At 42.7% G+C, this 72,089-nt stretch overlaps 1 protein-coding gene across 1 annotated transcript; it reads right to left on the bottom strand.

Annotated features, from left to right (window-relative positions):
- Positions 1-37,223: 37,223 nt before the first annotated feature.
- LOC140466518 (procathepsin L-like) lies at positions 37,224-70,123 on the bottom strand. Its single transcript, XM_072561995.1, has 8 exons — positions 70,078-70,123; positions 60,267-60,408; positions 59,247-59,369; positions 55,192-55,371; positions 50,234-50,452; positions 42,268-42,433; positions 39,942-40,044; positions 37,224-37,472 (listed from the first exon to the last, which is right to left on the bottom strand). Exons 2-8 carry the CDS (start codon positions 60,396-60,398, stop codon positions 37,373-37,375), a joined length of 1,023 nt encoding a protein of 340 aa, XP_072418096.1. The 5' UTR covers positions 60,399-60,408; positions 70,078-70,123; the 3' UTR covers positions 37,224-37,372.
- Between the last annotated feature and the right edge of the window lie 1,966 nt (positions 70,124-72,089).

The raw sequence follows: 72,089 nt of genomic DNA, 5'->3' as shown, positions 1-72,089 counted from the left end.
CTTCGGCCCTCGATGTTGCGCCGACCAAAGCCGACTAAACCTACACTAGCCCAATAACCTCCATATGCTTATCAAATGCCCGCTTGAATGACCGTAAAGAGGGAGAGTCCACCACTGATACTGGCAGGGCATTCCATGAACTCACAACCCGCTGAGTAAAGAATCTACCCCTAACATCTGCCCTATACCAACCTCCCCTTAATTTAAAGCTGTGTCCCCTAGTAACAGCTGACTCCATACATGGAAAAAGGTTCTCACTGTCAACCCTATCTAAACCCCTAATCATCTTGTACACCTCTATCAAATCTCCCCTAAACCTTCTTTTCTCCAATGAGAACAGCCCCAAGTGCCTCAGCCTTTCCTCGTACGATCTTACTACCATGCCAGGCAACATCCTGGTAAACCTCCTCTGCACCCGTTCCAGTGCCTCCACATCCTTCCTATAGTATGGCGACCAAAACTGTATACAATACTCCAGATAAGGCCGCACCAGAGTCTTATACAAGTGCAACATGACCTCAGGACTCTGGAACTCAATTCCTCTACCAATAAAGCCCAGTACGCCATATGCCTTCTTCACAGCACTATTTACCTGGGTGGCAACTTTCAGAGATCAATAAGATTGGTGATGATAGGGCCATACTGGTTTAGGTTTGCCGTGGAATTCCTGAGTGTTGACCAGTCCATCACTTTCACACACGTCCTCAGAAGTTAAGCTCCTGCTCAGACCAGCACTGCATTACTTTCTGCATGGGATCCTCACGTTTCAACTTTTGTTTGTGGTCTGGTAGGCAAACACAGCATTGTGATTGTATATTCGAAACTGCAGATGGAGAATGGAGTGATTAGCATTTTGGTTGTTGTCCAGCAATAGTCAATGATTGTCGACACAAGGAGGCACAGGAGATGCGTTGATCGTATTTTAGTACCATCCTTCTGATAGAGTACAGCAACTCTCAGTGCAATTCTCATTATGTGACCTTTCACCTTCGAAGAAATATTAGTAAATGGATACTCATTTGAAATGTCATATTGACTATTACAAATTGGATGGTTTACAACTGAACCAGACTTAAACTAATGTTCTTGGGGGAGTTTTTGTGATTGCTGTTGGGGAGGTTTAAACTAATGTGTCAGGGGGATGGGAACCAGAAGGGAAGACAAGTAGACAGCGAGGTGAAAACTGGAGACTGTAAGAATTATGAAGTTCGCATTAATAAGGGGGAGAGTCGGCAGAGAGCAGATAAACTCAAAAGAACTGGTGGCCTGATGTGCATATACTTTAATGCAAGGACTATAGTGTGGAAGGCAGATGAACTTAGCGCTTGGATTGGTGCCTGGGAAAATGACGTTATTGGAATCACAGAGGCTTGATTGAAGGAAGGGCATGATTGGCATCCGTACACTGCAGTCCAATTCCGTAGACCAAATCTATTTAAATCTGTCCAAATCTGAGACTGGAGCTATCCAAACATGTTCAAACCACGCATCCGAAACCCAAAATGTTCCTGGCGGCGAACCCCGAACTGTTAAAATCCCGGACGAGCACTCAAACACTTATGACATGGGATAAACTCCTCTCCTTATTTAAACCAACAAAACAAAAAAAGATTCACCCTTTACTGTAATCTGTTAAAATTCGAGAGGCAAATAACTATCCACAGTCAATATTTAAACTAAAAAAAAAGAACGCTGTTGTTTAAATCTTAAAGAGAATATTAAATAACAAGTATTGGTATCTCCTTTCGCTTAAACCTATCTTTTCACCCTCCCTCAATCCCCCTCACAATACTAATCGAATAAAACCCCGATTAATATTTTTTTAAAAATCTTGTTTCAAGACCACTCAGCTTTGCCGAGTGTCGTTTGTAGGTTTTTTATCATTGGAATCTCTCTCCAGGTCAGATTAGACTTTTTTGTGCATAAATTCCTTCTCCAGACAGACACCTGTCAGAGAGCTCGGACGAGCAGCCTACATCTGTTCGTCTTTTGGCAGATGTCTTTTTGGGTCGACCTGACTGTTCAAAATGTCAGATGCCCCCAAACGTCGGATCGTTTCATTGTTTTTAACATGATCCAAATGCTAAAATCAGTTTTCGTATCTTGGGGGCGAATTTGAAATTTGTTGTTGTCTCATAGCAATAGAGCTGTTGTTAGCTTTTCGAGCCAATGTTACATTTGTTACCTTGTTCAGGACATTTTGTGTTGTGTCAGGAAATTCCGCTAGCTTTTTAACTCTCTTAAATGTACAGTACGCTTCTAAATCTTCATAACACTGTCGCCGTATGATTAGGAGACAGGATTTCGATTAAAGCAAAATGTTCAAAGGGCAACAAGAATCGATTGCAGCCGTTGCCAAATTGCACATTCCATACGAGAAGACCGTTCATGAAGAACACGTTGCGTGACAGGACTGGGTCAGAAGCCGCTGATTTGACCCGTTTCCTTTTGCAGCAAGGCATTGGAGAGAACCTGCAGCTTGTCCGTGCAGAGTGGGGGACAGAGAGTCATTGATGGTATATGTATCCAATGTCTAAATCGATATTTGCCAGATAGATATTAGTCTGTAGTTGGTGCAATTGAATGACCTGAAATAACTGAAATTAGTCCATTGGTGGTCTCGAACCACTGAGCGTCCAGTTTATGGATGAATACTGACCAATTGAACAATCGAGACAGTCACCATCAAGTGTTGCAAAATCCCTCAAAGTCCGATGATAGCGGGAATCTGAAGGACCATTGGACAGCTGGAGCTCTCACTATTTTCAGTGCTCGTCGCCGATTTGCCCAGTTTCATCAAGGGGGATGCCAGAGGCCTGAGGGGCCGCAAAGACCCAGAGGGAAAGAAAACAATGCAGTGTTAAAGTTTCGCAGCTCGTTCACGGTAACTGCTGTTGCTATGCGTAACTATGGAATTGATAGCAGTGGAATTCAAACGCCCAACTCGTTAAAAAGTCATGTTTAAATCTAATGGCTTTGACCAATCAACCACGTGAAGCTGCGCTACAAACGTTGTCATAAGTAGAAGTTGCGGGCAAAACACAGCAGGTCTGGCAGCATTCATGGAGAGAACCAGATTTCGGACCGAGTAACTCTTCTCAGGACAGTGTCATGTTTGGAACTGTTTCACTGTATTCCTATGAGTATGGTTTCAAATACCATGGTGGTTGGGACAGGAAACTGATAGGAAATCAACAATCAAGGCTGACGGGTATTTTTCACTGTGGGATTAGATTTATGCCTCTGTTTGCAGCTAATTAAATTCCGAATTAATTATGGTTGTGGGGCTGATTCTGTTGCTTTTAACAGAGTACAGCTCAGTTATGTACCAAATACAACAGATTTTTTTAATTGTACATCCAATGGTTTGACGGTCTTTAAATCTTGGAGTCATGTTCACTCCTTTTGAAGAGCTTTTGTCATTCCTTGTCTCACCCATCCTCACCTTCAAACATTGAGACTGTAACTGACAGAATAAAAACATGATATCTGGCATTACCTTTTCTGTATCTTCCTAGATGATCTCTGCTGAATAACAATTTAATGTGGACAGTGGTGGAAATTTGAAATAAAATTGCAACATCCTGGAAAAGCTAAGTGCTCCGACAGAGAGAGAGAGAAAGAAACAGACCTGCCGTTCATGCTTGCAATCAAGTCAATGTGTTCTGCCAAGTGGTCATGCCTGTTTGTTTTAGTTTCCCCAGTGCAGAGGATACTGCATAATGAGCAGCGCATGCAGCAGCTTAAGGATAAATAAAGCTCTCAATTTCCTGGAAGGAATGTTTAAAGCCTTGGACAGTGAATAAGGATGAGATTAAAGAAAAGCAATTCATGTGCCTGCTATAATCAACATGTGAACATGCTAATAATCAGATAGCACTGAGATATTAAAACCATTAAATAAAGTATCAGGTTGACAGCACATCTCTTCAAGAAACCCAAGAGATTAAAAATCCAACTGAAAACTCGTCTCATCATTTTAATAACAAAAAATTAGGTTGCTTCGCAGAAGTTAAAAAAAGATATAAAGGAAGTTAGAAATATGAATGCTCGAATCTTAAAATAGCAAGCAAAATATTGCTTTACACCAGCACTATTCACCAAATCAATTCTGGAGAATTAAAGTCCTATCTCAAATCTTTGCATTTTCCATATGCAATAATTCCTGCTGTCTTCTCTGAGTTATCAGGTTTTGCGATATTAATGCTTGCACGTCTGAAAACGTAGACATTCTCAACAATTCAATATCCCGTAGATTTCTATATACACACACCAAGTCAGGAAGTGACGAGAACAAGGGCAAGCGTTTTCTCCTGATGTAATGTGGTTATATTGAATATTTCCTTTTTTATGTCTCTTGCAAAAAACCCCAAAATGTTTCGATCTCCTGTTCTCTGAGCGAAAATATATATTTAATTATCCTTCACACCCTGTCGTAAACCTGGAATATATAAATGATTCACCTTTAAACCTTTAAGCGCCCCTTCTGTCTTGACATGTTAGAATATGTTGCTGTATTGCACAATTGTAATCCACACCCTTGCACTACTGTTTTAAAATAGAAGTTCAAAAAATGAACACTAGCATAAAGACGATTATAATTTAACTGATATGTGTGATGGTATATGCACTCCAAACGAATAATCATAACTCATAAAACCTGTGAGTGACATCGCGAAGCAATGTTTTATATTAAATGTCCATTGTTTTAGTTGTGTTGAATATATACATGTACATATACAAATAAAGCTTCGACTATATCGGTAGTTAATAAACATAGAAATATTTTAACGAGACGAATCCCATTTTGCAGTACTGAGCCATTGTGCTGCATTTATTCCCCTTGTCGGTGCATTTCCCAATACTTGTTTAAAGGTATTCAGGGTTTCTTCCTCTAACACGCGCAGGCAGTGCCTTACAGTTTCTTACCACTCTCTGGATGGATTCATTTTATCTCGTATCACCTCTAAACTTCCTCACCCTGATATAATCAAGACCCCATGTTCACTGATTCCTCCTTCATGGATTTTGATATCCCCGTCTATGCTGCTCATACATTCCTCTTGCACGAAAGATGGTTGGAGGGTGGCACTAATAATGCCAAAGCCGTGGGTTCAATCCCCCACAGACCAAGCGTGTCCCTGAAGTTTGCAAGTGAGCAATGCTTGCAGTGTCAAAGTTGGTCACTGCTGCCTCAAATCTCTCAGGTCCCAGATTCAATTCCAGCCTCAGCCGACTGTCTGTGTGCTATTTGCACGTTCTCCCCGTGTCTGCATGGGATTCCTGCGGGTGCTCCTGTTTCCTCCCACATTCCGAAGATGTGCAGGTCAGGTGAAGTAGCCATGCTAAGTTGCCCAAACTGTCAGGTGCATTAGGCAGAGCGAAGCGGGTCTGGGTGGGTTACCCTTCGGACGGTCAGTGTGAACTGTTTGGGCCGAAGGACCTATTTCCACGCTGTAGGAAATCTAATCATCTAAACCACCCTAATCTCCTCTATTATGCAGTAAACAACGTCAGTCTGCCTCCATCTTACTTAAAAACAAAATCTCTCCAACACCGGTAACATCCTGATAAATCTCTTCAGCAATTACTCTTAAATAGAGAGTGCATCACAGCTGCATTGAAAAAGGTTGCCGAGGAGGGTTTGTCTCCTTAGTCAGTGTAGGTGGACATCAGCAACTGGCAAGGAGCAATCACTTTATTTTATGTTTTCTATCGACACCCTAATAAGAGGAGAGAGAGAGAGATAGAAGAACAGATTGGACAGTAGAACTAGGTAAGGTACAAATGTAACACAGTTGTTGTTACAGCTGACTTTAATTTCCCCAATATTTTTTTGGATTCTCCTGAGTGCAGATGGCCGGGATGAAACCTTTTTATTTCCAAGTGTGTCAAGGAGGGATTGTTGACTCAATATATCCGTAGGTCGACTTGCTGGAGGCCATGTTGGATTTGGTGCTAGGCCCCGAGCCGAGCCGGATGTCAGATCGCTCAGTGAGAGACCATTTCACTTAAACTAGCCACAACTGCGTCAGGTTTATCATAGCGATGGCAAGGGATATGAGTAGACAGTACAGCAATGTTTTTAATTGTGGGAGGGAACATTCCGCCTTTATTAAACAAGTATAAATTGGGAGTGTAAATTGGGAACAGTTGTTCTACCGCAAATGTACAACAGAAATGTATAGGCTGTTTATGGAACACTTGTTGTGAGTGTTGGATATCTTTGTCCCACTGAGACAGGTAAGGAATGTTAAGTGAAAGAAGCCTTGAATGAAAAAAGCAGAGGAGTTTTTCGTCAAAAGGAAGAAGTAAACCTACTTATGTTTGAGGAAGCAAGGATCTGGCACAGCTTTAGGGTATCTGAAAAAAACATGAAAAATGGATTGAGTAGACCCAGGCGAGAGCAGTAAAAAGCCTTGGCGGGAAGGATTTGCTAAAAGCCAAAAGCGTTTGACACAGACGTGAGGAATAAGAAAATGATGAGAGGTAGCGTGGGCCAATCTATGATTGCAGAGGGAACGTTTGCCTGGAGTCTGAACAGGTAGCCGAGTCCCCAAATAATTATTTTGTTTCGGAGACAGAGACTTTGTTGTTATGAAGTTAGAGATGTGCAATGTACTTTTAAGAGAGAGTGAAAGCTGGCAAGCACCTGTCATATGACTGATAATTGAAACATGCAACTTAAGAGGAAAACTTTGGCTGTAACCTCGAAACCTCAATTGCTTTGGCAGTATTTCGAATTTGCCAATCAGTATAAATTAAGTCCCAAGAAACAAAAATCAAATTGAATTCGAATTTTACTATTTTAACAATATTGAATCAATGAGATGATCCAATACTTGGAGTATAAAAAGCAGGGGTTTTGGACAGTTAACCAGGAAGAACAGTATCGACAACTTGTCGTATTGATTTCACCAAATTCTGTGCCGAAGGTACCTTTTTCATATGAAACACCCAAGCATCAGATGACTGAGGACGACTCAGGCAGATACATAAACAGAGGAAGATCGACAGTGCGAATGACAACCCTTGTCTGATGTTGAAAACTGAGTATTTATGAATTTAGTAGGGGTTTTATTGGACCAGTGCATTGTTATCGCTTTCAAAGTAAGTATCAAATAATTTAGAAAAATGAGACACAGAGTTGCAAGTTGCTCTTGATTAACGTTCACTTTTAGAGTTACAGCATCAAATCAATATTTTTTGTGAAGTGGTTGAATTTTGGACAAATCGATTGTCATTCATACTTTAGCAGATTATGAGGCGAAGTGAGGTTGAGTGTGTGTAATTGCTTTAATTAACAGAAGGGTTTTCCAGCGCGTCACAACAACCTGGGGGCTTGGGTACGTGTACTGTACGGAATAATCAGATCCTGTCTGAGATTTGGACAGATTTGGATAGATATGTGGTTGGAAAGATCGCAGCAGAATTAAACATATGCTAATTAGTGTCCGAGATCATAAATAAAAGGTAGATGAGACAATTTCTTAAATTTCTGTTACTTGTGATTGGTTACATTAAAAGTGAGAGAAATGGCTCTTGAGAAAATTGCTAAAGACATTCCGGGATTTCAAAATGGCTCCCAAATTTGCCAAGAACGTTTCGAAACAAAAGAAAAGAGCATACTTTTAGAATTAGTAAAGAGGGTAGAATTCTGTTTAATCAAGGATAAATGTAAAACTGAAATTGTAAGTGAGTTATTCAACCACTTAGGTGTGTAAGAGAAACACACAAGTACAATAAAGTTAGAAAAATAAACCTAAATTATAATTAAGAAAAATGGAGTTAGCAGATGTATCAAGAGAGAGCGGGAAACGAAAAGAAAGAGAAGCTTCTGAGCTGAGCAAAGAGAGAGAGCGAAAAACGTGATGGATAAAAAGAGAAACAATGGAAAAGGAGAAAGAATTTGAACTTCAGAAATTATGACTTATTCAGGAAAGTCAAGTAACAGGATGGAGATGGAGAGGCAAATTAGTGACAGATACGAATATGTTAAAATACTGTAACGTCTTGATGAGAAAGATGTCGAAGACTTCTTTATTTTATTTGAATTATTGGTGAGGCAAATGGAGTGGTCAGTGGAATTGTGGGTAATGCTAGTTTTGTCTAATTTCGTAGGCAGAGCCAATGAGGGCTGTGCAGTGCTGTCAGCTGAGTGATCAAGAGAGAATGAAGAGGTGAAGCAGGTTAATTTGAGTGCTTATGAATTGGTACCAGATGCGCATAGACAAAAGTTCAGAAACTTAATGAAGAAACCAGGAACAGGCTTATGTTGAGACTGAGAGAATTAAAATAGTCATCTTGATAAATAGGTGCAAGTCTTAAAAATAGTTAAGACCTATAAGAATCGAGAAGAGATTATTCCCCTGGAAGAGTTGAAAAACTCAGGTCCCGACACAACAAGAATTCATGTGGATGAACAGAAAGCTCAAGAAGTGAGACGACGTGGCAGATTGGTGCAGAAGGTAAAATTTAGTTACTGGCAAGACTTGCATCCTGTGAGGGATAGAAATTGGGCGAAGTGGAGATCCTACACTTAGGAACAAAGAGTAGGAACACTGGTTATTGTTTGCCACAGGTTAAAAAGAAACCTAATGATGTGGAAAGAAAAGGAAAAGAAAGTATAATTTTGAGAGATACAGAATCAAATCAAATGTCTTGAAAAATTCCCAGCACATTTATTTTTGTAACCACTCCAAGTAAGCGTCTTTGAGAACTGGAAATGTGATCTTCGAACAAGAAGGATAGGAATTTTATTCAGTAATGAGATGGGGGACAGGGGAAAGAAATTTGGGTTGAGTATTATCATATCAGCCATGGTCTGATTTAATGTTGGAGCGGAAATTGGGAGTGAATCACTTCCTTCTGCTGTTCCATTTTATGATGATCCCTGTTCCATTGGGACAAGAACCGTCCACACTCACTCCCATCAATGTGACCGTTCTCCTGTTTGGTCTAACAACATTTCATATGGTGGCTGATGGATCAGAGGGTCAGCGTACCGTAGGTGAGCGGAGAGTTTGAGAAGGCGAATCCTTTATGATAACCCCAGCTGGTTGTGGGAATTGAACCCACACTGTTGGCATCACACTGTATTACAAACGAACTCTCTGTCCAACAGAGCTAACCAACTTCATTCCAGGGGGCCTCCCTTGTACAACACAATTACAGCCAGCTCTCAACTCGATTGGAGCCAGGAGCAAGCCCATTAGTGCCCCACCTGAGCCAGAAGGGAGAGCAGGGGAAGCCAGTGAGGGAAATTCGTCCCTCCCATGTGTCTTTCCCAAACTGCGCTGGAGAAGAGAGCACATCGGGCCTGCTATTTTCTTCCTCGTGACTGGCCTCCACGACCTTGCACTGAGAGACTAAGGGCAGCTTCGAAGAGATTTCACTTCTCACTCAAAATCTTGAACCCAAATCCGAAAAGGTTGGTTCACTCCTAAACTCTAAAAAGAGTGCAGAAATCTTTTGGCCAAGAGTTGGAAGATTGCATTAAGAACATAAGACCATTCCAAATTGAAACAGAAGAGGCCAGATATTGGAGTTGAAACTCTGACAATACAGCGAAAGAGAGAATCATCAGACAAGAGATGGAACCAGAGAGAATAGTTGAACACCTCCTCTTTCCTTGTCGTTCATAAACACACAGCGAAGAGAAATGAGGGGTTTAGGCTGTCTCTGGGATTTTACCCCCAAGGGTGAGCTCTAGGTTGGGTCGAGTTAAATAGCAACAAAAGATCGCGCAGGGACTGCAGCAGAGTCTTATCCAACAGCTATCACTGACTCCCTCTGTCACTACAGCTCTCATCTCAATTTCCACTTTCCCAGAAGTCTCTCCTGCATCTTTTCTTCAATCCCCATCCTAACCCACCGTCTTTATTTCTCTACCCTTGTTCAAATTTCTTTCAGATTAATTTCCTACTACTTATGGCCTCCCTGTCACCTCGCCATCTTTTTATTTCAGGAATGCTTATTCATTCAATCCCTTCAAAACTAACATCTTTGATCATCTCTCTCTCTGCATCTTTCTCTCAGCTCTATGGCACCTTGTTGTTTGTTTCTGTAGACCATTTTGTCTGCACTGCAGTGGCACACCCACTCTCTTAACTCTACCTCTCAGTGTTTGCAAATCTCTGTTTCACTGCCCTATATTTCTACTTGGGATTTCTCTCCTGCTCTCTGTCTTACCTTCTTTCTTTCTCCTCCTGTATTTTCCCTCCCTCCAATCTCTCTTCCATCCTATACCTAGCGGACATTTTGCTTCATTCCCCACATCCGCCCCCTCCGCCACGGTTTTCGCTGTCGATCTCTCCCTCTCGTTCTGTCTGCCCTTCTCTCATTCTCGCACTCCCTCCTTCTATCTGTTGGTCCTTCTCTCATTTTCTCATTGCATTTTCTCACCCTTTTTTCCTTTGACTCCTCTGCTCTATCATATTGACTGTACAGACAGCATTGGGAAGATTTGGACTCAATGACACAGAGAGCTGTGCAGTTAATGCAGTGGGATTCTCCTTACACCGTCTCTGTCCCACGTTTTACCACCACCAAAACAGAGGATGTGGGAGTGGAATGGGCATGAAGTGACCTCCTGATGACAGTGTGCCTAGAGCGGCTGAAGACTGGAACCTTGCACTGAATTCATGAGGTCAGTGAAATGGCGAGATCGGATTGAGAGAGGGTGGAGTGTTTTATGGGGGTGTGGGAGGGAGGAAGGAAAAGTCTGTTGTATGAGAGAGATGGAGGGGAAAGCACGAGATGCAGAATGTAGGACAGGATGAAGGAGTGGTCTCCACGAAAAAGAGTAGTCAATGAGGCCATTCGGGGAAAGTCCTGAGCAATCGCACACGACCAGGATCATTGAATGAGGAGCCTAAGAGGACAGCCACAATGGCGTGAAGCTCCTGTAATACTGGCACTGGGATCTTGCTTAGCATTAAAGCCATCTGATATTTAAAATTCAGTCCACGCAGACTCACTTAACTCTACCTCAGGGAGTGGGCTTGGCATAATATTTGGGGACATTGGTTAGGCCACTGTGTGCAATTCTCGTCTCCTGCTTAAGGAAGGATGTTGTGAAACCTGAAAGTTTTATAAAGGATGTACAAGGATATTGGCAGATTTGGAGGGTTTGAGCTGCATTGAGAGGTTGAATAGGCTGGGCCTATTTTCCCCGGTGCACTAGAAGCTGAGGAGTGGTCCTATAAAGGTTCAGAAAATCATGAGGGGCATTGATAGGGTGATTAGCCAAAGTCGTTTCCCTGGGGTGGGTGAGTCCAAAACTAGAGGGCATGTTTCGAGGTGAGATGAGGAAAACGTATAAGGGATCTAAGGGGCAACATGTTTATGCAAAGTTTGGTTTATCTATGGAACGAGCTACCAGAGGAAGTGGTGGAGGTTGGTACAATGATTACATTTAAAAGGCATCTGGATAGGAATGTGAGCGGGAAGGATTTGGAGAGATATGGGCCATGTGCTGGCAAATGGGATGAGAGTAATTTCTGTTATCAGATCGGCGTGGACAAATTGAACCTCAGGGTTTCTGAGCTGTACAACTATGACTCTGTGATAAACATAGAGAAACGCTGATACATTTCCAGGCAGAAGTAAACCCCAGGAGAGGAGGAGTGTCAGAAAATATCAAAAGCGCTGGGAGTAACTTGGATAGCGAGAAACATCCTTCATTCTGCCGTCCTTGTTTCTCTCTGTTCTCTCTCCTGCCTTCTCTGTCTTTCTCTCTATCCTTTCTCACTGTCCTTCTATCCATCTTTTGTCTCTATCCTCCCTTTCTCCCTCTTTCAGATCTGTGTTTGTTTCTCCGTGTCATTGTCTCTGTGAATGGGATCTCTATTATATTTGGACTGAATCCTGTCTGCCTCTCCCATGTTCTCTCTCTGTCCAGCTTGTGTTTGGAGTGATAAAATACCACCTTGTACTGGACAGCCACGTCACTGCATAAGTAGTAGATTTCTGAGGCGGGAATATCAGAGTCTGTGTGTATCTCACATTGCAAAATAAAAAAAATACAGATTGTGGATGCTATAAATCAGAAACATACATAGAAAATGCTGAAAAAGCAGAGCAGTCTGGTAGCATCTGTGAAGAAAACTCAGAATTCTCTTTTGCGTCGGGTGCAGTGGAAGCATTCTATATAATGTATATAATGTCATGAACACTGCACAAACACGAATCATTTACCAGTTGGAGAGGGAGCACAACATTTCCCCCAATGACGATGTTCCAGAATGAGACGTCTGCGTCCAGTTGCAACCCTTTCCACAACTGTGTCTCCGAGTGTGTGTGTGTATGTGTATTTGCATTAACAGTGTTGATAATTTAGATGGTGTTGTGAGCTGCTTCCCTCCTCCTCCCCCTCCCTGATTGAATCCTTGAGTGTTTTCACCCTTCAACACCCCATGTGCAGTACTTTGGTGGCGAGCAGAGAGTGACATTGAGACACTTTCAGCACAAGGGAGCTTTGTTTGCACTACTTCGACCGTTCACTGCATGACAGGAAATTCCTTTTAAGACTGCATTGGGATTGGAATTGGAATTGGGAAACGTAATGGCTGAAAGGTAAGGGGCCCACACATTTATTTATCACTTTACTGGTGAGTATGTTCTGATAATTGTTACTGAGGAGTGAGACAATGTATTTAATAGTGAAACATATTCTGATTAACTATTCTGTTTAATTTCATCAGCACCCTCAAAAGGATTTCATGTTATTGGAGACGTACAGAGGATTCCAAGCTGATAGGAATTACCCGGCAGGAAAATTCATTTCCTTTGTACAATCCAAATGAATTGTCCATGATGGGAAATTCATAGTTTTCCAAGCTAAACTCCACCCCTAAAGTGGGATAAGAACTCTCTGTCAGAATGCGATGAAATACTCCTGGATTAGTACAGCTACAACAAACATTCGAAGCTTGACACTAGCCTGCTTGATTGGCACCACATCCACAAACACCTATTCCCCCAACACCGACCCTCATTAGCCGAAGTATGTACCATCAACAAGATGCGCTGCAGACATACATGCAAGATCCTCAGACAGTACCTTCCAACCACGCGTGCATTTCCATTTAGAATATGTTGTAGACTCTAAAGAAGGACAAGCGCAGTAAACACATTGGAAAACCAAACTTTTGCAAGTTCCCTTCCAACCTCTGACCCTCTTGACATAGAAATATATCGCATCTTCTTTTGTGATACTGCATCCAAATCCTGGAATTCCCTCCCTAACAACATTGTGGGTCTATCCACAGCACGTGGACTACAGCAGTTCAAGAAGGGAGCTCACTGCCACGTTCTCAAAAAAAAATAACTCGGGAAGGGTAACATGTTCTGGACCCGACCAGTGATGCCCTCATCCCAAGAGTGAATAAAAACGATTATTTCATAATCTGGAAACAGTGGGACCCTCCTGTGGACTACACTGAGGAGTTTGTTTAGTCATAATTCAAGTAATTCATGTGACCAGTTATTTTATTACATGACTGTTCTTCGTTGTGCACCGAAACAATCATGTCTTGGTGCAGCAACGTACTCTTTATGGCATGAAACCAACTAAAATAAAGTCATATGGAATCAGCAGGTAATCGACAAGATTAAATCCTTGAAAGACATAATATGAGAAATGTAAATGATCGACTGAACACAGGTAGTTGAAGCTCCGAGATATGGTGAAAAGCAAAATCACGGAATTCCTTCTGCCTTCCATCTCTGGGTCTCTGATTCTGTCCTTGTTCTCTACCGTCAGCCTCTTCCAAACTTGACTGATCACTAAAATGTGTCTGACTATCAGAGCATTGAGCAACAGACTGAAAGCGAATGGCAGTAAAGGCGTTAGAAACAAATCTATCCAGTCTAGTGCCACCCACCAAGTCTCAGTAAGATAGCTTCATTTTGTGTGGGCCAGGCAGGATCAATTGTTGTTTTGGGGCCTGGAACGTTTCACCTGAGTGGGTGAGGAGGCAGGGTGAATTGAGGATTTAGGGACAGGAACAATGTGTCTAAAAGTGTAGTGAAGGCAAGGTCAATTGAGGGCTTAGGATCAGGATGATAGTGCCTGAGAATGTGGCAGAGGCAGGTTCATAGACTTGTGCAGCACGGAGACAGGTCCTTCAGCCCAAACTGGTCCATGCCGACCAAATTGTCCATCAATTGTTACCCTATTTCCCTGGACCTGGCCCGGATCCTTGTAAACTTTTCCTATCCATGTATTTGTTCAAATGTTTTTTTTAAATATGTTGTCAATTGAAGGGTTAAGGTATTGAACACATTGAATGAGACTGCTTCTCAAGAATTGAGGGTATGAACATGCTGCCTGATGGAATAATAGATTTAGGGTCCACAAAACACTGCCTGAGAGTATGGGTAAGGCAGGGTCAATCGAGGGTTTAGCGTCTGGACATGCTGCCTGACAATGTGGGGAAAGCAGATTCGATCGAGGATTTAGGGTCTGAACATGCTGCCTGAGAGTGTTGGTAAGACAGGGTCAATCGAGGTGTTCAGGCCTGAAACGTGCTGCCTTAGTGTGAGAGGGAGGCAGGATTGATGAAGGGGTTGGGGTCTCGAACATTCTCCCTGAAAAAGCAGTGCGAGCAAATTCAATCGGGAACCTGTGGAGCAGAGTTCGACTAAAATGGAAAGGGACACTCCAATACTGCGGCACTTCTTCAATACTAACCCCTGACAGTGCGGCACTGCATCTCTACTGTCCTCATACAGGATTGTACTAAGGATTCGATAGTACAGCACTCCCTTAGTAGTGATCCTTCCAACAATACAGCACTCCCTAAGTACTGATCCTCCAACAGTATGGTGATTCCTAAGTTATGACCCTCCAACAGTGCAGCACTCCTTCACTATTGACCCTCAGTTGCTACCTTTCCTGTTAATTTATCTGCCCAGTTTACCTTCGCTGTTCTGACAGTCATTTCATTGTAATTGATTTTGATGCAAATTACTCGCTCCCAAACTGAATATTATATTCTATCATGATATAATTGCAGCAATCCGAGAGGATCTTTCACTCAGAGGTCCTCCCTTAAACATGCCCCATTCCCATTTTCAGATCCATTGTAAACCACAATAACAAAGTCAGAACAAGGAGCACACATAGTCCAATTGGCCCATTGAGCATGCTCAGCCATTCAATAAGATCATGTCTAATCTTTTCATGGGCTCAGCCCCACTTCCCACCTTCTCACCATCGCCCTTAATTCATTTACTTTCCAAAAAGTTATTTATCTTCGCCTTAAGACATTCAATGAGGAAGCTTCAACCATTTCATTGGGCAAGAAATTCTACAGATTCACTGCCCTCTGGATGAAGAAGTTCCTCCTCAATTCAGTCCCAAATTTGCTCCCCCTAACGTTGAGGTTTATGCCTTCTTGTTTCAGTTTCACTTGCCAATGAAAACATTCCCTCTAATTTGATACTATCTATTCACCTCATAGTTTGATATGTTTCTTTTAGATCCCCCACTATTCTTCTAAGCTGCAATTTATATATTCCCAGTAACCTCAGCCTCACGTCATAGGTCAATCCCTTCAACTCCAGAATCAAACAAATGAATCTCCTCTTCTCCCTCTCCAGAGCTAGTACATCGGTTCTCAATTAAGGAGACCAAAAGTGCACACAGTGGCCTCAACAGCACCCTGTAGCATACACGCCCATTTGCAATGAAGGACAAAATTCTAAATTACCTACTGTACTTGTATACCAACCTTCTGTATATCTTGTGCAATTCCACTGAGGTCCCTGTCCGCAGCAGTTTGTTGCAATTTTTACCATTCAAACAATATTCTTTTTAAATGTTATTCCTACTAAATTGGATGACATCACGTTTATTAACATGCATTCTTTCTGTCAGACGTTTGTCCACTCATTTAAACCATCTCTGCTCCTCTGCAAGCTTTCACAGTCTTTTGCACACGTTGCTCAACCACTCACACTAATGTCCTCTGCAAACTTTGACACCACTACACATGGTCCCCAATTCCAAACCATCGATGCAAAGTGTGAATAATTGTGGTCGCTACACTGATTCCTGAGATGCAACACTCGTCACTGATCACAAACCAACAATGCTCATTTATCACCACTCTGATTCCTGTTAGTTAACCAATCCTCTGTTCATGCTAACAGATTGCCCATAACGCCACACAACCTTGTCTTATCCAGCAGCCTCTTGTGAGGCACCTTGCCGAATGGCTTTTGGAAATCTGGATACACTGCATCTACTGTGTCCACATTGTTCACAGTGCTTGAAATGTCTTCATAGAATTTCAGTAAATTTGTGAAGGATGATCTGCCTTTCATGAACCCATGCTGCATCTGTCCAATGGAGTAATTTAAATCTCGGTGTTTTGCTAATTCTTCCTTGATAATAGATTCAAGTATTTTTCCCATTGCTGATGTTAATATCACCTCCCTATAATTCCCCATCTTTTGTCTACCTCCTTTTAAAAAACAAAATCGTTGTCACATTTGCTGTTCTCCGATCTTCCGGAACTGCCCTTGAGTCCAGCGAATTTTGGAAAATTACCAAAAGTGCACTTTGTATTTCTGTCCCTATCGCTTTTCATACCCTGAGACGCATTTCATTAGGACCAGTAGAGTTGTGTTATGTTTAGCTTCATTAGCTTCACCAACACTACTTCTTTTGTGATAATGATCATTTGTAAGTCCTAACCTACATTACACTCCTTGACAATTACTGACATGTTATTCGTGTCCTCCACGGTGATGACTGACAAAAAAAGCTTTTCCATATTCCACACATTTATTCATATCCCATTATTAAATCACTCTTCTTGTCTTCTAAAGGACCAATGTTTACCTGAGCCACAACTTTTCATTTGATATGCTTGAAACCTTTGCTATCAGTCTTTACATGCTAAGCTAGTTTACTCTCATAATTTATCCGACTTTGCGTTATAATCTTTTTGTGGCTTTTTGTTGTCCTTTGATGTTTTCCCAATCTTCTAGATTCAGGCAGGTCTCTGCCACTTTGTATGCCTTCTCTTTCAATTTGATAGCCTCTCTTGTTTCCTTTGACATCCGTGGCAGATTACCACTTTTCCTACAGTCCTTCCTTTTCGCTGGTATATACCTTTCATGAGCACTTTGAAGAATTGTGTTTGAAAGTCCTCCACTGTTCGTCAACTGACCTACATTAAAGTCTTTGCTTCCAGTCTACTTCAGCCATCTCCTCCCTCAACCTATTGTCGTCTCCTTTATTTTAGTACCTGATCTTGATGTGCGATTTTATTTTCTGAGTTCCATCTGTATTCTAACCTCAACCATACTGCAATCTTACCTACTAACAGGATCTCTGACTAGGAGATCATGAATTATTCCTGTCTCATTGCACAGGACCAGACCTCGGGTAGCTTGTTCCATTGTTGGTTCCGTTACTTACTGTTGAAGAAAACTATTTTGGATACTTTCAATGAACTCCTCCTCAGGTCTACCTTGATTGACCTGGTTCAATCAATCGACATGTAGATTAAAATCCCATTATACTTACCATACTATTTTTACAGGCAAATGGTACATCATTGTTCGTTGTGTACACCACTGTGATGCTATTATTTCGTGGCCGACAAACTATGCCTTTCACTGACTTTTTAGAATTTCTAATCTCTACCCAAATGAATTCAATCTTATTCTCCACAGAACGTACATCATCTCTCACCATCGCCTTTATCCTTAAATATGAAAGCTACATTACCTTACTTACCTTCTTTTCTGTCATCCTGAAGCGTCTGAATCACCTGGATATTAAAATCCCAGTTGTGATCATCGTCAACCATGTCTCTGTAATGGCTACGAAATGATATTCCTTCTCAATGATTTGTGCCATTAACTCACCTACCTTGTTTCAAATGCTAACAGCATTCATGCAAATTGCCTTTATGGTAGTTTTTATAACCTCTTTTTGAATTGTAACATCTCTATTAATAATATCTCCTGAGCTGTCCTTCCTTTCAACTTCTTTCTTAGTTAAACTCTGCGTAGTTAAACGCTACGTAATTAAACTCTGCACGCATGTAAACATGCTGCTTCCCTGTCGTTTGCCCCTCCCATCCTACCCACCAATGCACTCGTGTGAATTCCAAGTGACGACCCGATTTGTCCTTTTCGCTGCAACACTGGTTCTGTATCGGTTCAGACGTTGACCATCTCATTAGGTCAGACTCCCTCGTTTTAAAATTGATGACAATACCCCATGAAATGGAACCCCTCTTCCCACACCACTCCAAAAGCCATGTGTTTCCTTGCTAATTTTCTTATTACTCAGCAAAGTTGCAAGCGGTTCAGGTAGTAACCCAAAGATTATAAACCTTGAGGACCTGATTCCTAATTACTTTTCGAGGGCTTGATAATCCCCAAACAGATCATCCCGCTGCGGCATGCCTATGTGGTTGGTCCCAAAGTGGACCACAGCAACTGGATTATCCACCTCCCTCTCAATCTCGTTTCAGGCCGGTCAGCGATGTCCCTCTGCCGAACTAGGGTAGGCAACAGAAAGTATGAGACCTGTGATCCTCCTTATAATGTATACTACCTATCCCCCAATTAGAAATCCCCTACAACTCTCACTTAGCTTTCCCTGCCTTGTTTTTTCTCTCTGATTTCTCTCCCATACCGCTCCTCTCAGTCATGATATTGATACAAAGCATCCATTAAGACCACTACCGCCATCATCTGGTTTCAGACGCGAATTATCACTGTGGTCCTGAATGCAATCTGTTTTTCTCTGGTTTTAGTTGTCTCCTGAAAGTTCCAATAAAGGTAATTGATTTTACTTTATTTTCTCAAAATTGTTCTTTCATGTCTGTGTTTTTCCTCTTATCTTATTGTTAAGTTTTCCCTTGATCATTCTGTACTCCTGTATAAGTTCTGCTGTCTTCAGCGCACAGTATTGACGATAAGGATGTGTAGAAAATACTGATCTTGAGGGTTTCACGATTTTTATTTAATTGAACATCCTGGCATGTACTCTCCTCACTTTATTCTTGAATGTGCAAACTTTCTGACACTTTCCGACTTGTCGAGAAAACGTCTTCTTCCTGTCCTCTCTGACCAAACCTCACATGACTTTATTTAAAGCGGCCTTTCTCTCATTGAGAACTTCGATTCCAAACCGATTCTCGTCTTTTGTTTTCCATACAAATCTTGATTAAAACGGAGTCTCTAATCTCCAGCATTTGCAGTTCTCACTTTCTCCTTGATTATAGTGGATTTGTGAACTGCTAGATGTACTTTAAGAATTCTCCTGCCTCTAAGCCATTCACATTATCATTATTCCAATTAATAACCGGAAAGTTGAAATCGCCAAACCAGCTCCATATGAATTTGAAAATTCCTGCAAATTTACCGAAATATATAAAAATTTGTTTATCCCGGAGTAATAGAGGGCATATAGTACATTCCATGGTGATGTAATTGATCATTTTGGGTTTGTTTTTATTTACATTTAATGGGATAACTTCACATGAGGAAATTCTTCATGCTTTATCATTCTGTACTCGTGCAAAATGATCGCTGATCAATATTATGACTTGCCCTCCAATTTTAACTGCTTCTCTGTATCGCTTGAAGCCTGTACATTCTGGAAAACTGACTTACCTATCCCTCTGCTTGCCTTCAGTGACATTAATGACTTCAATCCCTTTCTCTTAACTTGTGATATCAAATCCTCCGTCTTTGTTCTTCAGAACCCTTGCTTGAAAATATGTATTATTCAATCTTAACAATTCTAATTTCGCTTCACCGTGACTGGATTTCCACTTATTAGAACCTCCTAATTTATTTCCGGACTGTTTTTTCTCGATCTTACTCTGTATCTCCCCCGGATGACTCATCCCTCGGGATACCTCCCCCAACCATCTTAGTTTAATCCTGCCACAACAGAATGAGCAATCATTACCGGAGGGATTCAGTTCTCATTCTGCTTAATGTACAAATAGTATGGCTTTGCTCCTACCTGACCAACAATTGTCACAATATCCCAGAAAGCAAAATCATCAAGATAAATTTCATGCAGACTAAAAACAAAAGCAAGATTTATTCTTATCGAGAAAGACCTATGATGTAATTTCAAGGTTTGCAAAACAATTTAAGACCAATATAAATAAAATCAATGAGTGAAACAAAGAAATTCAAAGGATGTGAGAGATAAGAGCGGGGCTAATGAGAATGGTCGGGGGAATATCCATCCTAGTAGAGCAGCCGACCAACTGTACAATCCTTAGAAAAAGGATTCTTGAATGAGCATCAGATAAACCATAACATTCAAGTCTATGGATCACATGGTCAAAAGTGGGAAGAGTTGATATACCGTAGTTTTGGCAGAGTAGCCTCGATGGTCCAAAGGCCTTATTATTTAGTGGGTGATTCGATGATCATGTCTTATGACACGAGGTAAACACACACACCCACTCCTCCGGCTCGCTACGTTAAACGAGCAAGACAGATAAGATTTACCCCATGTGGTAATATGAACCTTTGAGATGCAAAGAACTATCCCAAAAGTCACTATTTAAAGGAAAAATTTGCATCTTTGTTGAATGTCTATCAGGGAATATTAACTAACAACTGATTACAACTCATTTATCTCACCCTATCGATTACCTTCCACTCTACAATACTGGTCTGATAAAACACCTGATTAAGCTTTGCTGAAAAATTCAAATTTCAAAAAACAGCCAGCTGTTGAATCTTCTCTTGGCATCTTCCTCTGTAGGTTTGCTCTCCGGGTCGGTGTAGATCTTTTTTTACTGTTCAAATTCCATCTCCAGACAGGTAACTCTCAGAGAGCTCTGTAGAGCAGCCTACATTTGCTCGTATTTTAGCAAATCTCTCTCAACTGATCAAGACTTTTTTTTCTGGTTTTATACCCCAAAACATCGGATCACTTCATGGTTTTAATATTGGCAAAATATCAAATTCAAATTTGATTAGAATTTGGTGTCTTGGGCATAATGCACACTGACTGGTTGAATTTGCATTTGCTTTTGTCTCACAGCAGGTCAGCCCGTGCTAGTTGTTCTGACCAAAAGTTACATTATTATCTTGTTCTTGTCTCTGTTCCTCTCTGATTCCTTGCTAGCTTTCAACTGTCTTAAATGTACAGCACCCCTCACGTCATTAATGATTGCAAAAGAATAAAAATTGTTACAAGTCAATTATTTTTTTCAGGTATGTGGAAATCAACAATATTACTCCTTGAAATCACAGCAACCCAAGCTCACACGGAAGTTATGTATCATACGTCATATTTAATGTAGCACATAATTTATTCAACATGTAATACATATCACACAGTTTACATTACAACATCTTGCGAAGGTGGCCAGCACTCTGGCCAGCATCTTGAAACAGCACACTCCATTTCAGTGATGTTGTGAATAAAATATATCAAGTTGCATTTCAGCTTGATGAATCCCCACTAGACCTGGAAAATGTTTGAGATGTTCAAAATCCAGTTTCAAAAACGCATTTTTCATAACCTTTGGTTTTCTACAGATACCATGCAGTCACTTGGCAATAATTCCTCCTTGGTCAACAGAGAGCTCCGTTTCATCACAGTTTTCGTCATTTCATTCCTCCCAAAAATTTGTAAGTTCTGAAACAAAACAACAGATTCATGGCCTATTCAAGAGAAGAATATAAAACTTAGAACTTGGGCTGGCATGATGGCTCAGGGGTTAGCATTGCTACGTCACAGTGCCTAGCAGCTGGGTTCAATTACCGTCTCGTGAGACTATTTGTGTGGAGTTGACACAATCTTCCTGAGCCTGCAAGGGTTTCCGCCCGAAATCCAAAAGATGGGCAGACCAGGTGAATTGTCCATGCTAAGTTACCCGTAGTGTTCGGTGCATTTGTCAGGATTAAATGAAGGGAAATGGGTCTGGGTTGGTTTCTCTTTGGAGGGTTGGGCCTAATGGCTTGTTTCCACACGACAGTGAATCTAATGTACAAAAAAACATGAAGGCACTTCAGCCCATTGAGTGCGTGCTGTCCATGTCGTCGTTCTAAACATACACCGTTTGTCTGCACATCGTCCATTTGCCAATTCGTTGGCTTTTCATGCATGTATCTGAATGATTCTTTGGTGTCCTTATCGTGTCCATTTCTAAAATTTGTCCTGGCAGCATATTCCAGGCCCTGTTCACGTGCTGTGTAAAAAGAGTTTTTGTTGCAAATCCCCCTTAAACTGTTCCACTCCCCCTCCCCCACTAACTTCAAACTAGGCAGACTATTATGTGACATTTCCACCCTGGGATAAAGGCTCTGACTATTGACCCTATTAATTCATCCCAACCTTTTGCAATTCTATCAGGTTTTCCCTTGGTCTCTGAACCCTCTTGAGGTCATTAATCCAAGTACATCCTTCTTCTACTGATAACTAATGGATTCCGATCCATGAAATATCCTGGTAAACCTTTTTCACACGCGAAACCAAGACTTTATATCCTTTCCTAAATTTCAAACAGAACTGCATGCAATACTCCAATGTGACTCAAATCTTACAAGCTTACAATATGACTGGCCAACTATCGCAGTGAAGGATCATACCGATGTCAAAAAGCAGAGCATTTGCCTTCTTTATCACCTTATGCACTTGTGTTGTCACTTTCGGGTACAAATGGTATTTATCCCATCTAATACTTCATCCAAAATGAAAAAGGAAATCTGAAGTAAGTTTGGAAAGCGTGAAATTGAATTCAATAAAATCTACAATTACGTTTAGATTTAATTAAAATTAAACTAGTTTGATGGATATCATGTAACTACTTAAACCGCTGAAAATAACATCTAGTTTACGAACATGCTTCTTTGAAGGAAATTTGCATTTCTTACCGGGCGTGGTCTACATGTCATTAAAGAGATATAAACATTCCGGTTGATTCTGAAATGGTTTTTGAAGCAGCATCGGAAGCCAGTCATGTGTGTAGATAATTGTGAACTATAATAGGTCTTGAATTACTCATTGAGAATCAAATTATTCATTTCTAGTGTGTGGTAATGTATACATATCACCTAAGCATATAAACATAAAAATCAATGTATTTCTCGGTCACAGTTAACTGTCAGAATCAACATAATGGGATGATTAACCATCGTAGCCGCAACTTATTATCAATAGTATACAGAACATTCTTGGCTTCGTCGGAATTAATTATTTTCTGACACTTTTGTCCTGTGAAATTTATTTGAAAATGATCACTTCTAATCTGGAAGTTGTGCAGCTCATTAAGCACGCCGACATGTTTGATTTGGGTTCTGAGATGTCACTAATATCGTACAACCCTTGAACATCATTGGTCGAGATGGACAAATGTGATAATTCCTCATTTATTAAGATGTAATGCATCACTTGGTATGGCTCGACTGAGCACATTGGGCTGAGGAACACCTGAATTGGCAAGGTGTGATAATTGTAATCGCTATTAAGCATAACAATCTTGTATGATTCCTGAGTTGACAGTCCTGAGACTTCCCGATGGCTGCAATTGATTTAAGATGCATTTGGATTCTTCGATGTTGTGATTATTCAATAGCTTACTCCAGGTCATGGGTAGTTAGCCATAGTATGCACATTTCCTGATCGCGCTCATCCATATTAGCCAAATGGAACAAAATTTGTTCCTTTCATCAAGTTTTGCAGAAATTGTGCATAGTTGAGAGGATGGTATGTCACATCTGATTTGCTGAGACCTCCGATATGTTACTAATGGGAAACAATTAGACAAACTGATCTTGTCACGTTCTCTGTCAAGTAATTGTCATCTTTCCCCAACAATGCACTGGTGCAGACTTGGTCAGTGTGCAAGTCACCCTGAACAATACTTTAGACAATGGGATAGATACAAGTTGCTGCTGCCAGGTCTGAAGCCACTGGAAGATTGATCTCTGCATGAGATGACATGTCTGCACTATTTATAACGTCTGGATTTGCACAACCTGTTCGGAGGACCGGGTTCGTTGACGGCCATATGTCTGTTGAACATTAACCCATTGTTGGTATTTATACATCACAGAACCATGTCAGCTCGAGGTGAAGGTGGTTCAATTTCAGTTTCTTTGTTGAATAGTTTATATCCTTGAAGAATCTCTACTGTTCGGTGAATCATTACAGATTGGGAGATAATCTGGAGTTGAACCTTAAGCACTTGTTGGAGAGTGTCTGTTTTTTGGATGATATTACTCAATATATATTAGATTGAGGGACTGGGCATTCAACTTACAATATGATGTGTTGGGATCATTTGTGTTAATTGCACTTATTTCAAAAGTCGAATACGCTGCATTGTTTGCAACATGTGCTTCTTGGAACTGAAGTTCATTTGAAATGTTTTATTGCCTCGAACTTCCGTCGAATCCCTACACTGTGGAAACAGGTCATTTGTCCCAACACATCCACAAAAACCGTCGGGAGGGTATTCCACTCAAACCCATTTGCCGACCCCATTTATCTACATTTCCCCTAATGCACCTCACCTACACATCCCTGAACACTACGGGAAATTAATCTAATCTGCACATCTTTGTGTTGTGATCGGAGATTGGAGCACACAGAGGAAACCTGTGCAAACACAGGGCGAATGTGCAAACTCCACACAGACAGTCGCCCGTGGCTGGAATCGAATTTGGTCCCTTGTGCTGTGAGGCAGCAGTGCTCACCACTGAGGCACCGTGCTGCATGAGGTAGAGTTACTGAATGAGTTGATGTCATAGAAGTAGATTCAGATTTTCAATTGAGTTTCTGTTTCTGTGTGTGCACATGAAGAGTGTTTGTTTTATGTGGTTGCAATCGTCTTGCACAGTTGTGAAAATTGCTGCCTCAGAGGACAAATTGCTGGAATGAACAGAACTTGACAGGCCTGGAGACACTGTTTAAATATAGGTTTGTGAAATTGCAATATAATTCCAACCGTCCACACTAATTTTGAAGGCAGGCTAATTGTAAATATATACATATCAAAGAGGAGGCTTAAATGTACTTTCTAACTCTGAGATATGAAGCAGGCATCAGTAATATTGATGACAATGGTATTATTGAAAACATCGATTTAAAAAACTGCAGATGCTGTGAATCAGAAACAAGAAGCACAGATGTTGCTGGAAAGGCTCAGCAGGTCTGGCGGCATTTGTGGAGAGAAATCAGGTTTAACATTTCGTGTCGACTGACGCTTCCTCAGAACTGTTGTCTCCTAGGTCAGCTTATCTGCAGAAGATAGACTGAGGGAGGAGGTAAGGAGTAAGCGAATATAATCCGAAGAAAGAGATGGAATGTTGAACAAATTGATATGACCCAGGAATGTGACTTGCAAATTTACAAACCTGCCTCACCAGGTCAATCAAGCAATTCTGATAGATGTTGAAAATGTTCCATGAAAGTCTATGGCAGGGGACGTTGATCATAAACTTGCAAAACCAGGAATTGTGAAATTGGAAATGGCATTCTTCAGGCACAGGAACGGAAGTGGGTGATAACACTGAGGAACATGAAGGTGAAGGCCATCGAGGAATTCGCAAACCCATCCTCAAAGAAGGAAGTACTACGAGTTTTACAATTGAGTGGATTCTACAGGAAATTTGTTCTAAACATTAGTAACACTATTAGTTCGTATTTCGGGGGTCAACCTCCACTTCATAATAACGTGGATTTCGCTCTTGCATACATTAGATCATCTGTGACATAGCTAGCGTTGAATACAGCTGCAGCATCACTTCCGCGCTCCGATTAACAAAGGCTCGTATACCATGTGCCTTCTTAACGAGGTCACCCACCTGTTCTGATCACAGACTTCTTATGCAGATCAACGAGGTTGACAATCTGGTAGGATAAGGGCTGTCTCACGTTGAAACACTACTCTCTACAATTTCCCCACCACGCCAATATCTGAATCTTCCGTTATTCTCTTGAATTGTTTCCTGTATTATGATTTGCTTTATCTTTACTTGCAGTTGGGTTGCTGGTTCATCATCATGTTTTGGTATACATGGTGATCTGTACCCTTATGCTGGACCAGTCAACCTTATAGTAACTGCAGAAGACAAATTGGATTGGTTCATGTGCTAATCCCGGTTTGTACTGGTCCAGGTTCTAATTACCAAAATAGAAGGACTTTCCGAAATCCTCAGAGAAAGTTGGCGATACTTGTTTAATTGACTGCTAAGGCTTTATACGTAATACTGAGCAGTTATTTATTTTGCATTTGAAGAAGATAATCACATTTCAGACACACAAGTATGCGAACCCTCTTTCTCAGAACCACTGTCTCCCACATACACACACGAATACACATGCACACGTGTTTTCTCACATTCTCTTTCACAAACTTTTTAAAAACATTCTCATTGTATCAATTACATTAACTGAAAGTCACACACGCTGTCTCTCTCGATCTGTCTCTCTCTCACACACAAATGTAGTCACATGCGTGCTCTATCAGACATGCAGAAACTCCTCCCTCGCAGACATACGCTGGCCGTTATCCAGGAGTTCGTGTTTTCATTTTAATGCTTATATTTTGACGGTTCATGAAGACTTCGCTGCAGCTAAAGGTCTTTAAGTAATTCTTTGTGGTTCCAGGCATCTGTTCTGCTCTCTGTGTCGAACGAAGTCCAATTGATCAGTGAATTGAGAGAATTCGTACACTTAATGTGCAAATCAATGACAATTTTCTGGAATAACGGGACTTTCATTTTCAACGATTGTCCCTCTGAGAGGAAACCCTCCAGTACTTTACTGAGGATTGTGGACTATCGTGGCTGTTCAGGCCATGTGTCCTGTCAGAAGAGTCTTCAAATCTCTGCCCTCAATCCTTTACTTCTGGGTTTATTAGTTGAATTAAGAAGGACTTATGCCCGAAACGTCGATTCTCCTGTTCCTTGGTGCTGCCTGACCTGCTGCGCTTTTCCAGCAACACATTTTCAGCTCCGAACTCACTCAACAGGCCAGGCTGAAAGGTAAGTGTGGAGAACAGGCTGAAGGTAGATACTGAAGGGGGCCAGAATTCTTATTATAATAAGTTGTCCTGTATTTCCCTCACAACTGCTTTCCTCACATTATGATGGGCTCTTGCCCGAAACGTTGATTTTCCTGCTCCTCGGATGCTGCCTGAACTAATGTGCTTTTCCACACTAATATATACTCTGCATTCCTCACCTGACCCATAAGTCTCGCCCTTCCTGGAGACAGATGGCAAGGGAAGACGCGCGCCCCCTAAAACATCTGTCAACCTAACGTTCACTCACATTTCGTCTACTTTGCGTCATTCCGACCAGAGCTAAAATGCTGGTCTGCAGCCTTGGCACGTGCCTTGCACGACAGACAATTGGAAAGACTGCTGGCTGGACTTTGTTGACTATAATGTCCTGAGATTGTGGTAAGTTGACGAGGAGCCCTGCTTTTTTTCTTTATTTTTTGAGTGTCCTGTACTGTCCATCAGTCCTACCGGTGTGTCTTTGGTCCGAACTGTTTGTCTTGTTTGTGTCTGGCTTTGTCGGTACTGCAGCCTTCCTTGCATGCGGTCACTGAAGGGGATATGAGTGCACAGCACCCCAGACTCTGCGAGAGCAGACAGCCCACAGGCACAGCTCTGCCTTTCTCCCTCAGTGAGAATGGATCACAGCCACTGATTTTTTTTTCACGGAGGTCACAAAGCTGCTAAGGTAAAACATATGTTTCAATTTAAATAGGAGATCCTCTTGCTACAAGAGTGTTTTGCTGGAAAAGCACAGCAGGCCAGGAAGCATACGAGGCCCGAGTAGGAAGATCGACATTTCGTGCCACAGCCCTCGATATCCAGCCCCACTGCAAGTCCGAGCTCTGGTCCCAACTCTAATCCAGTACCAGATCCCAGCTCCCATCCCTGCCATGCCTTCACCATTCCCCTGGACATCACCCTCACTGGGAATAAATGTTCAGTCCTCAGTAAAGGCTGCACGTTTACCCCTCTACGGTCCAGATTAATGAGGTGAAAACACGCTGTGACCTTGAAGTTATTCCTCCTCCGTGTCCACTTTTATAACCTAGACACTTTCTCCCACCTCCAACACACCTCATCTTCCTCGACACCCCGTTCTAATCTGTACCTGCCCTTGATCACTTAATTTCAAACTGCCGCTGTGACATCAACTGCCTCAACCTGTCCAACCGCCTCACTCAATCTATGCTCTCACCCTCACAATGCGCAGTTCTGCACTCCCTCTGCTGTAACCCGAACCTCACCATCAAACCAGTGGACACAGGGGGTGCAGTGGTAGTTTGATACACTGACCTCTACCCCGCTGAAGCCAGCAACCAACTCGAAGACATATTCTCCTACAGTCCCCCTGATGACGCCCTCAACCCCCATCACCAAACCATCATTTCCTAGACCATACACAAGCTCATCACCTCCAGTTATCTCCCACCCAAAGTTTTTAACCTCATAGGTCGGTATCCACGCACCGCCTGATTCAACCTCCGACCCTTGATTCACAAGCCGGAGTACCCCGGCTGATTAAAAATCTGACCCTATTCCTGCCCTACCAAGCTCACCCCCACCTATCTCGATGCTGTCCAATCCCACTGGCCCAGGAACTCCCTACATACATTCTGGAGACCACCCACCCCTCGACCTCCTCCAAAACCTCCGTTTTCTCGGCCCCAACTCCTCATCTTTACTATGGACAACCAGTTCCGCTACACCTCCATCTGCCATGATCAGGGCCTTCAAGCCCTCCGTCTCTTCCTCTCCCGATTTCCTCACCAATATCCTTCAATGGATACGCTTATTCGCTTTGCTGAAATTGTCCTCACTCTCAACAGTCTCTCCTTCCAATTCTCCCATATCCGTCAGATGAAAGGCTCCAGCCCGAAACTTCGATTTACCTGCTCCTCGGATGCTGCCTGACCTGAAGTGCTTTTCCAACAACACAGTCTCAACTCAGATCGCCAGCATCTGTAGATCTCACTGTCTCCGTGTATATTCGCTCAGTTGACCCCAGAACCGGACTCGCTGATAAATAAGGTGTCTGCTTGTTATCTGTCAGCCGCATAGAGAACATGGCAATCACAGAGCAGTCTTATCTAACTCCGCCACCCAAACCCGCCCAGACCACAAGACTCTCGCAGGCAGGTACTGCTGTCCTGAAATCTCCAGACATGTGCAGCACGATCATTACAGACATAGTGATCAGTTTCATAGAGGCCATTTGGCAGAGGACTATTGGGCAGCCTCAAGTCAGCAACACACGAATCGGTCCACTCTCTCCAAGCCCTCCCACACAAAGCAAAATTGGTTTCCTCTATCGTGGCAGCCTCAAAACGCTGCCTACACTGTGGCTGAGCCATTTCCCCAGACTCCGAAATCCTCGGGCTGCCTCGCAAAGGAGCCGATGCAGGCTGCCTCCATACGCCTCTCCCAGTCTCTGTAAGCAAAAGACAGAATGCACGCGGATTTGGGGGAGAGGATTCTCATTTCAGTCTTGCTTGACTCTGGGCTCATCCAGTGATCTTCTCCTTCCTCTGTGGAACTTTCCTGTAGTTCGGAAATTGGTCCCACCATGGCTCTCTCTGTCGTACCCATTTTACAGTCGTTATCTCGTTTGTCAACTTTTGCATAAATTTTGTCACAGTCCCAGATACATCGACAAAATCTGCATCATTCCCAGTCGCCTTCCTGGGCATGCAAACTGTGTGAATGAAAAGCTAGCATTTCATTGCTCTCCACAAGGTGTTACGCTCGAAATCCCCGACACACATCTTTCCATGCTTCAGGCTGCCACTTCCAAATGCCCAGTGTCCTGTGCGCCTTCAGAATACATCTGTGCCTGATCATGTTCGTACTCACCTGAACGTGACCTCCTTGACTCCATCCTTTCCCTCTTGCCAACAGCCTTTCTATCCCCCACTGCACCCTGCATCTGCTGAGTGGTATTGACAGAGCTGCCTTTGCCAATTGAATTGCACTGCCTCAGGCCCATAAGAGGAGACATCACATCACAGTGTGCTTGTGTACTTTCATCTCGCTCTGACAATCCTACTGGCCCTGATTGGACTGCATTTTGTTAGGACGACAGGAGGGTGCAGCAGAAGTCCAGCTCAATGCAGAGCAGACTGCACTGCTCTGTTACGATCTGGCTGAGATTCTGCATGTTCCTCCCATGGTCTAGAGCCCCTCGCTGCCCAAGAACTAGTAATCTTTGACAGTGCGGCTACAACAGCGACCACTCTAATTTGCCCCCATTGACCCTGTCAGAACTCCCTCACTTCTGATTGCCAAACTAGCGCAGAATGAGTTCTGCGAGGGTTGCGCTCTGATATCGTTGCTGGCCACCTTCAACAAACAGAGCCCAGTTACTGACCCCTTTTACGAAGCACCCATACTGCTTAGCAACTTTCCAGCCTCGGTGTGGACACAGAACTCAAATCATGCAGGCCAAGTTCTATCTTCCCCATCACGTACCATAACGCTCAAGCAGGGAAGTGTCCTCCCGTCAGTACGGCAATACAATCTATCACCGTCGGCAACAGTGGGAATCAAATCAGTCATTGATTCCATCTTACAATATGGCGTCTTAGTGCCTACGACCAGCGCCTACAATATCCCTGTGCTGCCTATACTAAAAACCACGAGGTCAGGGATATTGGACTTCATTCATGACCTACAGGAAACCAATTCTGTCGTTGTTCCCTGCTCGCTGGTGGTGCCTGAAACTGATGTCATTCTCAACAGTATCACTGCATCGGCCACTTGCCTCTCTATTATCGTCTTCTTTTCAACCTTTTTCTCCATGTAATTATCCCCTGAGAGCGCGGACCCTTTTTTCCTTTACTTACCGTCGCTGCCAGTGTACATGCACGCGGCTTGCCCAAAGGTATACGGAGAACCCCGCTATGTATGCCTCTGCATACAACGGACACGTGCAACTCTCCACTTGCCAAGCCAAATCAAGCTCCTTCTGTGCGCTGACGATTTATTAGTGGTCTTTACCTCCACTGGTTCATGCAGACAGGGCACTGTTCTCTTATCTCATTGCCTGACTCAGGATGGACACAGAGTCTGCATGGACAAACTGCAACTCTGTCAGAGCAAAATACAATACCTGGGATATGAACTGTCACACAGTATCACAGCACTGTCTAAGGAGCAGGTGACAGCCATTACTAAGCTCTCCCCAAACGGATCCAGCTGCCAGCTTTTCTGCGGATGATTCAATATTGCAGGCACTGGATTCCTGATTACTGTGTCGTTGATTCACCCTTATGAACGACATCCTCACCAAAGTAGCCAGCAAATGGGCGCTAGTCACCTACGATGGAAGAGGCATTCACAGACCTCAAATAACAGCTATTCTCAGTTCGTGCTCTGGGGCTTGCTGACTAAACACAGCCATTTCACTGAGAAAGTGGGACATGTGTTCACCATCTTGAAAAAGGTTAATTGGGATCTCTGGTGCCCTAGAGCTTTGTATAATTGCCACCAGCTGTAAGGGGAATACAGGCCTGATTGAGAGCTATGGAAACCACTGCGGTAGAGTTAGGGACTGCCAGCCCAATTACGATCGATGCACTGTTTTATTTCCCGATTTGGTCTCCCTGCTGTTTTACACAGCATCAAATCAACATTTCATAGCCACTGGGCGAACAGGCTCGGAGGTCATCTTGCTCCCTTGGACCAACCTCTTCCTTCAGAACGTCCCTGCTTTAAAACATTCATTCGGTCACCCAGGAGCTCTGCAGACAACAATGATTGTGTGGACTGAGTGCAGCCGTTTGTTACTCCACGCCCTGATCTCTCTGAGACACCACGAGATAAGACTGACCTGTTCCACTTCACAGATGGGTCTTCTTTCAGAACCTCAGACCATCAGACACTGGCACAGGACGCCATCTGCATCCCCTGTGAGACTCTCCTGTTTGCCTGCGCTACCGGATCAGACATCGACACAAGCTGTGGAACTGTTCGCTCTTACCAGAGCCTTTATTATCTCTTAAGACACCTCAACCAACATTTATTCGGACTCCAGGTATACATTCGGAGTCGTGCACGACTTCGGCAATCTCTGGAATGCAAAGGATTTATTACATCAGTAGGGAAGCCATTTCACCTCACTCAGTTAATTGACAACCTGCTGAAAGCAATCCTCCTACCCTCTGTCGTGGCTGTTATATATTGTGTTGATAACATCGCGGCCAGTGACTCCATCACTCGCGGAGATACCTCCGCTGACACAGCAGCTCCAGAAGCTATTTTTAACTCCACTACAAAGGTACTGGAGACCCGCAAGATACGGGAATTTCCAGAATCACTTTGACGCCACTGACACTGCACGAGTCGCTAAACAGGCTGCTGGAACGGTCGACAAGGACAGTTGGATCCGCCGGGGGGCTTGGGAATCACCATTTCTACAACGACTGATGCACCCCATAAGGCGGTCTTATCTAACCAAAGACCCACGTCCATGTACTCGATCTGGAAGCCCACAGCATGGACCACACAGCGAAGGGGGGGATGATACATGTGGACAGGTAATCTTCGTATGGGATGGGATTTGTTGCCGTGGCCCCAACCCTACTGTCACGCGGTATGATTTGGCTCCAAGACATTGCGGGTTAGCCGAAAGCCAATTATGACCACATATCTATTCCTGAGGGACCCTTCACCCTCCTAGAAGTCATTTTTTAAAAAGAAAACTCCTAAACAAGGCTTTAAATATATTTTGGTGATTATTGGAATGTTACACAAGAAACATTCAACATGAACGATGACGCGAGGACAGCGTGTAAATTTTGGACGAACGGTGTTATTTCGATATTCAGAGTTCAGGCTAACATTTAAATGGACGAGTGGACCTGGGAATATCATGGAATCATCACGCTCCATATCAGCCCCAGTTATCAGGTGAAATGGCATGCTTATAACTATCCGACTGACATTATCCAGGAATCAGGTCAGTCCTGGCCAGATGCCTTGCTTTAGCCCTTTACACAATCCGTGGCAAGTTAAACTGGAACACAGGGCTCACGCCTTTCGAAGTTCTTCCGGGAAGACCCCTGCCGACAGTGACCAGGCTCACAAAACCCCCCACAGGTACAGCGCTACGCTGACATAAGAGTCCCTGCTGGGTTACGTTCAAGCCCTTAATAGGGCCATTTACTTTAACCATGATTTGGGAAAGGCAGCAATGCCGACACTCCACCGTGAGTCAGTTCATACGTTCCAACCTGGGCATTACATAATGAGCTGAAAATGTTTTGCCGGAAAAGCGCATCAGGTCGGTCAGCATCCAAAGATAAGGAGAATCAACGTTGCGGACATGAGCCCTTCTACAGGAATGAGGAGAGTGTGCCAGGCAGGCTAAGATAAAAGGTATGGAGGAGGGACTTGGGGGAGGGGCGTTGGAAATGTGATAGGTTGAAGGAGGTTAAGGTGAGGGCGATAGGCCGGAGTGGGGGTGGAGGCGGGAAGGTCAGGAAGAAGATTGGATTTTAGGAAGGTGGTGCTGAGTTCGAGGGTTGGGACAGTGTCAAGTTCGGGGGAGGAGAAATGAGGAAACTGGAGAAATCTGAGTTCACCTCTTGTGATTGGAGGGGTCCTAGGCGGAAGATGAGGTGCTCTTCTTCCGGACTTCGTGTTGCTATGGTCTGGCAATGGAGGAGTCCAACGACCTGCATGACCTTGGTGGAGTGGAAGGGAGAGTTGAAGTGTTGAGCCACAGGGTGGTTGGGTTGGTTGGTCCGGGTGTCCCAGAGGTGTTCTCTGAAAGGTTCCGCAAGTAGGCAGCCTATGTCCGCAATATAGAGGAGACCAAATCGGGTTCGGGGATGCAGTAAATGATGTGTGTGAAGGTGCAGGTTTAATTTGTGGTGGATATGGAAGGATCAACACGACGGCTGGAGGAAGAGCGCCTCATCCTCCGCCTAGGAACCCTCCAACCACAAGGGATCAGCACGACAGCTTGAGGAAGAACGCCTCATCTTCTGCCTCGGAACTCTCCAACCACAAGGCATGAACTCAGATTTCTCCAGTTTCCTCATTTCCCCTCCCCCCACCTTGTATCAGTCCCAACCCTCGAATTCAGCACCACCTTCCTAACCTGCAATCTTCTTCCTCACCTCTCCGCCCTCACCCCCATTCCGGCGTATCACGCTTACCTTAATCTCCTTCCACCTATTGTATTTCCAACGCCCCTCCCCCAAGTCCCTCCTCCCTACCTTTTTTCTTAGCCTGCTTGGCACACTCTCCTCATTCCGACAGAAGGGACCATGCCCGAAACGTTGATTCTCCTCCTCCTTGGATGCTGCCTGACCTGCTCTGCTTTTCCAGCAACACATTTTCAGGTCTGATCTCCAGCATCTGCAGTCCTCACTTTCTCACTACATAATGATCAATTCACTGGAAAACGATTTTCTCATCGAATTAGAAAGACCCATAACTGTTATTTCTGACAACCCAGACAACTGTCAAATTGAATAGAAAACCAGCATGAGACCTGCTACAAGCGAGCTCCACCGCAAACGGCAACAAACAGGAAACACAGCCAAGGTCAGCTCCGCTCCCTGAGGAAATTCTCGCTGATCGCCGCTATACTAATCATTTATCTCCTCACCCTGATCATCCTGCCACGGGATGATTGGAACTGGGGGCAGGTGAAGAGAAATGTTCGGTGTTCACGAGTTACGGGTCAAGCAGATTAGATGTTGTGTGTGCGCTCATGCCTCCATGCACTCCCAAGAGTGAATTCCCCTGAAACCCATCCCCTTCAACGAATCAGAAATCAATGGCGGCTGGAACGCGACAAGTCCCCGAAGTAACCTCTCTCAGCTTTTCACCGGGAATGGAAAGTTACGGGTGTGAATGTTTGGCCCACTGGAAACCCGCAGGGTACCCATTAAACAAACTTTAGGGATGGGTCTTCGCTTATGCAACCTTACCAACGATACTCCGGCACTACCCCTCACAGACTCGACCAGACAGTGCAAACCCCTGTAATCTATCAGCCTCAAAAACAGCCATCCAATCAGATGGAATGCCGGCTGGCGCCAGTGCATGAACTCGTTGCTCCTCACTCCCGCAGCAAGGTGGTCCACAGGAGAAGACAGTTTACTGTTCCTTCACGTCCTCAACGTTACCATCCAAAATACCACCTTCACCAAAACCTAGAGAGAGTTCCAGACCGACAATTTGAAAATCTATAATGGTATCTATGCTATTTGTGGCCACAAAGCCTACCTTTCATTATCCTGACCCAGGAGCTGTTATGAGGTATATGCGGTACAGTCTCATTTGCATATCATTCCCTGTATTTCCCTTTGCGCCACCACCATATCACATTATCCTCACCGATCTTGACCTGGTTCTCTCTATCATTTCACCCAATTATGCAACCACTCGATTCAAAACAAAAACTCATCAGCTGGCCCTCACCTTGGAGGAGGTAGCCAACGACCAGCTGAATTTCAAGACTGTTGGCATCCCCAATGGCACCCTGCAAAACTGGATGATCCACGACTATCTGCTGTTCGAGAAAGTGGGCGCATGCACCCTCATCGTTTCCAATTGCTGCACTTAATTACCCAACCCCAGTGAGGACATCAGTAACCCAGCGTGGCGTATCCAATGCACTACCGCTGTACTGTTCAACCAAAAACCAAATGGGACCTATGGAACTGGGCAAGAACTGTGACAGTTGTCCTGGAGCACAGCCTTGCGACCGGGATTCATATTCGTCATTACTATCATTGTCGATATCGCACTTGTTGCATGGATATTAAAATGCGTTTAAATCGCCAGCGTTTGTCCTCCAAGGTGCTACCCCGCCCCCTTACCATGCATCAATGAAGGCCCACTCGAACAATCACTTTGCAACCGACACGGAATATGCAGCTTTGGACTCGTACTCCAAATACAACCCAACTGATGCTGCCCCGACGGCGTCAGATAACCTTCTGGTTCTTGCGACACACCCTCTTCATCTCAAACCCAGTTCTCAGACTAAAACAAAAAAAGGAGGAATTGTCGGAGAAAAGAAAATGAACCCCTCTGCGTGCCCACTACTTGATTGCAGAAGCCATGTCGGTTGTTAACTAAACACAACATACACAAAATACCTCAACTGGACGACAACGAGCTCAGTAACAAAACAGCAAAACAAGCCATTTTCTAAACAGCTTCCAGACTCAATGAATACACTCCTGAGATGATCTGACAACAGTATTCCGAGCTCACAATAGCATCATCTCTATCGAAGTGATGTGAGGACATCCCCAGTCTCCTCAAGTACTGAACCCCACAAAGCCTCCCTAGACTGACTGACACCTGATACGACGGAAGGTTGCACACCACCCTGCATGAACATTGAAACGAGGATACTGGAGATGAGCATCTGCACTAGACGAGGAACGGGCACCCCTGTTACAATTACATTGTTTTCCATTCAATATAATTTAATTCATATTGTCTTGGAATTAACAATGCATGACGATGAGCACGGATGTAAAACTATGCACACTATTTGTATCTACAGCACGGGATAAAGAATCCTGGAATTATCTGTGCAGTATGTCCATGCTGTACCACTCCTAGCAATATCTCTTACCCATGATATCGTCAGAAATAAACCAGTAATCGTCTATTTCCCAAGATCTGTGTGTGACCTCTTTTTGACATTTACGATTCTCCAACAGTATTGCTTTGTCATACTTAAAGTACTCAGTTTTCCAGTTTTTCCATTCAGTGCCAATCAATAGATGAAATTGCATATTCGCATTTGTCTGAACTGAATCTCATCGGGACACTCCCATTCTACAGTCTGGCCAGCTTAACATGTTTCCAGGAGAGTTTCTGGTTAGACTCTGTTCAATTAAGCCTTAATGTCCTCAACAACCCCATTGAATTTATTCAGTAACGGTGTTGTTGTCAAAAAACACAGACTCTTTACATGTTCTGTGCATTTGTCTACAACATGTTTGGACAAGATATTTCATAGCAGTCAACACAATTCATTAGGCACAAAGCTAAATACATTCCTTTGGAACAAACAACCTCTGAAAATGATTGCTGGCAGCCTTTATTATATTGTTGGTCATCAGCAGTACATGCAGATTATTGTCTTCTACAAGCTGGAGAATTTATTTATTCTATCATTTACAGTGGCTATATGTATCAATCAGACAATGCCATTGGTTTTATATCAAGCGATAGAAATGTGCAAACATCGTTATTATTTCACTTTTTAAATTTGCAGCAGACAATTAAAGCAATGTCCTTGAATGAGTCAGCATTATCAGAAATGGTCCGGGTTTTCATTCAGCTGGGATTGATGATGCTCTGTCGTATCAGTTGGCTCGTTACACGATAGGGTACCGCACAAAACTGGCAATTCCACAGTGATTACCTCTATCCTTAGCAATTTTGATGTACCCGTCATCACCCCAGTCTGTTCCCAAGCTGGAAAATAAGAAATTCGATTGGTGTTAGAATCAAATTCTGATAAAAGGGACATGTTTGGAGAAGCAGCTGTTTTAACTCTGGTATACAATTGGAATTATTATAGGGACTGAATTCTGGAATTACTGAGCTAGACAATGAGTTGGAAAGAATAATTTGCATCAGGCTGGAAAGAGACAATTGTTTCCTTTTGCATCAATTGCTGATCTGTACAGTACGTATGGACTCACTACAACATTTAAAATGACGTGAGGTGAGATCAATATCAGGAATAGGTCTGCAGCTGTAGTAGATATGAAGGGGAAAGTGAATAGGGACGAGTGAGAGCTTGAAATATGGCCTCTTGGAGATTTCCTTCTTGCCTTATGGAAGATGAGATTTTCTCAGTTTTTTTTTACCATCATCGTTTGGAGATTGCCTGCCACTGGATCGAGTCTATGCAGAGCATGAGTTGATTTGGGCACAGGTTATCCAGTGTCTCCTAAACTGCAAGGATACTTCGGCCTTAAAATTTGTTCCATATCCGGTTACCCTGCCCAAATCACATTTCCAGCTTTACCAAACTATTCCAGCACCCATTACATTGTAATACTATCTACCTTATTAAACAACAATGTGTATTTTTTATAAGCTACCCACATACTGTTTCTTCTGGGAATTCTGGGAAATCATGTAGAAATGTGTGTAGGTGTCAGTGTGTGTGTCTGTGTGTGTGTGTGTGTGTGTGTGTGTGTGTGTGTGTGTGTGTGTATGTGTGTGTGTGTGTCTGTGTGTGTGTCTGTGTGTGTGTATATTCACCCGAACCACAGGACTTATTTAATCAAAAATTTTGTATCCAGTCTGGACCTGAAGATGTGACTGCTTCTTCCAAATATGGCTGCCGTGATTGTAATAACAGCAGCCAGCGACGCCTCATAGAATAAATCGCTGAAAGGAGACAGACGGTGATAGTTGATGGAAAATATTCATTCTACAGTTCAGTTACTAATAATGTACCGCAAGGATCAGTTTTTGGATCCACTTTTGTTCGTTGATTTTTATAGAAATGAACTGAATGAGAGCACAGAAGGATGGTGGATTAATATGCGGATGAAATTACGTTCGTTAGAGTTGTGGACAGTTACTAAGGATGTATGGATTGCAGAGATAAGTAGATAAGCTGCAGAGCTATGACGAAAGGTGGCAAATGCAGTTTAACGTGGTAAAGTGTGAGGTGATTCAGTTTGGAAGGAATCCAATGTAATGGGCGAATGTTCAGATTCGTGCTTGTGTAGATGAGCACAGAGATCTCGATGTCGAGGTACATCGATGTTTGAATGTTGCCTCCCAGATTGATCGGGTTATTGGGAAGGCATTTGGCGTGTTAGCTTTGATTGTTAAGGGGATTCAGTTTCAGAAACAGGAGGTCATGCTTCAAGCCGTACTAAACTCTGTTGCAACCACTTTCTGGGTAATATGCACAGTTTTGGTAACCATATTACAGGAAGAATGTGCATGCTTTGGAACGGGTTCAGATGAGATTTACTGGGAAATCGCCAGTAATGGAGGGAGATAGAAAAAAGGAAAAGCTGAGGGAGTTAAGGCTGTTTGCGTTTGGAAAAAGTTTGAGAGGTGAATTAATTGAGACACATAAGTTAATGAAAATATTTGATAGGTTGGATAGAGAGAGGCTTTTTTTTTCCTTGAATGGCGATGGCTTGCAGGAGGGCTTTAAAATCCATAGAGATAGATATTGGACAGGTGTCAGTGGTAGTTTCTTTCCTCAGATTGTTGTAGGGGCTTGGAACTCTGACTGCAACAGTAGAGGTATTGCCACATTTCAGAATATTTAAATGGTCATTGACCAGGCATATGTACGAGAATGGAATAGTGTTCATTACATGGGCTTCAGATTGATTCCACAGGTCGGCGCAGCATCGAGCGTTAAAAGGCATGTACTGGGCTGTAAAGCTCTATGTTTTATGTTCCAGAATTGGGGCTGTTAATCTGATCCCATCAGTGCTCTAGTGACAAGTGATTCGAACTTTGTCCTTGTTTCCCTGTGAACAGGTTGGACAGTTGGGTTTGGGATCTGACTTTGCCGCCCAATTCCCCAGTAAATTGCTTTTTGTTGTGCATTGCTGTTAATTTTAACAGTATGTTTTTATTTTGTACTGGTAAGTTTAAAAAATGATTGTGATTCAGGAATAATGACACTCTGATGCCTGCCTCTTTATGAAGCAATACTTCAGTCAAGAAAGGTATACTTGTAAGTGCAGCGTTTCTTGATGGTGGGACACCGGACTCAGACATAGTTTTAGATATCATCTCAGACAGCACAACCATTAAGCATTCACTTCTGGATAAACACAGAGTTACGTGCTCGCTGAACAGAAATACAGGTTGCAGCAAAGAGACAGGAAATTCATTCCATGCCACTGTCCCTTCTCCGTCTGTGATCAGGTGTTTGTTATTTCAAAGAGTACGGACCTGTTTTTAACCAGCCAATACTTCATTCCATCCTCAATTCCAAAACCAACCACCAGCACTTCATCGGTTACATATCCATTGCAATTTTCATCATAGTAAACTCCTGTAAGGAGACACATATTAAATGGTTTATCTGTGAAACATTTAATTCGTCTTAATTTAGCTTTGTTTAATGAGCACTGACATGTCTGTTTGTACTAACTGTCTTCAAATTGATCGTCCTCACTCTGCACCATTACATCTGTTGACTTAAATTAATGTTTCCCAATGACATCGCCTCTGCCATTCTCACTTCCTCTCGGCACATCCTTCAGAGTCATAGACCTTTATCGCGTAGAAATGCTTCGATCTGGTCGATCGAAATAGTCCATGCTGAGGACATATCCTCAAGCAATCTCGTCCTATTTTTCAGCACTTGGCCAATATCCCTGTAAACCATTCCTATTCATCTACCCATCCAGATGTCTTTTCTAATGTTGTATTTGTATCACTCTCCACCACTTCCTCTGGTATTTCATTCCAGACACGTACCATGCTCTGTGTGAAAACATTGCTCCTCAGATACCTTTAAACCTTTTCCTTCTCACCTTAAACGTACGGTCTCTAGTTTTGGACTCTCCTCCTCTTTATTCGTCCCATACCCATTATTGTTTATGAACCTCCATAAGCTCACCCTTCAGTCTCTGTAGTACGAGCGAACAAGGCTGCAGCCTTCTCAGCCTCGGGCGAAAGTGAGGACTGCAGATGCTGGAAATCAGAGTCCAGATTAGACTTATGCTGGAAATGCACAGCAGGTCAGGCAGCATCTGAGGAGGGAGGAAAATCGACTTCATCAGGAAGGGCTTTTGCCCGAAACTGGATTTTCCTCCTCCTCAAATGCTGCCTGACCTGCTATGATTCTCCAGCAAAACTCTAAGCTTGACTCAATTCAGCCTCACTCTAACCCTCAAATACTTCAACCCTTGCTAAGTCCTTGTAAATATTTTCTGGATCCTTTCAAATTTAACAACATCTTTCTTACAGCATAAAGTCTAGACTTTAACATAAAATTCTAAAACTAGCCTTACCAATGTCTTTTGCAGCTGGAACATGACATCGCAAAGCATATACTCAATGCACTGACGAATGCTGCTTTCACTACCCTGTCGACGTGTGATTCCAAAATCATGGAATTATGCACGCGGGCCCCGGGGTCTCTTATTTTTAAAATAACATTCCCTCAGACCCTGAAACTTTCTGCATACATTTCTTTACTTTCTTTAATTGTCCCCTGTCCATTCCTGCTGGCACTGGACCACCATCCCTTTTCTTATTAAATTTTCTTGTTCCACCCAATCGCAGACTATCTGTTTTCCAATTGAAGGTCCGACCTTGATTACATTCTTCCATTTTTAAATAATTATTGCTGTTGTTTTTATATCTTGCTGAGATTATTTTCGGTGTAGAAATAATATACCAGACATTTGCAGAAGACACTGACCATGGTATCTGACCGTGTGAAATATCGGTTTGCTGCCATGTGTGTTAACACATTCTGTTAACTTACAAAATCCTACACCTGTGGTAATGAAGGAGCTCCACTCTGCATTCAGTATTTTTCGGGTTTGTCTCCAATTGTGGGTTGTACAGTAGAAGTGCTTTGTGATTTGAAATGTTGATGGAGTCAATAGGGAATAGTCCTGCACATGGAGACGAACTGTGTCATCATCACAAGGAAGCTGTGCAGGCGTCCACCTCCCTGTTCATACCACCGTCTTTGCAAGTCATCTCGAGTCGCCACACGAGAGGAGATGAAGAACAGAATAGAAACAGCTGCTGAGAGAAGAGGTGGAGCAGAGAGTGAAAGACTCTCAGCAGGAGGCCAAGAGATTTCAAGTCGAAGGTCTCGCCCTTCCTCTTAATCCAGATACAGTGAGTGTAGCGTCTTCAGTTTACAATCAATAAAACGCTGACATGTGCAGGTACTCAGCAGCACATCAGGACAGTTACACCTCACTGTCAGTTCTCTTAGCTACAGCACAATGTTTTGAGCTATTTGCATCACTCCGAATGGGAGCAGGTCCATTTCTCATTACCATTCATGAGCTCACCTTGTAGCATAGTCTCGCTTTAACTCGATGATATCTGACAGAACTGGACGGCATGTAACACGAGAGGAGTGTAGGGAGGAACAAGGGTAAGGGTCATGGTCCATGGTGAACTTTGCAGTAATATTAATACCAAAATAGTGACAGTAAATGTGTCTGTAGATTTATGATTTCTAATACCTTTTCTTGAACAGTCGATAATCTGATTCAAAGACATCATCCAGTGCTCTGCGACTTACCTCCTTTATAATGTTGAAAGGATTTCAGACTTGCATTAATCACAACAGACATCGGTCCTATCTCTCTCACTGCTTGTTCCAATGCTGCCTCGCCTCCCCAAACCCATTTGTAGTCAGTGATTTTAGCAGCAATTTTATCTCGTTGAAATCTGCAGAAGCCTCCATCCTATAATTTAAATAAAATGTTGAAAAGGAATGCTCATTAAGTTCATGATAAAGCTATTTTTTCTTTTCTTGATACTTTTCTGCATTCCTACTTTGGCAGCCACTTTGTTTTCCCAAATCTGTGTGATATTTGTTCACTTTTTTTTGAAAAAAATACATTTATAGTGACTTAGCATGAAAACAAGCCGTTTGTTCCAACTCGTCCACGCCAATCATATATCCTGCCGTATTGTCGTCCTATTCGCGACCATTTGGCCCTGAACACTTCCAATCCATATACCCATCTGGGTACCTTTTAAATTTTATAATTGCCCCAGCCTCCACCACTTGTTCAGGCAGGTCGTTCCATACATACATGAGCCTCGGCGCGAAACAATTGCAAATCAGATCATTTTTCGGGTTTTCTTGTGTCAAATTTAATATTTATTGCTCAATGTATTCGAAATATTCTACACTGAGACCAAGCAATGGTATTGCAAATGAATTGAAATGTGAGTACATGAAGAACATTGTTATTTGTCTTGACAATTCAGTATCCCAATCAAGCTCACCCCCTCGTTAGCTCATAGCGAAACTAGACTAGAAAGAGTTAAGCCTCTTCAGTGTTTTCGGTCGACTCATCTTAAAATTGTGATCGTCCTTTAGTAAACTCAAATCTTCACATGCAAATAAATGTTTCCCAAACCGTCAATACTTGCAACATTAGAGTCATTGGATTACAACTAATTAGTATTAGTCTCAGTGCCTATTCAAATATTCCCCCTTTCACCTTAAGGCCCTGCTCTCTAGGTTTGAACGCCGATCCCATGGCTAAAACATTCGGCTCTTCACCCGATCCATGCACTTCATGATTTTATAAACATCAATAATATCACCCCTCAGCCTCTGTTCCTCCGCTGGGAGAAAAGCCCCGCCTATTCAGTCTCTCCCGATAACTGAAACCCAAACCCAGCAACATCCTCATCAATATTTTCTGCACCCTGTGAAAGTTAAAAACATCGTCCCTTTAACAGAGCAACAAAACTTGTGTAGAGTTTTACAAAAGTGGCCTCGTCGATGTCCTGTACAGCTGCAATATGACGTCGCAATACCTGTACCAATGATTTGAACAATGAAGGTAACTGTGCCAAGTGCCTCCTTCACCATCCTATCTATCCTCGGCTCCACTTCCAAGGAATTATGCACCTGCACACTTGGCCTCTCTATAAATTCCTGCATGTTGGAAATGATGGAGTATATTGATTGTCTAAAGTATGGCCACTATGCCCGTGTTTTAACGAAAATTGGAAAATTATAAATGTGTTGACTTTTCAGAGTGTTGCTACTGTCTGATGGAGTGAAGATTCTGGTCAATAATTTTCAATTACTTCTCATCAATGTTGCAGTTACTTCAGCTTCAGGACACAGGGAAGAACATGATGCCAATTCTGGGGTGAGATTGATACTGGGAGTGATATTGGAATGGGTGTCTGTGTGTAGCAGGAGGGATTGCCACATTCACCCAGGTTTAATTCCAAGGTGGCTTAAAATGTAGTTGTGGCAGACTGTGTCAGCGTTCATTCAAACTTGGCTTGGAGAAGTTGTGATGAGCTGCCTTCCAGAACATTTCCAGAATTTTTGATTGGTTACTATTCTGTTCGAGAGGGAGTTCAAGTCTTTTGACCCAAAGTCGGTGACGGAATGACAATAAATTTCTGAGCCCGGATGGTGACTGATTTGAGGGGATGTTGCAGGGAGTGGTGTTCATTGTATCTCCAGCCCTCCTTGGCGGAAGTGGCCTTCGGTTTAGAAGATTCTGTCGACAGTCCATCAGTCAACTTCACAGCTGTAGCTCGTGAATTGTATATACTGCTGTCACTTTGTGATGATATTGGAGGGAATTAATATTTGTGGATTTGATGCCAGACAAATGGAGTGAATGTCCTGGATGGTGTCAAACCCACTCAGTGTCAAAACATAGAACACTGAACAGTGCAGCACAGTGCAGGCCCTTCGGACCCCAATGTTGCGCCAAATATTTATCTTCATCTAAGATCAACCTAAATACACACCTCTCCAATTGCTGCCGTGCATGTGCTTGACCAGCAGTCGCTTAAATGCTGTGAATGTCTCTAACTTTACTTCCAAAGCTGGCAGTGGAGTCCACGCATCAAAACATCTGCGGAAACAATCTACCTCTGGTATCTTCCCTTTACTTTCTCCAGTGACCATAACTGTATGACCTCTCGTGACAGCCCTTTTCCTGGATAAACGTCTCTGGTTACCTTCCATTACTTTATCCAAGCCATTTATATAAAAAAAACAAAGAGCAAAGGCGCAAGAACAGATCCCTGCAGGAGATCACTGGTCTCCGACCTTCAAATGAATGACATCCCATCCACGACCATTTCCTGTCTTCTCTTGGCAAGCCAATTCCGTATATAGTCAGCCAAATATCAGTAGATCCTATAACCTCCTAACTTGCTGAATGAGCCTGCCGTGGGGAACCCAGCAAATACTTTACTGAAATCCATTGACATCCTATCCACTGCTCGACCTTCATCAACCTGTCTCAACACATCCTCAAAGAACGCATACGAATTGTGATGCATGACATGCTCATCAAAAAGCCACATTGATTTTCCTTAATCAAAAATCATTATCTAAACAATCCAAAATCCTATATCTGCGAACTTTTTCCAGTACCTTGCTGACCACAGACGTAAACCTACCTAGACAACAATTTCCATTTTTGTTTCTCTATTTAATTCCTTGAAGAGAATTACAATATATTACTCCCTCCAAACATAACGAACTACTTCTGTGAAGAGGTTGGATTCAAAGATCATTGCCAGAGGTGCAGCAATCTCATTTCTCACTTCTCGTAGGAAATGTGGATATATCTAATCCTGCCCTCGAGATTGAATCATACTCACGCTTTTCACAATTTATACCATATCCACATTCTAAATATCAATCAGTTCCAGCCGAGTAAGCTCTTCCCCAGTATTCTCGCTATCATCAAGCTCCCTCTCTCTCACGACTACAACAGCAAAATAAAACTCATTTTGATCCTTCTCTACCTCGCCACGCTCGATGCTTAAGTTCCCTCCATTGGCTTGGATCCAGCTTAGACTCTCGCAGATCATTCTCTTATTCCTAATGTAAGTGTGCAAAACATTTGGATATTTTCAAATCCTTCTCGCCAAGGCTTTCTCATGCCCCCAACCAGTTTTCCTTCGTCCATTTTTGAGTTCTTTCCTTTCGACGCTGTAATCGAAAACATTTTCGCCAGATCCCGTTCTTCTGCTCTTGTCATCCAGGGCTGATTTCCTTTACAATTCCGCACCGGTCTCATTGGGACAAAGTTATTCAACACAGTAAAAAAATGCTCCACATTTCTGTGGTGCATTTCCGTAGAACAATTATTCCTAATTTACACTCCACAGGACCTGTCGAAGAGTCGTAAAACATCCCGTCCCCAGATTAAATTCCCTCTCATAAAGGAGAAAGTGAGTACTGCAGATACTGGAGATCAGAGCAGAAAATATGTTGCTGGAAAAGCACAGCAGGTCAGGTAGCATCCAGGGAGCAGGTGAATCGACGTTTCAGGCATGAGCCCTTCTTCCTGAAGACGGGCTCATGCACGAAACATCGACTCTCCTGCTCCTTGGATGCTGCCTGACCTGCTGCGCTTTTCCAGCAACACATTTTCGGCTTCCCTCTCATACAGTCCGTTTCTATTCCTACCCACGGCGACTGCACATTTGTGGCATTTATGCTTTCTGTCACCGAAATGCTCTCCCATCGAGATATCTAACACCTGGCCTGGCGAATTGTCTCGAACCAAATCCAATATGGCCTCTCCCAGTCGGCCTATCTATTTCGTGCATCAGGAATACTTCCTGGTTACACCCAACAAAATCATCTCCATCCTGATAATCTTCACCGCGGATGTTCCAATTAATATTGGGGAATTTCAAATCACCCTCATCAGCAATTCTGTTATATCTGCACGTTTCCAAGATCTACTGTCCAATCTGTCCAATGTCTATGGTAGACAACCAATAATATAACTGTTTCTTTCTTTGTTGTCGGAGCTGTAGTCATCCAGGGATGATGAAGTATTCCACCATATCCTTGCTTTTTGTTTAGTTGATGGAAAGGATTCAAAGATGTTGGTCATGTGAGACTCAGTGATGATTACATTACGTCACTTGTTGGATTATGTCATTGCCTGGCACTTGTCTGGTGAGAATGTCATTTGTTATTTATCTTCGCAAGTGGAGATATTGTCCACACCTTGCCACATTGGACACAGACTTCTTCAAAATGTGATAAATTCAAATGGTGCTGACAATCGTACAGATATTCCCCCTGCTTACCTTTTGGATAGAAGGCCACTGACGAAGCAGCTGAAGATGGCTGTACCAAGAAGGCTACACTGAGGAACTCCGATCGACATGTCCCGAGCAGAAAGCCATCAAATAACTGCAAACACCTTCCAGTGTGTTCGATATAATTACAACCAAAAGATTTTTTTCTTCCAATTTCCATTCACTCCAGATTTTCTTGGGCTCCTTGACGTCACGTCACGCCTTAATGGAAAGGGGTGTCATTCTCACTTTAACGCTTGATATCAGGTCGTTTCCCCAACTATGGAGTGTAAATTAGGGACAAAAGTTGTAATGAATCACAAGCCGAGTATTCGTGCTGGCGTCCAAACTGAGGCTGCCAAATTGGCAATTTATCATACTGAGCAGTTCTGATCCCAATGCCAATGTAATTCATTCAGGGGTGAGTGAGGTGATCAACATGAGACCACAACGACATGCAAATGTGTTCAGCATTGATTGTCGATTTAGGGGTCGGGAAAATATCAAGTACCAGTTGAGGAAGGGTACCCCTGCTGTTATCTGACCTCACTGCACCACACCCCACCCCAGCCAAACACACCCCTACTCAATGCTGTGTTGTTATCGTCACCTCCACTCCTCTCACTCAGTCACTTACTGTTGGTCTGTTCCCCAAGATCAATACCAGCCCTCAGGTTGTTGTACTGAATGTTACTGCCTACCTGATGAGCAGCGCCACTGGCCTTTGGCTGGTAATGACCACTCCTTGGCGCTGTCATTTGTGCAAAGCCATTCTCTTGTCCTGCTCAGTGCCTGAGTGACAATTCCTACACTGGAGCTTCATGAAAAGAGGAGACTCTGTTAATGTTGACTCGCCAGCCAGTGAGTGAGAGGCCATCACTTCCATAAAACATAGCCAGAGAGTAGGTTTAGTGTAGAGTGATGCCCAGTCACCAGATCATGTACGCCTGTCATATGACGAGAGTGTTTCTTTCATTCAGTTGTTTCTTTGGCCAATGAAACGCTGGATTTTGGAAAGCAGGGAGCGTGGGCAGACAATGAACTTAAATTTTGCGTTGCTTGTGGTCTCAGATTACCACAGGAACAATTAAACAGTGTTGACACAAACCTAAAACAAAAGCAATTGCTGTCCTGCATAATAACGCGCAAGTCATCTACAATGAGTCCAGACATGAGAGTGTGGAAGATCTTGGGTAAGGACTTGAAGAATCAACTGAAGAACAAGGTGAAACTGTGTTACACTGAGACAAAGAGCTGGGATTTGCACGCAAGAGGCTGATCCCAATCAAATCCAAGACTCGGGGCAATTGTGACGTGTAGACAGACAACAACGGCTTCTGGAGGAACAACATCAACTGTAAAGCAAATTACGCAAAAACGTCTCCTGAGTATCGATTCAAGCCAAGTTTCTTAATTACACCACAATATGCCAAATGTCAACCCAGCAAGTCGCATGGTAAATGACATTCCTAAAGAGTAAACGCCTCTCTTAACAAATCAACATATTTACATTCCTTTTGATGTAAAATTGCAGATTATATGAGAGTGACTGACCAGCCCGTTGGGGCATATGGGAGAAGCAGACAGACATTCCTGACTCTTCAGATCTGTCCATCGCTGTGTTAGGATTTTAACTGTTATAGTGGATGGCGCACGTCCCAGTCTGAAGGACAGAATATGCTGAATGTTCCGTTGATTCTGCCGAACGTCACATCCAGATGCTAAATCACAGTATGATAGAATTCCCAGAGTGTAGAAAATGCCCATTCGGCCCTACCTTATCCCTGTAACCCTGCGTCTCCCATGGCTTAAACACCTAACCTATAATTCCCTTCGCACTCTGGTTAGGTAACATAGACAATCCCCCTAACCTCCACATCTTTGAACTGTGGGAATGGTGAGCATTAATTCACAAAAAGTGAAGTATTCTTAACTCCTCAGACATATTGTCTGAGGGTACGAGGTGTTGTGTCAAGATGTAGGAGAGCTTTCCAAGATAAGGTTGAGATGAGTGGGAGTGCTGAAAGATTTTATTCTCTCAGCCTCCTTAATGGTGCTTATGCAATGACACTTTCAGAAACCTGAGGGCAGACTCTTAGGGAAGGATTTACACAGATCCAGGATGGCAGCTCCCATTTGAAAAGCATTGCGTTTCAGGGTCTAACACCATGGATGTTGGAAAAAGACCGTGCTTCTGAAAAGCACCGAAGAATTTTCATTTGAGTTATTTACTTTCATGTGCATATTCTTTGCACATATAGGGAAAAGTGTTGTCTCGTGTTGCCACGCTGCAGCACCATCTCAACACACATTTAATATCACAACATACAAAATAAATTAGAAAGAAATGGAGAAATAAAGAGAATGTCCAACTTCATAGTCCTTACTAAGTGCTCCATCATGGACATGCTGATCAGGCATGTGTCCCCTTCTCTATCACCGTCGGAATGAAAGTCGCCCAATCTTTGGCAGCATCTTGACTCCGCTGATGCCTTGGTCACAAGGAGGTCTTGATGGACCTCAGGAAAGTAGTTGGCAATGATGCTGCTAGGCATGACATTGGTCCAAACACGATTCTGTTGTTACCAGGAGGCTGCTTTAGATATCGCTGTCTAATGCAGTCACTGCAGTTGCTGCCGGATCTTGGACTGGGCCTAAGCTCCATTGCTGCCTCCATGAATCTGTGATGGTGTCCTGCAATGACAGGTACCCACACTCACCTTGACCCCATCTCCATGAATCTGTGCTGGATACAGATCATCACAGGAACCTGAAAACACCTTTCCCCTCCCTCCACTAATCTGCGCTGGATAGCAACACTGACAGAACCCAAACTAATCTTCAATCTGCCTCAATTAATCTATGATGGATGCAGTAATGACAGGAAACCAAACTCATCTTTTCTGCCGCCATGAATCCGAGCTGGATACAGATACTGAAAAGAAACAAATCTCACCTCCTCTCTGCCTCCCTGAACCTCTGCTGGATACAGACACTAACAGAAAACTAACCCACTTGCACCCTACCTCCATGAATGTGTGCTGGATGCAGATGCTGCCAAAATCCAAGACTCACCTGCAGAGCTAGTTTTGTGAATCTAAGATAGGTACAGATATTGCCATGAACAAAAACAGAGCTCATCTTCTGTCTGCACGAAATTGTACTGGATATGGACACTGCCGGGGACCTCGACTCATCACCGCCTGAGCAGCCATGAATTGGCGTCAGGATAGGAGCCATCAGGAACCCAAACTCTCTAGGGTCTCTCAGTTGTGAGTCCATGCTGCTCGACACACTCACAGGTAGCGTTGCTCTTCACCAAGAGGTAATTAAAATAACCTCCAAGAAAACTTACAAGTGAACACCGACAGGACCGAAGAAATGAAATAAAACGAAATGAGAATCCCGACTCCACCACAATCTTACGAGAAGTCTTGGGGATTTACCTTTCCTGTGTAAGGGTAAGTTTCCTCAGAGTTGATGCCTTGAAATTCAATCACTTGTTCAAAGCCTTGCAATGTGGTTCCACCATAGCATCCAATATATGGTTCCTGACAATCAATCAGATTCTGTTCACTCAGAGAAACCAGGTGTCCATGCCTTTTTGCCCACTGTCCTTCTATGCTACCAGTTGCACTGAAAGCCCAGGAAGAAGAACATTGACCCTAGTGTTAACAGAAATATAACCACATTAAATCATATTGATCGAAAAACGATAGCCAGTTTGCACCTACATTCATTTGGAACACCGTCTCACACTAATGCTCTTAGTCTAAATGTTTGTTCAGGTTTACCAGAATTACACGGAATCTGTGAACATCGGTGTGACTGGGTTCGGATTTGATTTGATTTATGTATTGTAACGTGTCGCGAACAACAGTGAAACCCTTTGTTTATGAGCAATAGATGCACATGCTCGTATGCGAGGATGAGGAGATCACAAAAGACTTGGACAAATGGTACATTGTAGAGAGTGGACACAAGGCAAATTCAATGTCAGAAGATCAGTATAATTTGAGCTAGAGAGTCTCAGAACTGTCTAATCACAGCTGGGGAAAAGCTGTTCCTCACCTGCTGGTGGATGTGTTAAAGCTTCAGTATCTTCTACCTGATGGAATGCATGTAAGGAGTACACTACCGGGGTGAGATAGGTCCTTGATGATGTTGCCTGCCGTTTCATGACAGCAAGATGTGTAAGTAGAGTTCATAGATAGCGTATTCGATTCCATGATGGTCTGGGACTCGCACACAACCTTCAGAAGTTTGTTCAGACCCTGAGCTTCGCAGTTGCCACACCTGGCCTTCCGGACCCAGACAGTATGCGCTCAAAGGTGTCACTGTCGAAGATAGTGAGGGTCCTTGTGCACATGCCAAAATATCCGAGCTCTCTGTTGAAGAAGAGGCATTTTTGTATATTTTCCAACGGCACAAACACATGGTTTGTTCTGGAAAGTTTGTCCATTATGGTCAGTCTAGGAAATTCGACATTTTCCATTCACTCAACCGTATTCCCATTGATGTAGATGGAAGCGTTTTGTTCTCCTTTCATTCTGAAGTCAATTATGTGTTCTTTAATTTTACCGAAATTGAGAGAGAGAGAGAGAAAGTATTCTCATTGCATCATGTCAATGTTCCCTCTATCTCCCTTCTATCTTATCATTCATCATTGTCAAATTTCCTTCCTGCTACAATGCTGTCGTCAGTGAATGTATAGATGGTGTTCTTTCGGAAATGGTGGGTGTAAAGGGAGTACAGTAACTGGTTGAGCACTCATTATTGGGGGACGCAAGTGGTGAAGGTTATTCGGGAGAAGGTGCAGTTGCCGATCTTCAATGATTGGTATCTGTGGGTCAGACAGCTGCGGATACAGTTGCAGAGGATAGAATCCTGACCAATGTCACAGGGTTTTGAGTTCAATGCGGAGAGTATAAAAGTGTTGAAGGCAGAGGGCTAGTTAATGAGCAGGATTCTGAAAAAAAGTGTCCTTGTCCAGATGTTCAAGGGGTGCAAGGCTAGAGATATTTCACCCACTGTGGACCTGTTACTATTATCGGCAAATTTTAAGTGACCAAGGCAGGATGGGAGAATGGAGTTGATGTGGGCCTTCACCAGCTTTTTGAAGCACTTCATGATTATTGTACTCAGGTCACTGGTCTGTATTCATTAAGGAACAATGCAAGAGTTTTGTTTCCTCACTTACGAAGATGATGGTGGTCTTCTTGAAGCAGATTGGGACTTCAGCTTGTAGAAGAGAGAGTTTGAAGATGTCGGAGAATTCTCCGCTAGCTGGACCACACTGGAGCTGTGTTGCCTGGCGGGGACAGTGTTGGGCCAAGCAGGGTCCTGAGGGTTATTCCCAGGAGGACTGATCTGATTTCTACAGCAGTGACCAACAACTTGAAGCATTGACATTTAAGAGGATTATTTGATTATGAAAAGTCTTCATAATAGCAAAACTTGCCTCATTATTCAATTTCCTCTCTTGACAAATTCACAACATGCATAAACTATCAAGGGAACATGGCATGGCTCTCCGAGAGGGATAGGATAAACGCTGTTTTCGATTGGTTACAAACTACCATGGTGTTCGATCAGACCAAATAGCATCTCAGGGCAAGATGTACAGGCTCCAGTTGTATGGGTCTTGCCCATGAACTTTGGCATCTGGCATTTGCTAGTCCCCAGTCCGGGGATCGACCATAGTCTGCTGCCAGGGCGGGGAGTTGTCCTTGAGTCTGCAATCCAGAGACTTGGTTTCAAGAATCCTTTGGCTACAAAGTGACCAGTTCGGGGATTGGGAACTGTTGTCACAGGAAGAAGAGTTTGCAATTCTACACTTCTGAGGGCTGTGCATTGAGAGGTCTGGGTTAGTGCAGTTGTGTTCGAGGATAGATGATAACACTATATGCAATGGTGAAAAAAAATGAATCTTGGATGGGAAGGGATTCCATAAAGTTGTTGGATGAGGTGTGACGGTATTAGCAGCACAGCCATACCTCTGTTAACCTTTCTCCTCTTCCTTCCACATCCGACACCAGGCTCTCAGTACACACATTGATCCTATGTGACCATGCCATTAGGCATCATGGTGGTGCAGTTACATTAAGGCTTCTCTCCACCGAGAGAGAAACAGCCAAGTGGAAGGTCAAGCTGATACCACTTATCGAAAAGGAGCAAATAACGTACGAGTTTTGTCACGCTTGCCACTAAACCTCCTTTTCCTTCATTGTCTCAGATATAATGAATACCAGTTTTTGGGTGAGGCAGGAAGGATCGGACTCATTGTTGCAGCCTGTGAGCCCTGCAATGGTTTGTTCAGTCAATCTCGCAGCATTTTTTGCCTGGCGGGCGTGAGGGTGCTCTGACAATGCTGAGCAGAACTGGGCAGCAGTTTGGAGGTGGAGGCTCAACCACTTCTATGATATCTTGAGTCGGAGTGACCTGTGTGTGTTCCTCCTCCAGCAGGGCACTGTCCCTATTACTTGTGATTAGAAAGTGGCACCTCTACTACAGGCCTGTAGAGCAGTTGGCGATGGGGTACAGCTTAGTGCCCATGGCCAGCAAACGCTGAGGGTGCTGGGCCTGCTTCTCCATGGCAACTGCCAAACTGTCCTTGGAGTTTAGATGATTCATTTGATTGCGTATCTGGGTCCCCGCAGTGTCTCTGCATCCCTGGCGTCTTTCAAGTGTACATTCCTGTCTGCTGCATCTGCTGCTCCCTGGTATATGTAGATGTTTGCCAACACCTCGGTCTCTACTGCCCGTACCGGGTCGCTGGCAGCACTCCGAGTGCTGCAGGAAATGACACAATGAGGGGCTTTCCAGACTGTGCTCCCACACCCACAATATTCCAGGGAGCTGGTGGTGTGTGCTGGGCGCAGCCTTACTGATATTTCCTCTGAGGCCGCAATACTTTCATGCTCAGAGAACAAGGAGGTGTCTTCTTTCCCTGAAGAGCTAGAGTGGATGCTGATGGAACCGACAGAACACGAAAGACAGAAGTGTCTGGGGCTATTGCAAAGACACACTGAAGAATTTATGAGACTGACAGAGTGCTAACAAAGCAGTGATGATTAGTAATTACTCTCTTAGTGGAATGTGGGTGTATCATGTTTTCTTGTGAGAAACAGGAGTCTCTCCTCACAGGTTGAGGAATCTGGTCTCAGACGCCTCTCCACCAATGCAAGAGCTCTCTGTACTCCAATGTTCTCTCATCTCCTGGAATGACAGAGCAGGAAGGATTGAGTGAGAGATTTAAGTTTTGCATGGCCGTTGGTGTTGGTACATGACGGGAGGTATTCCGAGGTAGTGGATTGGCAATGCCGATGCGATGTTGGTTTTGAAGATGAGGAAGACGTCAGTGCAAGCATGAATCTGGGTAGGAGTGGGTGCTGAGGCTGGGATAGAGTGAGTCGGAGGGGGAAGGTGGGTTGTCACAGCGATTCTGACACATAGCATTCTTATGGCATGTTAGTTGTTTTTCTGTACCATTCTCTGGCCTGTTCGAAAACATTCCTATCTGATCAGGGCAAGGTTACCATGCTCGTGCTCATGTTGGTTCACAGCAGCTTTTTCATGATGGCTCAGCTGCCAGGATATCGGGCACTAGTCATGAATCTATTGAATTGCTCCGGGAAGAACGTGTGGGAAGATTCGACTCGGAGTGGATATGTGGGATGTTATAGCTGCATTGACGTAGCTACCGAGATGCTTTTGATAATGATAGTGAGAAATCTCACTGAGCCTCATGGTGTTTTCACTCCGAAACACACAACGCAACTGACACTTCTTGAATTACAGTATAATCCAATCGTTTACAACTCCCATTTGTACACAATATTTCATATACTTACCAGCAGGCTCTGCCCTCCTGTCGATCAGCCTTGTCCAGTTGGAGAGAATGATTGAGAGAGGTACAAGGCCCAACAGAAGTGAATGTGGTTTTAAAATTTGGGGTGTCGAGCATATGATCGAATATTCTTTGAATAAGACTGTACATGGTATCACAAGGAAGCTTAGCACTGCAGCTCGCAACATTACCATGATTGAGTTGTGTCAATTTACATCTGAACTTATATTTATTACATCGGAATTGTAGAGGATGACTTCAATTTTACAGTTTAATCTAAGCATTGAATTTGTTTTTGCGGTAAGATTTCTTTAGATATTATGAGTAAAAGCACGGACATTACCATTGATACATATACCATTCTTCCTTGCCTGACCATAATCAATACCAGGAAACAAATGCAACAAGAAAGCAGGAGAAGCAATTTAGGTTAAAAATTATCGACTGAAACGGAAACTTCCCTAACAATTCACACAAGCTGATCATAACGTCCAATCCTGTTGAGAAATTAATGTCTGCACTGAATAATCTTGAGAGCTTTTTCTGATTTTTTACCTGGTTTTTCACTGGAGTCACTAAACCTTCTCTTCGCCAGTCAACAGTTGCAATTCTCAGTTCAATGGGACTTTCTTTAGATGCACGACTCTCATCTGTTTCATCAGCTTCAATTTCAGTCATGTTAACAGCTTCGATTCGGCGATGTCCATTCATGAGCTTATTGAACTCTTCATTGGTCTGAAAATTCAAACACATTGGTGAAATGATTGACTCTTAGTGGTGATTATGTCGGAGAGTGTCAATAACGTAAGAGAGCTACATTCTACATAATCGCTGACTTTAGCATGAAGTGCGGGGAAAGCAATGAAGGCATCCGTTACTCGTGTATAATCTTTGACTGAATAAATGAGCAGCAGGCAAATAAGTGGTCATCCATTTCGTACCAATTCAGTATAAAGCTGTGTGAGAAGCCTCGAGCAGCTCAAATATCTCTGCTCGATCGTTCAATAACCAAAATGGCAGGAGCTTTCTCGACGTGTTTCATTTTGCAAGAATCACTTCGATAATCGTCTCTGATCATTAAAACCTGACAGTTCAATTTCATCATGGAAGGATAGGTTAAGTCACCTCAGATTGGTGGAGTTTATTGGTGTTTGAGACGAACCTTCCCAATCAGGAGGATTTCAAATTCCATCACCAGCCTGATCTGATTTCCGGATAACACGTTGGTCCTGAGTTGGCCTCATGGCCCTTGGACCATTAGATTTAGATGCGAAACTCAGATTGTTAATTTTCATGAAGATACTGGATTGAAATGGTTATAAAAGGACCAAATGTGATGCTATCTATCATCAAATATCGTATTATCAGGAACTGTGGATGTCTGCCTCTCCAACCCAGCTTCAAGACTGGTAGTGAGTCATTTGGTGTCTCTTTTTGATGGGTAGGAAGGGATACATGTCGGTTTGAAAGGGGAATGAACATGTCCCATCCTCTGAGTAATAAGCGGGGCTCAAGGCACTTGCAAAAGTCCCAGTTGCGCCTGCCTTTTTGATGGCTATATGGAGCATGCCTTGTTCCAATCCTGCTCTGACCCCTGTCAAAGTTCTGTCTCTGATCCATTGCTTGTTGCTTCCTACTCTCACCCAGAATTAGAAATAGTAATCAATTTTACTCCGAATTTCCACCCTTCCTCCAACTTCACCTGGAATCTCTGAAAATCTTCCTTTCCTTTCTTGAGTTTAGTCTTTCCATTTAAGGGCTAGACTATCTACTGTCTCCCACAGTTACGTTGAACTACGTCTCCTCACACCCTGCGATCTGCAAAGATTCCATTCCATTTCCCAGGTTCTCCACCTGTACTGTATTTTCACCGGTGTCACCACCCACTGGGGTGTTTTTCCTGACTTAAGGTCTCCTCTCAATGCCGTTGACAGGCATTTCAGCTGTCTTACTCAGTTTGCGCAATTGTTTCCTCCCCCATAAGAACATAGCAAATAGCAACATGAGTAGACTAGTGGCCCCTCCATCTTGCTCCATCATTCTATTATGATTGACCCAAAATTGCCCATGTTGCCGTTCCTTCATTTTGATTGTGACCCTTGATTCCCCTACCGCTTAAGAATCTCTCTCAGATTAGGCATACAGAGAGTCCTAGTGTCATAGAGCTGTACAGTATGGAAACAGACTGTTCGGTCCAACCCGTCCATGCTGATCAGATATCCCAACCCAATCTCGTCCCATCTACCAGAACCCAACCCATATCCCTCCAAATACTTCCGATTCATATACCCATTGCAAATGCCCTTCAAATGTTGCAATTGTGCCAATCTCCACCACATGCTCTGGAAGCTTGATCCATCCACGTACCTTAACCTATGCCCTCTAGTTCTGGATTCCCGATCCCAGGGAAAAGAAATACTTTGTCTAATTATCTTATGCATGTACCTCATAATTTTGTAAACCTGTATAATGTCACTCCTTACCCTCCGACGCTGCAGAGAACACAACCTCAATTTGTTCAGCCTCTCCCTATCGCTCAAATACTCCATTCCTGCCAAAATACTTGTAAATTGTTTCTGAAACCTTTCAAGTTTCGCAACATCTTTCCGAGTGGAATGAGACCAGACCTGCACGCAATATACCAACAGTGGCCTAACCAATGTCCTCTACAAAAGCAACACGACCACCCGACAGCTCTATTCAATAACGTGACAAATATCGGTGAGAATAACAAACGCTTTCTTCACTATCCTATCTTCCTGCCAAGACATTGAGGGCTCAGAGAGAAGGAATTCCTCCTCATATCGATTTCAAAATGCTGTCCATCTATTGTGATTTGATGATGTCAAGTCCTAGCCTCTGTCATTCGCGTCAACATCATCTGTGCACTCACCCTGTAAAACCCAGTAAGAACATGTAAATTTCAAAGGGATTAACTGTCATTCTTATAAATCCCATTCAGTAAAGTCCCAGCCTGGTTGGTCTTCACTCGCTAGACAATCTTTGGTGCAGTTGTTCCCCTCCATCCCAGAAGAAAAATCAGGTTATTTCTGTCTTCACTTTCCATCATCCCAGTCTCTGTTTCTTGTTTAGCGAATAAATCCTCTACGATTGCCTATATGTCACGCACTAAACCATAAGCTATTACTTTGTTTAGCAACAGCTGATGTGGCACTGCATGACATGTCTTTTAAAATTGCAAATGCACACAATCTATCGGCTTTCCTTTGGTTAAAAAAAGTTTTGTCTCTTTGTTCAATTATTAACATTTGTGTGCACATAGGTCCAGCAAGTTATTAAAGAGGGAAAATAAATATTTGCCTTTAATGCAGAACAAAGACAGCATTAAAGAGGGGAAGTCTTGTTGCGATTGGACAAAGTCAGTCAGACGACACAGGGGGCACTGTGATTAGCATTGATTTCACTCATTACGGGGATATATTTGGAAGGAAATTTGAAGCAGGTTAATCAAAACTATTTCTCCGAAGTAAAGGGTTATCACAAGAGAAACACTTTGACAGACTGGGCCTACTCCATAATAAAGATGAGGAGAATGAGTGCTGATCATACTGAAAGAAATAAGATTGGAAGAAGATTGACAGGACTAATGGTGAGAGGATGATTTTCTTGATGGGAAATGTGAGAACAGAACCTGGCGTAGACATTGTCGCTTTTACTTACTTATCTATGCGACTCAAGTCTGTGATCTGCCTTTGTTGCTCGCATTACAAAGCTTTTCACTGTGCCTCGGTACACGTCGCATTGATTTCAATTCGATTCAATTCAATTCAATTTAGTTCAGTTCAGTTCAGTTCATCTCAATTCAATACAATCCAATTCAATTCAATTAACTTCTTTTCAATTCATAGGATGCTGGTGTAATGCTGATGTCATGAGTTACATTTGTTTGAGATGCCAAGAACAGGGGAAATGACCAACTGTCCTGAGGAGCAATAATACAGAGAGCAGGATCATGTACATTAATTTGTTTGGAAAGCAGGTTAGTTTAACTGCTTTGGGATAACGTTTAACAGTGTTAGGTAGGGCGGAGCCAGAGATCGAGCAGTCTCAAGAAGAATATTGTAGCCGAAGGGATCAGCCTCCACAGTGCAGAATGCAACTCCGGCGTCCAGACATCATAATGGACAGCATCTATGAAGACTCAACAACATAGAGGTGTATCCATAGTGTGACTGCCATCCATAGAGGGAGCTCAAGACAGCCAGTGTTGTTTAATGCAATTTAGTTGTGCAGAATCTGATCGTGCAAGTGAGCAAACATTGTCGAATCAGGGGATTGTTAGTCATTAGATTTCTCTTCCGCAGAGAGAAATGGAGACTTGAGTCATTGAATATATTCAAATTTGAGAGAGGTGATTTTGATTTCTAGAGGAGTTACGAGGTATGGAAACCTGGAATGAGAAGGAAGTAATCACCAATTTGGAGTAAAGGGAGATCAATCATTAAGTGCACTGAATGATTGAGTCAGTTTGGAGGACCAAATGTCCAAGTGCTCCTCCTGTAGCTGAATATAACTTCACAATTATAAAACTTCACAATTTCACAATGACCACCCTCAAATAGATTCTAGACGATACATCCTACACACACCAGAGCTCCAAATTTGTTCATTCCCACTTTAGATGTGCGTTTTCCCAATGAATGTTCGATGTTGTGATGTTCGATGTATCTCATGTTGTCCTCCCATATCATTCTCCTGTAGCTCTCCTCATCCTGAATAAAGAGATTAATATAATCAGGCTCCAGCATCTTTCATTTATAAAATTATACAGAAGCATTAATAAACCGCTTGTGAAACTTGAAATAACATTTTGCTGTCAGGGTCCATCCTCCGACCCATATCTGAAAATTATTAATCAGGTTCCCCTCACCCCACTCAAAATAACGCACCCACAGCAATACCTGTCGAGTGGCCAGTCTAGAGATTCATGCTGAAAGTATAGTAAGAATAAAATAGCTGAACAACAGGATGGTTTAATCGACCGTCATGAATGACGTTGACAATGGATACGTTCTCTCCACTACCACCTGTCCCTGTCTGAAGTAAGATTAAGCCTGTGGCACGCAGGAAATTCAATAAGCCACGTCCTTGCGAAAAAAACTGAGGCCAATACATGGGCAATTACTGTGCATGTATAAACCTTCTTAATCAGTTGTGTGAGAGACCTGCCTTAAGCTGCCAGCATAGTAAAGTCGGTGTCGGCAAAGAGACGCTTCATTGAATGGGCCGCTTGGGATGATCAGACGGCTTCCCCATCCCTCTGTCTCCAAGTTCCCCACTTATAATTGCCTCTTCGACACCAAGAATGGATCTTAATCTTCGAGAGGCAGGTTTGTGGTATTTGTAGTAAATACAAGAGGACTGCAACGGGACCCGAATAAATTAAGATACACTAAGTCGCTCCTGATTCACTTTGTGTTTGGTCAGTTCTCTAATGAAGTTAGAAACTTGGAGAATGCCCATTGAATTTAAAGATCAATATTTTCTCAATCTCACTTCACTCAAGAGATACCTCTCATTGACTGCAGCTACATATTCTCAATCTCTGCCAACTGTGTGCAGACCATTCCTATTCTGAGCGAGCTTAACATGACAGACTCTCCTTTTACCTTGGTGTACTGGTTCCCATGTTGTGATTTCCAATTTTTCCAGTCTTCATCCAATTTCGAATCAAGTATGCCTGTTGAGGCTGCAGCCAGAATATATACAGCCACACTGCCCAGAAAGAGCCAGAAGTTCATGATGGACAATCTAATAGGCAAAAACAGTGGGGTTTAGACAGGGAGTTTTGTAATTTTCAAGTTAGCTGCTTCCTTATTCTGAGAAGGAACAATATAAATTGGACAAATAATACAAACAAGAAAATTCCAACAATTCATCCAATGTTGAAAGTTTAATGTAATTCGCCTTCATGAGGCATCGTCAGTGGATTGGAATATTCCAGCACTAGATTGATCAAATTAATGACGTTTCAAATTTAAAACCAATTATTGGAAAGAACACGGTAAAATGAAATCATACTTTTCCATAAATTGCCTTCGTGTGATGAAAGTTATTTGACTCACGGTCCACAGGTATAATCATTCAACAACTCATGTCGTAATGATTTCATTTCATTCAACCTTACATTGAGCAATGAATCCTTAGAGGGCATGACTGTAGGATTAGCAACAGGAAATCAAGAACAGGTGGACCTATTATATCGTTATCTTCTGTCACTTTAGACATTGCAAAAAAAAATTTGAAGACAACATGTAAATCGCGAGTTGAAAGGGAAGGAAGAAATTGAACCAATGCAATCAAAATGGAAAGATACCGGAAAAAAAATCTAACTTGAAAAACTCGTATGTCCTCAGTAAAAAGATAGAATTAATGATAGAATTCCGAAATTGAATGTGTGCAGCATTTTTAAAATGTTGATGTAAAAAGTCACAAAACAATGGGTATGACATGAAAGTAGTTTCGGAGGTGTGGTTCCAAAATGGTCACGGAAGGGACCATTCAACTGAGTATTCAAGAATCCTTCATGTTCACGAAGTCAACGACCAAAGCGGAGGGAATTTGGCCAGCTCGTTTGATAGGCTTCAATGTGAAAAGGGAAAGTTGAAACGAGATGCAACAATTTGTTGTTTTTTTTAACACAGAGGCTGGTACATGCATGGAAAATTCTGCCAGTTGAGGTGCTAGAAGAAGATGCAATATCGACATTAAGAGAAATTTAGGCAGACACATGAACAGGCAAGATATGGAGGGTCACAGAACATGTGAAATCAGATTAGATTAAATTAGAAGGGCATCATGGTAGGTGCAACCATGGTGGTCTGAAGGGCTAGTTTATTTGCTGCACTGTTTCATGTTTAAAACCATCGGATGTCAGTGAAATAGTGAGAAATTGTTTTGTGGATGAATATGTGTGGTGATGAGAAAGGAAAATAAGTCTCTGGTAGGTCTTATTCCTGTGTTTCTTAAGAGCATAGATGGAGAGTGCAAACCAAGGAATTGTGGGACTTTGTAAGAAAGGTACCAAATTAGTCATTACAATTTTAAAATTCACGTTGATTGGATGAATCAAGTTGATAAATATAGCGTTGCGGTTGAATTCATGGGGTTTACTTATAAGATTTCTTCGAAGAATTTGTTCTAGAATCAACTGGAGAACAAACTATTTTCGTCCTGGTATGTATGAAACGAGACAGGATCATCAATAATCATACAATAAATGATTCGTTCAACAAAAATGGTCACAGCTTTCCGGAAATTCATATGTAATGTAAAATTGAAAATCTTGGTTATCAAGCGAGTGCCTGAAACTGAAAGAAGATCAAGCACAAGAAGGTGATGACAGCGTTTACCACAGTTGGTGATGGAAAAAAAAGGTGAGGTAAGAGACTGGATAAATAGTGGGATACAGTTAAGGGAACATTTAGGTATTCTTATCAAGGAACTATTGAATGATGTAGACTGTAAGAGAAGAATACACTATTTATTGCTAAATATCAAATTCACGCCTCGTCTAAAGAAATTGATCATCATCTGTGCAAAGATCGATTAGGAGATTAAAAAAGTAGAAACTTACAAATGACAAATATTGATGAAGAGAACAAGAATATGAATGCTAATGACAAATAAGAAAATAGAAAGTGAAAGCAAGGATTTTAATACTTATTTAAAGGAAGAAGCTAGCTGAAATATTGATTATTTCGATGATGTGATTTGCCCATGAATAATAGAAAGGACGAAAGTAGCAGGGAATTTGAACAAATATCCAGTTTCATGTTAAAAACAACAAAACAAAAAGATTCATAATCAAGAAGTAAAGGGAACGAATTACCTTGATCACTGAAGGAACAATTACTCAGAAGGCAAATGAGATTAAAGTCGGACATTCTCCTGGATCTGAATGATTATATCTGAACGTTTTAAATATAGCTACTTCAGTGATAATGGGTACAATAGTGGCAATATCATTGCGGTTCAGGAATTGTTTTCGCTGATGGAAATCTGCAAATAGGGCAATTCGCAAAAAGGAGAAGAATAGCAAATTGGAAGATTTATGCAAGTTAGGAAATATGATGTCATTGGCTAAAATAGAACAAAGAGTAACGACTGTTACCACACAGCAACAGGCCTATCGGCCCTTCAAGCCTGTGTTGACACATATTGCCCGTTACCAATGAATTGTCTTCACTTAGAGGAACCATGACCCTCAACCTCCGTTCCTATACTTGTTTTCTACCAGGTACTGCCATTGTGTCTGCTTCCACCAACTCTGTTAGAAAGCGCTCTCGGCACTCATCAATTTGTGTGAAATACTTGCCTCTTTTAAAATGCACGCCCGCTCCGCATGTTTCCCCGAGTAACTGACCCCTCCCCCCTGGGAAAAAGGTCTCCTAGTCACCATTCGATCCATGCCATCCATGTCCTATTATCTGACAGGTCACCCCCAAAAAGCAAACCCAGTCTCCGTGATAATGAATATAACACATAGAAAATTACAGCACAGCACGGACCCTTCGGCCCTCGTTGCACCGACCTCTGCAACAAAAGTAAAGCACATCTACCCTACACAATAATGCATTCATCCGTACGTTTTTCAAATGACCATTTAAATGCCCTTAACGCTGACGGGTCAGCTGCTGTCGTAAGCAGTACATTCCCCACCTTTACTACTGTCTCAGAAAAGGAACTACCTCTCTCATTCGTCCTCTCTCTAAGGTACAGCCCCACAATTTAAAGATGTCCCGTCGTGCTAGCCATTTGAGTAATAAAGGCTGTCAGTCTCCACTCTGTCTACCTCTCTGACTATCTCTTATGTCTCAATTAAGTCACCTCTCAACATTCTTTTCTCTGACAAAACAGCCTCAATTGCCTCAACCTTTCATCATAAGACCTTCCATCCAGACCAGGCAACACTCACGTAAATCTCGTCGAAAGCCTCTCCAAAGCTTAAACACTTTTCCTCCAATTCAGTGAGAAGAACTGTACGCAATATTCGAAATGAGGACACACCACAATTTTGTACAGCTGCAACATTTCCTCGTGGCTACGAAACTCAATTCCTCTGCCAATAAAAGTGAACACAGCCCGTATGCCTTATCAACAAATTTCTTAACCTGCATAGCTATTTTAACGGATCTCTGTACATGGACACCGAGATCTCTCTGCTCATCTACACTTGCAGGAATCTTATCATTCGCCAAGTAAATTTATTCCTGTTACCCCTCATACTTTTGTGCGTTGACTAACATTTGGCTCCGCAGCCCATCTCTGCAGATTATCTTTCTCCCTCCGTACCTTGTAATATACATGAGCACTATCCACAACTCCAGCGACCTTAATGTCACTCGCAAATTTACTATCATATGCTTGTCCGCCCTCATCCAGATTATGTCCAAAAATAACAAACAGCAGTGTCCCCAAAACAGATCCTTGCATTACACCACTACTAACGGAATCCCAGTAAGCACATTTCCCAACAACCGCCTCCCTCTATCTTCTCCTAACGAGCCAATCTCTGATCTAAACCATGAAATCATGCTGAATCCCATGCCTCAGTACTTTCTGGAATAGCCAGGCGTGGGGAACCTTATCAAAAGACTTACTGAATTCCATGTACACCACATAATCTCTTTACCCTCATCCAACTCGTTGGTCACCATCTTATAGAACTCAATAAGTTTTGTGCGGAATGGATCTCCTCTGCACAAAACCATGTTGACTATCCCCAATCAACGGATTCGTCTCCAGATGATTATAAATCCTGTCGTTTATAAACTGTCCCAACATTTCACTCACAGGAAATGAAAGGCTCACTTGTCTATAATTATAAGAGTTGTCTCTACTAGCCTTCTTGACCAAGGGGAGAACATTTGCCATCCTCCAGTCTTCTGGCAGTATTCCCGTCGCCAATGAAACCTCCTCCTTGTTTCCCAGGATCCGAGGATAAATCCTATCCAATCCAGGGGACGTATTTATTTTCACACTTCCAGAATTGCGACACCACCTACTTGTGAACCTCAGTCCTATCTAGTCTCTTAACTTGCATTTCAGTATTCTCGACAGCCTTTCGCCATAGCCAAAATGTCCCCCATACCAGGCAACATGTTAGTAAACATTTTCTGTACACGCTCCATAGCATTGACATCCTTCTGGTAGTGTGGTGTACAGAAGTGTGAACATTATGCTGAGTGCGGCCTGATGTAAAGTTCTGTAAAGCTGAAGCATAATCTCTCCATCCTTACATTTACTGCCCTTTCAATGAAGCCAAGCATGCGATATGCATTTCTCTAAATACCTATCGATATACGCTGCTGCCTTCCATGATCTGCGGAACCAGAAACCCAGATCTCTCTCCATACTAACTCTCCTAATGATTCTTCCATTCACTATATATTTTTCATCTGTACTTGACCTTCCCTAATGCATCAACTGACCTTTTTCGAACTCAACTCCACCTGCCATTTTTCTGCCCATGCAGTGACTGATTTATATCCTGCTGTCTACTCCGAAGGTCATCCTCACTGTCCACAAAACCACCAATCCTTGTCGTCCATAAACTAACTAATTTGGCCAGCCATGTTTTCCTCCAAATCATTTATGTAGATCACAAACGACAGGTGTCAAACCACTGAATACTGTGGAATTTCACTTGTCATAAGCCACAATTTTGAAATGAATTCTGATTAATTCCACAGCTATACTCTTCATTGTTCGGGTAAGCAAGGTCTGTTTATATCTTGCCAGCTCACCCCTGAGACAATGTGACTTCACCTTTTATACCAATCTGCCATGAGGGACCTTATCAAAACTTTTACAAAAGTTTTTGTCGACAGCATCAACTATTATTCCCTCATCAAGTAACTTTCTCAAACCCTAAAAAAATCGACCACGTTCGTGAAGTGTGACCGTCCCAACATAAATATATTGAGTCTATCCTCCATAAGTCCATTTGCTTCTAAATGCCTACAGATCCTACCTCTGAGAATCTTTTCCCATCGTTTCTCTGCAAACAATGTGAGGCTCACAGGTCTGTAATTTCCATACATATCACTATGACCTTCCTTACATAGTGGGATAACAATGGCTACTCTCAACTCCATTGGATTCTCACCTGTGGCTTCCCCTGGTGGAATGCAAGACAGCATAAATATTAAGTAAAGTCACAAAATGGCTAAGGACCATGGGTTTCCACTCTCTCAGTGGACGCAGATGGCATGTCATAGTTAAACATAGGGGTCACCATTTCTCAGGAAAGGCCTTAGCACAAGAATGTGGGACTTTCAAGGTAACCGTATGGGATATGGAAAGTAAAGAATAACAGCACCTTTAAATATCACACTTTCAGCAAGGTCAATCAACGTCGTTTTCTGAAAGGAAATTCCATTTGTTCAAACGATTTTGAGGATATAACTGCAGGTTGGAAATCATAGGACGCAGGATAGTATTGTGTTTCGGTAGCTAAAAATGTTCAAAATTGTTAGAGATGAAAGACGTAAGAGCTCACACTGACAGAGTTGTATATCAGTGGAAATAGAGAGTTAGCGAACAAATAGCAGACAGAGAGTTGGGATGAAAGATAACTTCTAAGTTGGCAAGTTGCAATGCGTGGAATGCCGCAGCAATTGAATATGGAATATCATCTGTCTGTTAGCTATAACGGTAACATAATGAATGAACAGAGTCTTTAACAGCCAAATCTTAAGAAATCTGCAATGTAAATTGGAAAGAGGACACAAACTGCGTGCAAAGTCACGGAGAGAATTTCTCGGGAGACAGATATTTGGGAGATGGAATAAAATATGGCAAAGTGGTCGATTCTCCATTTCGTTGAGTAAGCAGGAAAGCAGAATGTTATTAAATGGAGAGTAGAATGTAGTTGGACTCAGGGATGCAGGACAGCCTCAAATAAATTCTGGGGAAACTCAGAAAGTCTACAAAATCTATGGAGTGAGAAACAGAGTGAATGTTTTAAGTCTAGTTTGACATTTTCAGTATTGAAAAGGGCTGGGTCTCCATGCCATGCAACAAAACATGTAGTCACAAAATTATGAGTATCGAAATTAATTTGACAATCGTTAGTCCATTTTGCCCATTTTATTTGAACAGTTCCCATAATTTACTGTTGCCTACTTCGAAACTTTCCTCAAATTTAGAAATTGTGCTTTTAATTACAAAGAACAATCTATTAAAGTCAACTAGGAGAAAGTGAGGACTGTAGATGCTGGAGATCAGAGCTGAAAAATGTGTTGCTGGAAATGCGATGCAGGTCAGGCAGCAGTCAAGGAGCAGGAGATTCTCCTTGGATGCTGACTGACCTGCTGCGCTTTTCCAGCAATACATTTTTCAGCAACAATCTGTTAAACCAAAACTTGAGTAAAATGGCCTTCATCCTATTCTTTAATTCGCATGACCTGAAGACCAGTGTAGGTTAGGTGGACTTGGATCGGCGCAACATCGAGGGCCAAAGGTCCTGTACTGCGGTGTATTGTTCTATGTTCTATGTTCTATGAGATCTTCATTTCACGCAGAGATCTCTGAATCAATCATTCTGTAGAATATATTTTCAATCAGAGTACAAGACTGTGGTGGAAGTCTTATTCATGCCCAATTCTGCCTCACTGTTTCTGATTTCTCGTATTGTCAGAGATATAGACAGCAGGGGTATATACAATGTGTGCGTGAAGTCTTCAGTTCACATATGACGCGTGGCGAGAGAGGCACGTCAGTTGGAAGCTGGGTTTGAGGGATTGGCTCGCTGATGGGATAAAGATTGGTGGGTGATGGCGAAGAGTATACTGTGTTAAGGGTCCGTAAGTCAGACTGAAAATGACGAGGAATGCTGCGAACTGCAACATTTGATGGTTATTGAGTGTTTAGGATTGTGACTTCAGGGGGTCATTTGTTTCACAGCGAGTCAGAGCGTTGTGTCAGTGTGACAGATGGGGCGGGTGGTGCTGCGATTAGATGCGGGAAGGATAGTTCTTTTGGATGGGTGGTTTTCCAATTTGGTAGATGACACAAATTTCGGAGTGCAGTGGAGAGTGAAGACTATCCCACAGTAAATGGGACGTTGATCAGATGAATCAATGAGCCGAAAATGACAGATGGATTTTAATTTCGGTAAATGTGAAGTGCTGCATTTTTTTCAGGCAATCTGGGCAGGGCTTATACACGAAATAATATACCCTGGGGAACGTTGTTGAACCAAGAGACCTATGGGTGCAGATGCAGAGTTCCTTGAAAGTGGAGTCACAAGCAGACAGTATGGTCAATGAATCACCAACATGGACAGCATGGAAACTGGTCCGTCGGTCAACATTTCCATGCTGAGCAGGTAGCCTCAATTTATCTAGTCCCATTTGCCAGCACTGATGCATATCCCTCTAAACCCTTCCTATTCACACACCCATCCAGATATCTTCTAAGTATTCTCATTGCACCAAACTCTACCACTGGTATTTGTGTTCATGCCTTCTCTCACATATGCAATACTCTATTACAGTCGTTAAACAACCCTCCCACAAAATAATTTCTGTCCATTAAAATTTCATATCTTTGTTATCTTCATCTATGTCAACTCAGTATCATGACTTCCCTGACCAATATCCTACTTCAGTGTTGGATTTATATGAATCCTTTCCGAACTGTGCCACCCTACCTCCTTTCCACTTTTGGTTGACGACTCATGAGATAGTCAGCTCCTATATTTTTTTTAGATTAGATTAATTACAGTGTGGAAACAGGCGATTCGGCCCAACAAGTCCACCCCGCCCCGCCGAAGCGCAATCCACGCATACCCCTACATCTACCCCTTACCTAACACTATGGGCAATTTAGCATGGCCAATTCACCTGATCTGCACATCTTTGGACTGTGGGAGGAAACCGGAGCACCCAGAGGAAACCCATGCAGACACGGGGAGAACGTGCAAACTCCACACAGTCTGAGGCGGGAACTGAACCCGGGTCTCTGGCGCTGTGAGGCAGCAGTGCTTACCACTGTACCACCGTGCCGCCCGCTCTGCAGTCATATCAATGTCAGCATAACTACACCATAACCGTGTATATGTATTTACACAACTGCTTAATTTACTTTACTGCAAATGCTCATCACAATAAACACAAAGTCTTCACACTTGTCTTTTCAATGTTTTTCATCTGCTTAGCTTTACGTTGGCTGCTTTTGGTACCCCATGCATTTTCAGTTTTCCACTTTCGTGGACAACTGTTAATTTGAAATTTGGCTTCTTAATTTTGTACGACGTTCCTCACAATAATTGTACAGGACCAATTCCTCGTTCTGAATGAGTCATTGGTACGTACAACGAGAGTGTACTGCTGGAAAAGTACAGCCGCGCAGACTGCTGTCGAGGAGCAGGAGAATCGTCGTGTCGGACACAAATCCCCAATCAGGAAATGTTCAGCACCACAATCTCGACTCTGGAAGCCAGCATCTACAGTCCTCACTTTGTCATGTTTGGTATTGAAATGTCAACTTCAAAATAATGACCCCTCCCCCCTTCCATTCTATGTTCCTTTTCTTACCTGAACAGCTTTCCTAATCCTTTCAATGGCTGGACAACAGTCTGGACTCTTGCTCAATACTGCAGAAAAAACAACATTCAATACCCTTCACTGTACTGTTTCCTCATCCTACATTTCATTATTCTTCTCCAGAAGGTAATGTCTTACTCAATTATGGTGCAGTGGTCCGTGAGGTCATCCATCCCTCAATCATCAAACTCCTCCAAAGATGGTGGAAGAACCAAACATCTGCTGAATAACAGGAAAGGCGTTGTCTCCTCCACCTCTTCGGTCCCCAGAGCTATGCCACCTGCACCCTACCTTACATCATTATTGATCAAATTGGAAGACCATAACCTTAACACTGTTGCTGCCACCTCAAAGAAAGTATCAAATGTACATTGAAACCTCACTGGTGCACCGCATTGTCTTCATCTTGGTCAGTAACTTATGAACTCGAAGGAGAATATCTTCAAGATTAACTTATCCTTTATCCAATAGCCCGCATAAATCCCACACCCGACAGTCACCACACATCACCTGTTCTGCCATTACCATTTCATGAAGCTTCAATTTTTTAAAGTAATTGATAACGATAAAACTATGTACTCTCACTCAAAATTATTAATGCTCTGAATCATAAGAAAAGATAAGGGAAAAAGTATGAAAATATATCCTGGATCTTTTAAAGAAAAAGCAAGTGAACAATCGCCATTCACTCACGAACACATTTCTCTAAGGTTCCATGTCATTTTTTCATAACTTCATGCTTTTGGGGTTTGGAAGTGTTCACAGAGCTGACTTTTTGATGGCTTTCTGAAAGTCAACTTTCAGCTCCTGTTCAGCTGCAGAGTGACAAATTAATAAAAGAAAGGATTGTCTAAAATCCCTCACTCACCGAAGTCTCCAATGTGCACTCGGTTTCAGATGTACTACACAATTTCTTTGGAGGACTACAGATTACATATGTAGGGAGATAAAAAGAGATCTGTGAGTTCATTCCAAATTCCATTGGTATGTTTGCTGAATCGACACCATGGTTGAGCAGAAGTGATAAGTAACTAGTTAATATATTCACATTAAGTTTTTACAGTACATATGCCCACAAAAGTCACTGACTGTAGCCGATAAGCAGCATTTTTTAAATTCCACATCCTGCACAGACAACTGCAGAGAGATAGCAGCATTTTAGAACATAAGACGACTGTGTCACCAGGGATTTTTTTCCACAGACCAAAGTGCCATCCTTGAAAGCCAGCAGCTCTTCAATACTCAGTGTGGCCAGATGAATGGTTTCTAAATTAAAAGGTGAAAGGAATGCTCTCTGTCTGGCCTGACAAGCTGGCAGTGTGACAAAGCAACTGAGTCAAATAACTAAGATTAATGAAAAACTCAACAATGCAAACATTCCACATGAAGTAAACAGAGCGATAAAAGTGATTTGATGACAGTATTCCTCTGGCGTGAATGTGAAAATATTGTATCTTCGATTTAACCACTATAACTTGTGATATCTTTTCAATCTATGAATAAAGCCAACCAAGACCCACATGTTCGGAAGAAGGGTCACCGACCCCAAAATATTATCTTGCGTTTCTCTCCATAGATTCTCTCAGACTTCCTGATGTTTTCCAGAAATTTCTGTTTGGGTTTCCACTGAAAACTGTGTTCACTTTCCCCTTTAACAGAATCTCTTCGTGTAATGCCACAGGCCTTTGAAAAGTGTAAGGTTGACTTTGAGCTGACTTGATATTTCTGATTCAGACAGCGTAAAATAAACTTTTCAGCAAAAAATGCCGATCACAAAAGATAATTTTGATACAGACAAAAACGTGAACACGCTTAGGACATTAAACGCCAAAGACTGATCTGTTGTGCAGTGCTACACTTACACATAGAGCAGAGTCATAAAGATTATATTCTGAGTCTGTCATTGCGCTGTGCGTCTCGAGTTCATTCAAGCTCACCTTAAGAAAGTCAACATTTTTTTTATTACAACCCGAAAACTTATCAATACATCCACCTTGGGCAAATGAATGCCACTAGAAGCTGTATAATCGCATGGGTTGCAGCGTGCGGATGTCACCGCCGAGATTATGAATGTGAATAAGTTTGAAAAAGGACAGTGATCATTATTTGTGCGGAGGCACTGTCATTATACAATGTCTTCATTTATTCAAAATGCGTATACTGCTGAAGGAATAATTGTTGTTTTGTTTTCTAGGTTTAATCAAAGTCATTTCTTACTTACAAATTTCAATTTCAATTTACAAATCTTCATTCAAAAAACGCGCATAAATACTGTCGCTGTAAGAGCAGAACAGAGATTGGTAATGTTAAAACTATGAATGCACCCCCTGTGTCCCCAAAACCTGTCCACGATATAATAGGGACAAGTGGGCCTTAATGACGTATCATTCCCCACTTGTCCAGACAGGTGCAGTTCCAAATCCACTCAGCAGCACGATGGCACAATGGTTAGCACTGCTTCCTCACAGCGCTAGGGGCCCGGCTTCACATTCCCGCCTCGGGAAAGGGCCCGTGTGGAGTTTGCGCGTTTTTCCCGTGTCTCCGTGGGTTTCCTACGGGTTCTCCGGTTTCCTCCCACAGTCCTCCGATGTGCAGGTTAGCTGAATTGGCCATGCAAAATGCCCGAAAGCTTTGGGTGAAGGGATAACTTTCGGGTTGCTCTTTGGAGGGTTGGTGTTGGCTTGTTTGGCCGTAGGGCCTGTTTCCACACTACATAACATCTAATCTGTAAACAAAAAAAGAAGCAGAGTTGCATGAAAAACGTAGATCTGGCTGCATCTGTACAGTGAAATCCATGTTATGTTTTTTGTGCGCCGTAACACGTTTTTAGAATCCACGGATATTTGACAATTTGCAACCATTCATGCAAAAGCAGCCTAC

Source organism: Chiloscyllium punctatum, chromosome 43, assembly GCF_047496795.1.
Source record: "Chiloscyllium punctatum isolate Juve2018m chromosome 43, sChiPun1.3, whole genome shotgun sequence".
Taxonomy (NCBI): Eukaryota; Metazoa; Chordata; class Chondrichthyes; order Orectolobiformes; family Hemiscylliidae; genus Chiloscyllium; species Chiloscyllium punctatum.
This window is presented reverse-complemented; position numbering and strand designations above follow the sequence as displayed.

Excerpts from the sequence above, each read along its gene's own strand:
- LOC140466518 (XM_072561995.1), bottom strand. The coding sequence starts at position 60,398 with ATGAACTTCTGGCTCTTTCTGGGCAGTGTGGCTGTATATATTCTGGCT. Across the intron at positions 50,453-55,191 it reads TGACTCCAGTGAAAAACCAG|GGTCAATGTTCTTCTTCCTG; the intron begins GTAAAAAATCAG and ends TGTTAACACTAG. Across the intron at positions 37,473-39,941 it reads TATTGGCTGGTTAAAAACAG|CTTGGGAACAGACTGGGGTG; the intron begins GTCCGTACTCTT and ends CTTATTTTCCAG.